The 71,472-nt window shown below is 48.1% G+C and overlaps 2 protein-coding genes and 2 long non-coding RNA genes across 6 annotated transcripts; 2 read left to right on the top strand and 2 right to left on the bottom strand.

Moving 5' to 3' along the window:
* The first annotated feature begins 24,512 nt into the window (after positions 1-24,512).
* On the top strand, positions 24,513-27,615 carry LOC136579781 (uncharacterized). Of its 2 annotated transcripts, XR_010786918.1 has the most exons (4): positions 24,670-24,688; positions 24,736-24,864; positions 25,536-25,643; positions 27,351-27,615. It is a non-coding gene; the product is annotated as an uncharacterized lncRNA (long non-coding RNA). The 2 variants fall into 2 exon arrangements; XR_010786917.1 differs by having other exon boundaries at positions 24,513-24,864.
* Positions 27,616-28,122: 507 nt separating this feature from the next.
* LOC136580705 (uncharacterized) lies at positions 28,123-31,780 on the bottom strand. Its single transcript, XR_010787001.1, has 3 exons — positions 31,349-31,780; positions 30,449-30,556; positions 28,123-28,584 (listed from the first exon to the last, which is right to left on the bottom strand). It is a non-coding gene; the product is annotated as an uncharacterized lncRNA (long non-coding RNA).
* A 46-nt stretch (positions 31,781-31,826) lies between these two features.
* Positions 31,827-45,866, top strand: PPP5C (protein phosphatase 5 catalytic subunit). The gene is made up of 13 exons (XM_066581492.1): positions 31,827-32,029; positions 32,547-32,788; positions 33,584-33,731; positions 39,655-39,776; positions 39,961-40,026; positions 40,110-40,208; positions 40,502-40,607; positions 41,262-41,404; positions 41,645-41,732; positions 41,822-41,862; positions 44,139-44,317; positions 44,391-44,472; positions 45,448-45,866. Exons 1-13 carry the CDS (start codon positions 31,855-31,857, stop codon positions 45,508-45,510), a joined length of 1,554 nt encoding a protein of 517 aa, XP_066437589.1. The 5' UTR covers positions 31,827-31,854; the 3' UTR covers positions 45,511-45,866.
* Positions 45,867-50,573: 4,707 nt separating this feature from the next.
* Positions 50,574-64,239, bottom strand: PTGIR (prostaglandin I2 receptor). Of its 2 annotated transcripts, none has more exons than XM_066581490.1 (2): positions 62,634-64,239; positions 50,574-51,258 (listed from the first exon to the last, which is right to left on the bottom strand). In XM_066581490.1, exons 1-2 carry the CDS (start codon positions 63,483-63,485, stop codon positions 51,007-51,009), a joined length of 1,104 nt encoding a protein of 367 aa, XP_066437587.1. In that variant the 5' UTR covers positions 63,486-64,239; the 3' UTR covers positions 50,574-51,006. The 2 variants fall into 2 exon arrangements, with proteins under 2 accessions (XP_066437587.1, XP_066437588.1); XM_066581491.1 differs by having other exon boundaries at positions 51,120-51,258; positions 62,618-64,239.
* Between the last annotated feature and the right edge of the window lie 7,233 nt (positions 64,240-71,472).

The following is a 71,472-nucleotide window of genomic DNA, read 5'->3' as shown; positions in this document are numbered from 1 at the left end:
CCGCGAAGAAGGGAAGATCCGGAGCGTGCGGAGAGGTGAGTAATTGCTATTTTCATCCCTCATGTCCGCGGGGCAGGAGGGACCATGGAGAATCCGTAGCGGGCCTGATTTTCCCCATGGACATGAGGCCTTAGACAACGATTATCACTCAAAAGACGGCTTTTGAGCTAATTTTGAGTGATAATCATTGTGTTTAAATGGGCCTTTACAGTAGTAAACCCTCAGCAGAGTGAGAAAGAATTGCTCAGGATGGATCTTTAGCCTCTGGATGGAAGCACTGAATGTTCCCTCGCCCTGACAGCAAGTAAAGAGCTTGAATATTATGCTACAATTAGTGTGGAGCGATTACTGAATTATTTGGATCGGGAATATGCAACCCGCTTTTCAAAAAATAATTGTGAATCAGGAAAGCCGATTCTGACCCCGATTGATTTCAATGGAAATAAAAAAATGCATGCACAAGTGTCATCTACCTCTCAGTTGCCGACACTGTTACTTTTCAGTGCTGGGGTCCTGGGTTCAAATCCCATCAAGAGTAGCATCTGCATGGACTTTAAAAAACTCCATTCTCATGTTGCCCTTAATTAGATTTCAACCTTCAAATCCAGCCATGCAATGCAGTAGTGCTAACAACTGAGCCACCACAGTCATCTCTTCTGTTCCACAGAAGACGAACAACTATAAACACAATGAGAACATAAAAACTCCATCAAGATGTTTCCCTTGGACAATTTTGAACTCAGAACTCTAGTGCTGCAAGCAGGCCGCGCTAACAATTGAGTCATCATGCTTGGTCTTCCTTTTCTGCACGAGGAACCGAGAAACACAAAAAGAGAAGTCAATTGGTCTGCAAGTGTGCAGGAAGAATCGATTTCCCATAGCATGCTATGGGCGGTATTTGCTGTGGATCCTCACTTGTCACAGATTCCATAGCAAATATTCCCCTGGTGCAAGAGGCCTCAGGTTTCATTCACACAGGCGAGCGTGATATCGCTTGTCAACTGCGTTTTACCCATGGATGCGAGGCATTTTTCATGCAATAACGCCTCGCATCACTTTTGTGAAATTGCGATTTGTGAATTGCTTGTTTCACGCGCGTTGGAGGATCAGCAAGTATTTCCTATTGATTTCAATGGGAAACATCACATCGCACAGCATGCAATATGTTTGACTCTCTCATTGTAAACAATGGGCGATGCATTCCGAGAGAACATAAAAAAAATAGGAGATGCAGCGGCTCTTTACCTTACAGCATCACTCATGTCTATGACTCTCACTTACTACCAGTCCACCATCAGGGCTGGCAGCAGATTTAAACAGCACATTCTCTTTGTTGATTTGGCATGCTTTTTATCTTAGTGTGCCAAATTTTATTTTTCTCAAAAAAATAAATAGCTTCTGAGAGAACTTTAGGAGTACAAACGTGTCAAGGTATTTTTTGCTTTGTGCTGAAAAGTCCAAATGTTAGAATTAAATCAACATAGAGAGACTTAAGCAATTAGAATATCTGCTTGATCTGAGAGGGTTACCTGCCAGTAAGATTGAGGTCGCCAGCTCTAAGCCTCTCCTGCTAGAAGTGCAGCTAATGACCGCAGGCTGATTAGACAGCTGAGAGCGAATGTGGGTTAATCCTGACATCGCTCTGGGGTTGCCATATTGTGGCGAACTACCAAAGCGCATTTTCGCTAGAAGGCCAGCAACCCATCTGATACCGAGTGTTGTGAGATATCAGTATTCCACGCAGCCTGAGATAATCTCTTGGGTTCTTTTAAATGGTTGCTGGTCTTTCATCTGAGGGACATATTTGTACAACCTATTTAAGGTCTCGTTAGATGTAATTTAATTAAGAATAGCCACCATCCATGTCTATCACTCACTGTATGTAGGAAGAAAAAGACAATCTCAGTTTGGAAAAAAATCAACTACAGCTCATATATCTACTAGGTCAAAAAAAATCTATTGACCACTTTCTCAACTTGAGCTTCTATGTCGATTCTCCTGCTGAGGTAGTTGTGTTATTTTTGGGTCTGTGGCCCTATATACAAAGTCAGGGCCCACCTACTATTTACTGATGAACAGCTTTATCAGTGCTTCTGACTTGACACTATTAACCCATTATTTTATGATTGTGAAATAAAAGTTGTATTTTATGGGAACTTCCCAGTGAAAAAACATGTAAGACTCCATTCAAAAGAACAGAGTTCATATTCACGCAAGTTTTGTGCGCCTCACAATGCACTAAACTCATGCAAGATTCACGCTCGTGTGAATGTAGGCTAACAGCACCGTGTGGATGGAGGTTTTCAGTGTCCATGCAGATGTTACCCTTGATAGGATTTGAACCTAGGACCCCAGCGCTGAGAGGCAACAGGGCTAACCATTGAGCTGCATTCATAGAAGAAACCACACACCCTTTTATTAGTCAAACAATTTTCTTTTGATTTCGGCTATAAATCAGATTGGGATGACTCAATCAGATTGCTCTATTAATGATTATAATAATATATACTTGGATAATTGTTTTATTAGATTATTGGTTTAGGGATCATTTTCTGCAGCGTGCTACATTACGGTATTTCTCACGCATAATTTAATCACCCAGGTAGGAAACATATTAAATATTTGAGCTGCACCGCCGAAAGTACCTCCTCCTGATAGTTCTGACACTGACCATCATCAAACGTTCTGTGCAGGCTGGTGAGATCTGAGTAAAAAAGTTTTAGAAGTTCTGATTTAGGCTGCCTGTCCACGGGCGTTTTTGCATTGCGTTCCCCGCGGCGATAATCCGGCCACGGGGAACTCAGTGCACGCTTTCCATAGCGTTGCTAAGGAAAGCGCAGCCCCCCTGTCCATCATAGCGATTCTCCGCTCGTGGTCGGCAAATCGCAGCATGCTGCGAATTGCCGAATTTCTCTGCGGTGTTCTTTGTCATTAGTGAAGTAATGCTTTTTTTGGGGGTGGGAGGTGCGAAGAGGGGTCACCATTTTGCTATTTGCCTCAGGCAGCAGAAAGATTATGGGCACCCCTGCAGAGGCCGATGTCTTTCTACAAGATGGCTGGCAGTTGTAATGAAGAGGTCTGCCACCAGTCTGCATGGGGACAGTCAACGCAAATAACATATGGCTCGCACATGGCACACATCTCACGTACGCTGCACATTACAGACCTTGCCATTTTTTCAGCCATATCGAATGATGAAATTGTGATATGATTCCTCTGGTATAAACACTCATCAATGGAGGAAACATGAAGACGTCAGTGCGGTTTTCAAAAGGAGGCAGCTGCTGTCACATCTGCATTGTAAGGTCACAATGTCTAGTTGTCATCTTACATATAAGATTATGGCGATCTTGCAGTGTGGACAAGGTTATATTATTAACCCCTTGATGACCAGTGATGTACATGTATGTCAAGGGGGAGTATAGAGTGGGTTCGAGGAAAATGATATGTCAGATGAGATGCAGAGTGATAAAGTAAACTCTCTACTTAGGCCTCATGTTCACTGGCGGATCGGATTCCACATGCGGGAGCCCGCAGCAGAATACAATCCTGCCCATGGCCGAGGACCCTGCTTACCCGTCCGGGTCTTCTATTTTCTTAACTGCGGATGTGTGTGGAAGTGCCACCGCACATTCTCAGTACAGCTTTGTTTTTATTTTTCAACTCCTGCTTCCCGCAAAATCCGTGGCCTATCCGCAGTTCAATTTTGGACAGGCCTCAGATCAAACGGCTTCTATTGACTTCAATGAAAGCCGTCTGTGCGGGAACCGCACTGAAATAGAGCATGCTGTGTTTTGTGTTCTCTGGACCAAAATGTCCACAAAACAAATCCGCATGCTTTAATTCATGTGTGGACGCCCATGCTTCCCTATGGGTGGCTTGATATGCGGCTCTTCTGCGCGGTTAACTCGTGCGTTTTAGGCAAATCAGATCTACCCTTCTAACCCAGGAAGAAGTGCAGAGCCGCCTTAAAAAGATTTAAATAAACAAATCACCGGTTCCTGATGGGATACACCCCTGGGTTTTAAGGGAATTAAGTAATATGATAGACTGTTGTTTCTTATATTTAAGGACTCTATAGTGATGGGCTCTGTTCCACTGAATTGGCGCATCGCCAGTGTCGTGCCATTATTCAAAAAGGTGTCAAAAAGTAAACCCGGAAACTACAGGCTGGTAAGTCTGACTTCTGTTGTGGGTAAAATCGCTCCTGTCAAACCAACCTGATCAGCTTCTACGAGGAGGTAAGTTCTAGACTGGACCAGGGAGTCATTTGATCTTGTGTATCTGGACTTCTCCAAAGTGTTTGATACTGTGCTGCATAAAAGGTTGGTATATAAAATGAGAATGCTTGGTCTGGGCGAGAATGTGTAAGTAACTTTACCGTAACTAGTGGGGTACCACAGGGGGCAGTATTGGGGGTGTCACTGTTACTAGTGGGGTACAACAGGGTTCGGCTTTGGGTCCTATTCTTTTTAATATATTTATTGATGACCTGATAGAAGGATTGTGCCATAAAATATCAGTATTTGCAGATGACACAAAATTATGTAGAGAAATTAACAGAAGAGAGGACAGAATATGGATGCATATATGAGGGGCTGTTGATAAGTCCTTGGCTTTACCCAGAAAGAAACGAGATAGGAAGATGAAACTTTACATTTTTTTTTTTTAAACTTTGTCTTTATTAAACAGGTTAAAGCATACAATTGGTGTCATCACAGTTTTGCAGGGTTTTTTGTATAGGTATAGCTTGTATCAACCTGCATTTTTTGTGTTAATTTTATAAAACATAAAATAAAACATTAAATCAAACATAATCAAAACTTTGACCCATTTTGACCACAGCTTTTTGTTTTTTGGTCTACTGACCTGTACGTTGAGGATCTGCAAAGTTTATGGAGGTCCCGCACGGCTACGGCACGGTCTGTGTTTCACCCTAGATAGGTGTGTCCACCCTAGATAGGCGTTTCTCCTATTGCCACCTGTTCCTGGAACCAGCAAGTGTAGTGGAAGCAGTTTCTCAATCTATCCTTTACCCTTTGTGGTAATAGTTGGATAAAGCTTCCCCAGGTTTCGAAGAAGGCTTGTACCTTTTTTTCTTTAAAAAGCGATGTTTCTGCCCAATCCATTTGAAACAGAAACGCTAGCTTGTCCAGGAACAGTCTGAATGGAGGCCCTGTTGGTTGTATCCATGTCTGTAAAATGGCTTTTAGTCCTGCTGCTGCTATGAAGTGTAATAATTTTCTGACACCCCTTGAGCAGTGATAGATTTCGGGGTCTAAGTAGCCAAGTATTGCCCATGTTGGCTCTTGTGGGCAAAAATTTGTCAAGTGTGTTTTTGTGTAGTCGCCTATTCGTGTCCAGAAATCCTGTATTGAGGGGCATGTCCACAAACTGTGGTATAGGTTTGCGTGTGGTGTTTGACATTTGAAGCAGTTTGGGGTGTCATAGATTCCTATGTGGTATCCTCTGCTTGGAGTTAGGTATGACCTGTGGGCAATTTGTAATCTCATCTCCAGGAACCTGGCCGATGGTAAGTATCTATGTGCCGAGGTTAGGGATTTCATTATCAGTGTCGGTGTGAAGTCGGGGTTGTCTGTGGCCCATTTGCCCACCCCTGGATCAATATCCTCCTGCTCTCTCATATTTCTTATTGCCCTGTACAGCTTTGAGATCATGCCCCGCGGGCCCGTTTTCCTGGTCATCCATGTGTCGCCTGTTTGTACCCAATCAGGTTCTTGTAGTCGTGGTATGAGTTCTGTGATGTAATGTCTGATTTGCAGGTATGAGAATAGTGGAATTCGGAGTTCGGGGTATTTTTGTTTCATTTCGTCGTGTGTTAGGACTCGTCGTTCTCTTGTGTATAATAGTTTATCTATGGTGTGTATGCCTTGGGCCTCCCATTCCACAAATATGTTGTGGGGTTTACCGTCCTGGAAGTTGGGGTTGCTCATTAGTGACAGATACGGTGATGTGTGTGGCGATGTTTGGCTATCTTTGCGCAATTTATTCCATGTTTTCCAGGCCACCAGTATCAAAGGATTTTTTTTAATTTTTTCTGTGAGTTCCGCATATGTGTGATGAAGGATGTTCTGGAGTCGTGTTGCGCCGACCATTTCCTGTTCGAGAGGTCTGTTTGTGAAGTATGACTTATCGTGAATCCAGTCGTGGATGATTCGCGCCTGAGCTGCTAGATTGTAGTCTCTGATATTAGGTAGGTTAGTTCCTCCGTTCTCTCTATATTTGTGCAGCGTTTTAAGTGCAATACGCGGTCTTTTCCCCCCCCATATGAAGTTCCTATATAGATAGTTTATTCTTTTTATATCTTTTAGTTTTAAAAATATAGGTAGCGAGTGTAGGATATATAATAAGCGAGGAAATTCTATCATTTTTATTAGGCTTATCCTTCCCAAGAAAGAGATCGTAAAATTTTTCCATGTGTTTAGGGTAGTTTCTAGTTTTTTGATGTGGGGTTCTATGTTTGTGTTATATAGCTTGAGTGGGTTTCTTGTGATTTGTACTCCCAAATATTGTATAGCGTGTTTTTCCCACTTAAATGGGTATTGTGTTGTCCACAGGGGTTTAGCCGGTCCTCTGAGAAGCAAGGCCTCTGTCTTATCTAGGTTTAAAGTATAGCCCGAGAGTTTACCGATTTTCTCGACGTCTTGCAATACAGGTGTTAGTGTTTCTCTTGGGTTGTTTATTACCAATAAAAGGTCGTCTGCAAATGCTTTGACTTTTATCTTGGTGCCCCCGCAATTCGCCCCTGCAAAAAGTGTCGTTTGTGTCACATACCTGAGTAATGGGTCTATTGATAGATTAAATAGCAGTGGTGAGAGGGGGCACCCTTGTCTGGCTCCTCTGAATAGGTCTATATTGGGGGTGTTAAGTCCGTTGACTGTGAGGGTCGTAGTGGCGTTCATTTGCGTCGTGTCTAAGTAATTCGCAAAGATCTGTCCAAAGCCTCTTTTTTCCAGTATTATATTTAAGAATGGCCAGGCCATCTTATCGAAGGCTTTTTCTGCGTCCAGACTCAATAGCATCGTGGTCTGGCTCTCAGGGTTTTGTGCTACGACCGTCGCCGCTATGGCGGCTCTGATGTTCTTTAGAGCACTCCTCCCCTGTGTAAAACCTTTTTGTGCTGGGTCTAATAGGGATGGGAGGATTAGCTGGAGTCTGTTGGCTAGTATCTTGGACAGAAATTTGTAATCACAATTTAGCAGTGCTATTGGTCTGTAGGATCTTGGGTCTGTCAGGTCCTTGTTTGGTTTGGGGAGCAGTATCGTTCTCGACGTTCCAAAGTCTTCTGTCTGTGTGTTGTTTGTGTATATTGTGTTGTAGAGTTGGGTCAGGACTGGCACAATGTCGGCTATCAATATTTTATAGTATTCTGTCGAAAATCCGTCGGGGCCCGGTGTTTTTCCCCCTTGTGCTATTGTGATCACCTCTCGTACCTCCTCCTCTTTTATGTCGGCGTCTAATAGGGTTTTTTGCTCTTCTGTTAGTTTTGGTAGGTTCACGGATTCTAAGAAGTTGTTTATGTCTTGTACGTTTGTTGGTTCCGCCCTGTATAGATTTTCGAAATATTCGTGTAGTATTTGGGCCACCTCTTCTTGTTTTGTTGTGAGATTACCCCCATTGATTTGTCTTAAGGTCAGTATTGGTTTGTGTGGTTGTCTTTGTTTGGTCAAGTTGGCTAGCAATCGTCCCGTTTTGTTACCCCACCTGTAAAATTTATTTTTTGTTAGTTGGTTTTGCCAGTGTGCGTGGGTGTGTACAAACATGTTTAGTAAGTGCTTTGCTGTGAGAAGGGTTTGGTATGAGTTGTCGTTGTGGGCGTTCGTGTGTTCTTTTTGTGCTTCTAAGAGGGAATGGTGTAATGCCTCAAATTCCATTTGAAATTTTTTTCTCCTATGAGACAGGTAGCTTATGATGTGGCCCCTCATCACTGCCTTTGATGCCTGCCAGAATAGGTTTATGTTGTCAATGTGCGCATTATTATCGTCTGCATAGTTGTTCCAGTGGATTTTCAGGTATGCTCTAAAGTCCTCTGATTCCCATAGGAAAGAGGGGAAGCGCCATATTTTGGTTAGCCTTTGCGGGGTTCTCAATTGTAATCTCATTACTATCGGTGCGTGGTCGCTAAGGGATATTGGATGGATTTCCGATTGGTGGTGGTGCTCGAAAATGCTGTTTGATATTAAGAAAAAGTCTATGCGTGAGAATGAGTGGTGGGCGTTGGAGCAACATGTAAATTCTTTGCTGGTGGGGTTCAGGAGTCGCCATGGGTCGCATACGTTAAGTTGTTCTTTAAGTGTTAGTAGTGCATGTGTGATTGAGGATGCTTGGGTAGATGTTCCCGTTCTATCTAATGTTTCGTCTTGTATGCTGTTAAAATCGCCCCCCAGGATTATTCTGTCACCTAGATATGGTTGTAATTTTTCTATTAGTGTGGCGTAGAATGTTGGTTGATCTGTATTGGGGGCATAGATGTTCACCAAGGTGTATGTCTGTTCCTCCATTTTGATTCTCACTATTAGGTATCTTCCCTCTGGGTCCGCTATATTTTGCAGTATTGTATGTGGCATGTTTTTCCTAGTCAAAATTGCTACCCCTCGTGATGCTGATGTGTGTGAGGCCGTGTAACATGCGTCTATCGATGGTGCTCTCAGTTCTCCCTTCCCCTCTTTCTTCCAGTGTGTTTCCTGCAAGAATATTATGTCTGGCTTGTATCGTTTTAGGTGTGTCAGTACTTTTTTCCGTTTGATGGGTGTGTTAAGTCCGTCTACGTTCCAAGATAGTGTTTGTATTGTGGTGGGTGTTTGGTACTCTGTTGTTTCTAGGTCTCTAGGCATGTTGGTTGGTGTGGTTTGGTTATAATTACCGTAGTTTTTGCCTCTTTTTTTTTGTCGCATCCCTCGGTCCCAGCGAGCCGCGGATGCAACCGGGTGTTGATCGTGCCGTGCCTGCGGGGCCTCCTGATCCCCCTAGTGGTCCGTTTTTTGGTGGTCAATTGGGTCAGAAAAAAAGAAAAAAAACAACATAAAAATATGAGAAACATAGTAGTAATGAACATGTAAACTTTAAACATCTATTTCGCCTTTTCTTTTTGCATGGCGTGCGCCACATCCACTGTATACGGAACAGGGTTGTAATAAAGAGCAACAATACAGTTCCTTTTTCCATTCTTTTTCAGCCTTGTTCTCCGTTCTCTGCCATCTGTAGGTGACTTCTTGCTTCCTCTGGGGTATTGAATATTAAGGATTTGTTGCCGTCTTGGAGCTTTAATTTTGCTGGGTAGAGTAGTTGGAAGCGTGTGTTTCGTTCGTGTAGAGCTTGGCATATTGGGGTAAATAGTTTGCGTTTTTGTGATACTGCCACCGAGAAGTCTTGGAATAGCAGGATTTTCGATCCTTGTATTATTAGTTCTCCTTGTCGTCTGTAGGCTTGCAGGATTGTCTCTTTTGTTGCCCAGTGCATGTATTTGGCTATCACCGGGCGGGGTCTATTTCTGTTGTTACGCCCATCCCCTGGTGGGCCGATTCTGTGGGCTCTTTCTATTATTAGGGGGTCTCTGGGCATGTCCAGTTGAAGTGCTTGCGGTAGCTCGGTGGTTAGGTAGGTTAGGAGCTGGTTGTTGGTTACCGTCTCGGGTATTCCCACAAAGCGGAGGTTATTGCGGCGATGTCTGTTCTCTAAGTCATCGATTTTTTCCCGCAGCATTTCTGTTTCTGACTGGCTTCTTTGTATTGAGGCTTCTAAGGTTGCTATGATTTATTCCGTGTTCTGAGTTTTCGTTTCTAGTTCTGTCAGTCTTTGGGTATTGTCCGTAATTTGAGACAGCGCTGAATTTATAGATTTGTGTAGTGTTTCCAATCTGTTATCAAATAGGGGGAGAAGCAGTTTTGAGACCTCTTGTGCCACTAATGTCGCTTGTGTCATGTCCACGTCGTTGTTCCTGGAATGCTCGTTCATTTGCGTGGATGAGGCGGCCATTGTCTCTTGGTCAGAGTTTGGTGAGGCTGTATTGCGCGGTGGGGTGTTCTTCAAGGGAGATGCGGGTTGGTGCGTGGTCTTGCTCTCTTTTTCTTTGGTGTTTTTGAGGGGTTTACCCTTTTGTTTCCCTCCTGTGGTTGTTTTGTCTGTATCTGGCTGACGTATTGCTCGCGTTGAGGTGCCCGCGTTTCTCTCGTTTAGATATTTGTCCATATTTTGACTTTTCAAAATCAAGTGGTTAAGCGGGTTGTTTGTTTTAAAAGCTCTTTCTCTGTTCCTCAGGCTGCTCTAGTTTTGTTGCGGTTTGTTTTTGGTGTGGATGTGGCTTTTCATCTAGTATCTTATGTTTTCATTTCTGTTTGTTTAGAGTTTTTTGTTCGGTTTGCGGTTTGTGTTTTCGTTGTCTGGGTGTTCTTTTCCCCTTTTTCTCCTGTGGCCTTAGTTTTTGTTGTAGTTGGGGGTGATGCTCGTGGGATGGTGGTCCCACACAGTCCTACGCCGCTTGTGGCCTTCTGAGCGAGGTTGCCGGGCCTCTCGTGGCCTTGCTCTGCCACTGTTGTGCCCTTGTGGCTTTAAAATGTCGCCTCCCTCTGTAGGTGCCTCCCCGTTCTTTCCCCTGTCTGTTGTGGTGGGTGGGGTTTGTTATGGGCGGGGCTTGTGGTGGGCGGGGTTTTGCCGCGGATCTCTCGGCCGAAAATTTAGGCCGCGGCTTATGACGCCGCTAGGCCGCAATGTCCCGGTCGGCTCCCAGGGGCTATCACCGGATCGGGGGGCCCCTCAAGTTGTCTGGGCGCCCTCACAGGTTTCTCACCTCCTGCTGTCCCAGGTAAGGCCTGTCGCGTCTGGGGGATCGTGGCGCGGCTTCCGCCGCCGTTCGGCCCGGGAGCTCCGGCAGCCCTCCGGTAGATCTGTCACCCTCAGCGGGTCTCCCGCTCCCCTCCGCGGTGCCCCACGATCCTCTCTCCTCCTACAGTCCCGGCCGGAGTCAGCCACGGCCCCGCGACCGGAAGTTCGGGCCGCGGCTCTGTGCGTAGCTCGGGTCCCGGCGCTCTGGAGCCCTCCGTGTGTCCCGGGTGTGCGTCCGGACCAGCCGGTCTTACCGGGATCTCCAGGGAAGGTAGGGTCTCTGCTGGCTGTGGGGTTTTTGGTCGCGGGGTTTGCTTCCCCTGTTATGGCGCCTCCGCCCTCCGATTCCCGCGGTTTGCGCCGGGGGGGTCCGCCGGGGGTCTTCTAGGCTCCTTTTCGGCGTGGGGGACTTCTGCCAAGCAAGCGGGGGAGATGTCCGTCCCCCGCAGCTGCTTTACTTGTCTCTCCAGAGGGTCCCGGTGTCTTTGGGAGTGTATCTTGCAGGAGCTCTGTAAACACGTCCTGCTCCCTCTGTGTCCTGGGCGGAAGTCCGAAACTTTACATTTATACTACATACTCTCCACTGATGTCAACACACTTCTTACATTGGTATTCCAAGTTCTGTAAGCCTTGCAAAAAGAAGGATTTCGGTTGTGCCTCAAACCAGTCATCCGTAGCACCCATGGCATAAGAAATGGTGTAAAATTTGGTACCCTTGAGGTACTTCTTCAGGTTTGGAAACAGATGATAGTCGGAGGGAACTAGATCTGGTGAATACAGTGTGTGGTCAACCAGCTGGAAGCCTATGCCTCCCCTCTTGGTTTCAGGGTCATACAAATAATTCCAGGTCTCATCCATAGTGACCAGTCGATCCAGGAAGTTCTTATCGGTCCGGAAACGCTGACAAATGGACCGGGAAGTTTTCACTCACATGCTTTTCCGATCTGTTGTCAAACATTTGCAGATAGCTTCTTCATGTTCAAATGTTCACGGATAATGACACAAACACGTTCACCAGAAATCCCCATGATGTCTGCTATTCCTTTAGCTGAAATTTGCTGATTCTCCAGTATGAGGTTGTGCACAGCATCGACGATCTCCAGAACAACAACCTCTCTCGGTCGTCCAGGACATTCCTCATCATTGGTTCTGAAGTGGCCCGTTTTAAATTTGGCAACCCAGTTCTTAACTGTAGAATATGAAGGGCATTGATCCCCCGATGTCTGCGACATATCACTATGAATATCCTTTGCGGACTTTCCTAGCAGAAACAAGAATTTTATCACTCCTCTGCTCTCATTTGCTGTGAATATCGCCTTAGACTCCGCCATTTTGTTTTCCCGTGTGCCTAGATCACTGTTGCTATAAGCTACAAACACAAAATTTTGAAAACCTATATTAGACACATAAGGCTTTCATGTGATGTAACATTCATTACCATAGAAACAAAAAAAACACAAAGCCAAAGACTTATCAGCAGCCCCTCGTAGATCTGTATACAGTTGCAAGAGGATCTGGATAAGTAGCGGGTTTGGGCAAAAAAGTGATAAGTGAGGTGTAAGGCCTCATGTCCATGGGCGGGGTGGATTCCGCATGCGGAAGCCCACAGCAGAATCCAACCCTGGCTGAGGACACTATTTTACCTGTGCAGGTCTTCTGCGTTCTGTCCAGTTCTTCTTCACTGCGAAAGCATCGGCTGCGCGCATGTGCAGTACATTTTTCTTTTTCACTCCTGCTTTCCCGCGGTATCTACAGCCCGTCTGCAATTGAATTGGCTGCGGATCGGACTTCAATGGAAGCCGTCCATGCGGGATCTGCAGTGCAATGGAGCATACTGTGATTTGTTTACAGACCAAAGGGTCCACAAATCAAATCTGCATGCTTTAATGCATTTGAGGATGCCCACGTTTCCCTACGGGCAGCTTGATTTGCGGATTCCACAAATCAAATTCGCCCATGGACGTTGGGCCTTAGGTCTCGTTCACACGGGCGACAAAGTCGCACGATTTTGTAGCATTGCTACAATGCTACAAATCGCATGTATGAGAAGCCCATGCTTTCCGATGGGTTCCTTCACAAATGCGATATTGTGTAGCATGCGACAATCAGACACAAAAAACTCACGAGTCCTGCTATATACACGCGACTCGTGAGGTTTTGTAGCCCATGTTTTCCTATGGAGCTTTCCTCCCTGTTGCATCGCACGAAAACGCGATTTTCGTGCGGTGTGATGCTACTTTGACAGTAGGAAATCCTACTGTCAAAGCTAAAATTTAAGCTCTGGCTGCAGAAAAAAAAACACGCATACTTACCTGTCCCACGCTGTCAGCCTGGCCGCATCTTCTCCCCTGGTCCCCGGCAGTGATCATCTTCTTGTCTTCTGGCCGGGGATTCAAAAATCCCCGCCTTCTGGAAGCGCTGGCTGTGATTGGCTGATACTTAGCCAATCACAGCCAGCACTCGATGAATGGCTGCGATTGGTTCAATCACTGACATTCATCGAGCACTGGCTGTGATTGGCTGACGCTTAGCCAATCCCAGCCAGCGCTTCCAGGAGGCGGGGATTTTTGAATTCCCGGCCAGAAGACAAGAAGATGATCGCTGCCGGGGACCAGGGGAGAAGATGCGGCCGGGCTGACAGCGCGGGACAGGTGATGTATGTGTGTTTTGTTTTTCTTCTTCTGCTATGGCTTATTTTCCGGGAAGGGCTTATATTTCAAGCCTCCCCTGAAAAACCTCGCATGTGGTGCTACAAAGTCACGCGACTTTGTAGCACCACATGCGACTTTGTAGCGCAACAAAGTCGCGGCGATGTCGCACGGATCAGCGATGCAATATCGCTGTGATTTTATCGCAGCAATATTGTGTCGCCCGTGTGAACGAGGCCTAACACTGATAAATGTAAGGTTCTGCACATGGGCTGAGTAAATACATGTCATCATTGTATGCTAAATGGAAAACCACTGGGGAACACTGACCTGGAAAAGGACTTGGGGATTATAGTGAACTGTAAACTTAACAGGAGCGACCAGAGTCAGGTAGCTGCTGCAAAAGCAAGTAGGATCATGGGGGACATCAAAAGAGGTCTAGGGGCACACAATGAGAACATTGTACTTCCTCTTTACAAGTAACTGGTCAGACCACACATGGAATATTGTGGACAGTTTTGGGCAGCAGTACTCAAGAAGGTCATATCAGAGCTTGAGCAGGTACAAAGGCAGCAACTAAACTAATAAACGGAATGGGCGGACTACAATATCCACAGAGGTTATCAGAATTGGGATTATTTAGTTCAGAAAAAAGTCGTCTGAGGGGCGACCTGATAACTATGTATAAATATATCGGGATGATAAAGAGATCTCTCCCATCATCTATTTATACCCAGGACTGTAACAAGGGGGCACTCTAATAACTATGTATAGATATATCAGTGGACAATACAGAGATCTCTCCCATCATCTATTATACCCAGGACTGTAACAAGAAGGCGCTCTAATAACTAAGTATAAATATACCAGGGAACAATACAGAGAACTTTCCATCATCTAGCTATACCCAGTACTGTAACAAGGGGGCGCCATCTACGTCTAGAGGAAAGAAGGTTTCTACATAACATAGAAGGGGGTTCTTTTCTGTAAGAGCAGTGGCACTATGAAACTCTCTTCCTGATGATGTGGTGATGGTGAACTCGATAAAAGAGTATAAGAGGGGTCTGGAGTGTAATAATTTTATATGTTATATCATTGATTACTTCAGAAGGGTAGGTGATCCGGGGATGATTCTGATTGCTAGATTGGAGGGATTTTTCTCCCTTACATGGGGAGGCTTGGCTTCTACCTCATTGGTTTTTTTTGCCTTCCTCTGGATCAACATTGGGTAGGGGGGGGGGGGGGGTAGTAGGCTGAACTGAATGGACATATGTCTTATTTCAGCCTAAGGGCTCCTGCACACTTGCGTTTTTCTTGTGCGGTTTTTTTTTCACGCTATATTGCTGCGTTTTTTTTCACGTGATTGTCAATGGGACTATCTAATATTAAAAACTCATCGCACAAAAATTGCAAAGCACCAACCGGCAATGCGGTTTTAACATTAGAAAGTCCCCTTGACAATCGTGTTAAAAAAACGCAGCGATATCACGTGAAAAAAACGTGCAAGAAAAACGCAAGTGCGCAGGAGCCCTAATACTATATTTGTTACTATTAGTAAAGTAAGGTGATGAGACATTACAATTTAGGTGGGGCAGTCCTGCTTTCCCCCGGGTCCCAAGTGGGTCAGTCATTTGTCCCGCTTTTGGGATGTCTGTCCTGTTTTTGTCTCTCCTTTTAGGACATCTGGTCACCATGAAGGCGATTATTAGCCAGGGTGCTGCGGCTCTCCGGCTGGTAATCACTCAGTGGCACCGCTGCCGGATGCACACACTGATGGCAGTGTGTCCATCCGGGATTCTCCTCCACTCACCTCTCCTCCTTGGTTTAGCAGGAGGAGGCGTCTTGGTGCACACACTTCCGCCCGCAGAAGTGCCAAGAAAAAGAGTTGCGGCGCTCTGAAGACGAAGAGAAAGTAAGTATATGGGATTCAGTGGGGGGACTCTATTACTACTAGGGCCACTGCGGGGGTCGCTATTGCTACTGGAACTGATGTAGGGGAAACAATTACTACTGAGGGCACTCTGGGGGTCACTATTACTATTGGGCTGATATTGGGGACACTATTAGTTCTAGGGCCACTGTAACATAGTATGCCAGGCCGAAAAGACAAACGTCCAGGCAATTCAGCCTCTTTCCATTCCCCCATGTTGATCAAAAAAAAAACAAACAATGAGGCAGAAGCCAATTTACCACATTTTAGGGGGAAAATTCCTTCCCGACTCCATAATGGCAGTCAGAATAATCCCTGGATCAACATTTCAAAAGTTCCTACCTGACTCTAAGACCGGCTGTCGAAAGATCCTCCAACCAACAACCATTCTGGTTATTTAATGTCTATATCCTGTAATGTAGGGCTTTAAAAAAGACTACTCCTCTCTTAACCCCTTGAGTGGCGGGTTTCCTACCACCCTGTCGTGCCCACCAGGGCAGGTTTTTTAAAATGGTCTAATCATTGAATTTCAACTAATTTTGCAGTTGCGTCTCAAGAGCCATAACTTTTTCATTTTTCCATTGACATGGCCATATAAGGGCTTGTTGTTTGCGGGACAAGTTGTGATTTTTTTAAACAGGGGGGAGGAAAAAAAGAAGTGGGGAAAAAAGAAAAAAAGGGGCCATGTCATTAAGGGGTTAAATAATGTATTAACTTCCTTCTCTGGGTCATTACGATGCATGGATACCAAATGTGTGATTGTATTTTTGATTTTTTACAAAGTAAAGGGAGACAAGTGTTTTTATAATTTTTTTCTATAATTTTGTACCTTTTTTATTTATTTATTTATTTATTTTTTTTTGTCCCTTTAGGGGACTTCCACAGGGACCCATCAGGACACCCTGATCACATTCCGGGGGTTCGATGGTGACAGCCCTTTACATGCTGCAGTGACAGCCCTTTACATGCTGCAGTCACATAGACTGCAGCATGTAAAGGGTTAACACAGCAGAGATCGGAGGTTTTCTCTGATCTCTGCTGTAAAAGCTGGTACCTAGCTGTCCTCTGACAGCCAAGCACCAAGCTCTCCCTGCCACAGAGACCATCGGCTTGCTTCTGACAAGCCGATGGTCTCTATGGCAACCTGTAAACAAAGCAGGAGAATGCCGGCAGATCGGCAATATCTTCTGCTGGTTTTTCAAAGCCCTTGCTTTGTTCTCTGTGGGTCTGTGCAGGCAGAGCACACTGTCACAGCTTGTGGCATTGTGCTCTGCAGCTCCCATAGTGATACATAACCCGGAAATCTTCCGGGCTATGTCGCTATGAGCAGCGGAGCTCGTCCCGGAAAACTTCCGGGCGTGCCACTCAAGGGGTTAAACACCTTTATCGATTTTGCCATCATTACGTCCTTGGGCAGAGAGTTCCACAGTCTAACTGCTATTACAGTAAGGGCTAATGCCCATGGCCGGATTACTGACGCGTTTCACGCGGCGGAAATCCACGGCGTTGCCCCACAATTATTAGGTTTTATTGAACCTAATAGCTTAATGCACACGCTGCGGAATTCCACCGTGGAATTCCGCAGCATGAAATTACCTGCGGCATGTCCTATTTGCCACGGGAATACGCGCGGACGGCTTCCATTGGGGTCAAAGGAAGCCAAGCGTAACACTATACTTCCGTTGTAGCACAGCGGAAGATAGCGTGAAAACGCTTCACTGCCCACCTCTGGCGTGTCATATGACATTGCCGGCACGCCGGTGCGTCGTGCGGGACTTCATGCAGCGGATCCGGAGGTAAGTATGGGGCCTTGGGGGGGCGCCGTGACGGACTCTGCTGCAGTATTCCGCTTGCGGAGCCCGTCACAGCCGTGTGCATTAGGCTTAAGAAACCAAACAAATGGGGATTTGACAAGCTGGGGAAAGTGTTTTTAACTTTATTAGAACAGTGCCATAAAAGAACTACAAGCAGGTCACTGAGAACGCATTTCGGTTTGCATGCAAACCCTTGTTCACCTCCAGCTTGTTTTTTCAAGTTACATATGTTTGTACAGTTAGGAACCCCCTTGTTAAGTCCGTTCTGGACTGCCAACAGGACTCTGGGATCATAAGGCACAGAAGCAGCCAAGACAGATGTATCAGCTTGTTTTATGGGTGGCTAGACGCAGGAACAGACAAACAAGGCCCTAACGTCCGCCTACCAAAGGAGACAGGATATGGATTGGGCATCTGCCCACCAACGGACGGGTAGGATTAACAAACAAGAACCAGTGAACAGGTGAAACAGACATAGGATGGAATACAGACATAACGCAGTGACTGACAAATGATCCAAAACACCCACTAAGCATACCCACACGCACGAATAGATGGAATTGCCACAGTACAAGGTATTAGTTCGTAGATTGGCCAAGTCACTTAAGTCTGCGAGCCCAATTCAAGAGTCCTCGTTGTCTCGCGGGTCTCTACTTTACTGAGACAACTAACCCCAGGAAACCTGCCTGCAAGCAAGGTAATCGTCCCGATAGGGACGGCCCCACACTGTAACCTATGGACCTAACTCGTCCTAGATGGTAAATGATCTAAGCAGCACAGGACACAGTTCACACCCACACAACATGCAATGCATCCAAAACGGAACAGGAACCAGCTCACACCCATGGAGCAACAAGCATGAATGCAAACATAAGGGAGAATGAGGAACATCAGCTCTCTCAACCCAGAGGGCTGATATTTATATGCAACAGACCTATGGTGATTGGCTGGCTAGAGAACTCCACACCCAGCCAGCTCAATCATTCCACACCTGTGGAAGTGTGCTCCTGGAAAACCATAGTACTACAGCTTCCAGAAGCACAACCTAACACCCCTTCTGTGTTGGTGATGAAACCTTTCCTCTAGACGTAGTGGATGCCCTCTTGTTACCGTTGCAGTCCTGGGAATAAACAGATTATGGGAGAGATCCTTGCATTGTTCCCTAATGTATTTACACATACCGTGTTTCCCTGAAAATAAGACCCTGTCTTATATTAATGTTTGCCCCAAAATAGGGGCTAGGTCTTATTTTGGTGGATGTCTTATTATACTTACCTAACAGGCTCAATCCACGTCCCTTCCACTGCTCTCTGGAGCTTCGACGTGCTGAGAAGCGGCGCTTATTGGCCAATTCATAAATCCTGCCTCCACAATATGATGGCTGTGATTGGTTCTTTGACTGCTGCTCAGCCAATCAATGCAACGCTCAATGAACCAATCAGGGCTATCACTTACTGGAGGAGGGATTTATGAATCCCATAACCAGGCAATGATCTGTGGGTGAACGAGAACTGCAGGGCGCACAGCAGAGCTTACTTACCTGGGCAGAGTCTGCGAGGTAAGTATTCCTTTTTTTTTTAATGTAATGCAGCTAGGGCTTATTTTCAGGGTAGGGTTTATATTTCAAGCCTCCCCGAAAATCCCAAAAAATCAGGGTAAGGCTTATTTTCAGGAAAACAGGGTAGTTATTAGGTCAACCCTTAACCGTTTTGTAATAGCTTTTCTGGGTATTCCCCCCTATTCCGTTTACTTAGTTGCCCTTCTTTGAACCCCCTTCAAGCGCTGCAACATCTTTCCTGAGCACCGGTATCCAGAACTGTACACAGTATTCCATGTGAGGCCTGACAAGTGCCTTATATAATGGAAGAAGAATATTCTCGTCCCTCGCCCCTATGCCTCTTTTAATGCACCCCAAGACCTTATTTGCTTGTGCAGCAGCTGACCTACATTGATTGCTCCAATTAAGTCTACAGCCCACTAGTACCCCCAGGTCTTTTTCCATCTCAGTTTTCCCTAGCAGTACCGCATTTAGTGTATATTAGTGACATGTGTTTCTCCTGCCCATGTGCATAACCTTACATTTATTAATATTGATCTTCATTTGCCATTTTTCCGCCCACGCCCCCAGCTTATCTAGGTCCATTTGCAGCCATACATTGTCCTCCGTTGTATTAATTACCTTGTATAATTTTGTATCGTCTGCAAATATTGATATTTTACTATGCAGTCCCTCTATTAGGTCATTGATAAATATACTGAACAGAATGGGGCCTAATACTGAACCCTGTGGCACCCCGCTAGCGACAGTGGCCCAATCCAAGTATGAACCATTGATTACCACCCTCTGCTTTCTATCTCTGAGCCAATTCTTTACCCAGATACACACGTTTTCGCCCAGACTGAGCTGTCTCATTTTATACATCAGCCTATTATACGGCACGGTGTCAAATGCTTTAGAGAAATCCAGATATACCAGGTCAATAGAATCATGAACCCATGATGAGGAGTTATACCATTGTTCTTCTTAAGATATTCCAGGATGGCATCTCTTAGAACCCCTTGAATATTTTTCCAATTTGAAGTGAGACTTACCAACATAGGGGCACCGTCAGGAGTCACAATTGCGAGCCAGATCCTGCACTGAGAGGGCCCAGAGGCCCCCACCACATACAGAATGCACATTGGGTGCATTACTGGCAGGTCGCAGTGCCAGTCACTTGTTGCGGGAAGAAGGGATTGTCCTAGTCTGACTGCCCTATGTTTATGTTCTTACGTAAAGAAAAAAAAAGTCACCTTTTCCCCATGGCTAATATTAAGAGAGGTGTAGTTTTACTACAGGTTATCTCATGTACACACACTCAGCTCTGCTACACGTTCCTACATAGACTTTTATGGGAAACTTCTGCTTTTATTACATACTAGCTTACCCGTCGCGCGTTGCTGCGACCTCAGAAGAGAGGAAATTCAAGAAACTCGTTATGATAACATTAAATTTACTTTGTGTCATTTTTATTGAAACTTATTCATTTTCATATGGAAACATTATAATTCTATTTATAATAATTCTATGTATTTATCCGAGTGCTAGTAGATAAACAATATTTTTTGTTTTTCCGTCTGGTGCGTACACTAATAAATCCGAAGGTTTTCCGACGCGTGAGCTGGCCACATACAGTTGTCCATGTGAGAAGCACGGATTCTCCAAATCTAGCCCACACTGTTGCAGCGATTGTCCTTGTGCTCTGTTGATGGTCATTGCAAAAGCGAGTCGCACCGGAAACTGTAAACGTTTGCATTCAAATGGCATATCTGTTGGGATAATTGGAATCCGTGGCAACAGAACATCTTCCCACTAGAATTTCCCATTCAAAATTGTAGCTACGATGACATTGTTCATCATCTTTTTCACTGAAAGTCTTGTAGCGTTGTAAAGTCGTGGTGGATGGATGTTTCGGAGAAGAATGACAGGCACGACAATTTTCACTGTTAAACTGTGCGGTGGCATACCTGGAAAATCGAGAGAATTCAAGAATTCCATTGGATAATTGACATCGTCTTGATTCATCACAGTATCGATGGACTTATACGTTGTCGATTCGCCTGGTATTCCGTTTTGAATGCTGAAATTAATGGCATTGACATTGTTGTTGGTAGCTGCTAATATAGCCCGTGCGCTGAGCCACTGATGATCTTTATAATTCCACGTGATATTTGGGAAGCGCGCCACCTATCGTAGGATAGATGTGCTATGCCAGAAGCCTTCGCGGGAGTGTACTCAACAACTTCCAAAGTTTCATGGTGATCGGATGAATGGTGTAGTAATGCATAAAGGACAGACAGACAGACATACATTCGTTTTTATATATATAGAAGATTGTGCTCAGACACAGGATGACCGAGTGATCCGATGTCATCCTGTGTTTGAGCACAATATATATTAAAAGCAGAAGCTTCCCATAAAGGTCTTTTTGGTTCCTGAACTGGATTTCTTGTATAGATAGCCACCTTGACCGGATGGCAGAGAATAAAGACTTGTGAGTAGAGATGAGCGAGCGCACTCGCTAAGGCAAATTACTCGAGCGAGTATTGCCATTTTCGAGTACATGCCTGCTCGTGCCAAAAGATTCGGGGCCGGCAGGGGTGAGCGGTGAGTTGCGGGAGTGAGCATTGAGTGAGATCTCCCCCCGTTCCTCCCCGCCGGCCCCCGAGTCTTTTGGCACAAGCGGGCATGTACTCGAAAATGGCAATACTCACTCGAGTAATTTGCCTTAGCGAGTACGCTCACTCATCTCTACTTGTGAGTATATCTACAAAAAGGGATAAGAGAGCAGAAGATCAACACTGAAGGTGGGACTTTATATATTTTTATGCCATACGTTCCTACACACACAGCTCTGCTACAGACACTCAGCACTGATAAATGCTGCTGCACACACTCAGCTCTGCTACACACGGCTTCACACACTCACTACTGCTGCTCAACCCTCAGCACTACTACATGCTGCTGCACACACTCAGCTTTGCTATGTACGCTCAACTTTGTTACACGCTGCTTCACACACTCAGCACTGCTTCACACTCTCGGCACTGCTAAATGCTGCTGCACACACTCAGCACTGTTACACGCTGCTACACACACTTAGCACTGATACATGCTGCTGCACACACTCAGCACTTATACACACTACTGCACACACTCAGCACTACTACACACTGCTGTACACACTCAGCACTACTACACACTGCTGTACACACTCAGCACTGCTACATGCTGCTGCACACACTCAGCAGTTACACATTGCTACACACACTCAGCACTGATACACGCTGCTGCACACACTCAGCATTTATACACACTACTGCACACACTCAGCACTACTACACACTGCTGCACACACTCAGCACTGCTACATGCTGCTGCACACACTCAGCTCTGCTATATGCTGCTGCACACGCTCAGCTTTGTTACATGCTGCCGCACACACTCAGTACTGTCACATGCTGCCACACACACTCAGTACTGTCACATGCTGCTACACTTACTCAGTATTGCTACACACTGCTACCCACTCAGCTTCACTACATGCTGCTTCACACACTCAGCACTGCTACATGCTGCTGCACACACTCGGCACTGTTAGACATTGTTACACACACTCAGCACTGATACACGCTGCTGCACACACTGAGCACTTATACACACTACTGCACACACTCAGCACTACTACACACTGCTGTACACACTCAGCACTACTACACACTGCTGTACACACTCAGCACTGTTACACGTTGCTACACACACTCAGCACTACTACACGCTGCTGCACACACTCAGCACTACTACACACTGCTGCACACACTCAGCACTACTACACGCTGCTGCACACACTCAGCACTACTACACGCTGCTGCACACACTCAGCACTGATACATGCAGGTACACACTCATAATAGTGGGGGTCACTCACTACTGGGGCTGATATAGGGCACACTATTACTACTGAGGCCACTGTGGGCTCATTATTATTACTGAGGACACTGTGGGGGTCACTATTACTCCTGTGGCAATTGTCAGGGTCACTATTACTACTGGGGCCGATAAAGAGGACATTATTACTACTGAGACCACTGTGGGGGACACTATTACTACTGAGACCATTGTGGAGCTCACTATTACTACTGGGGCCACTGTGGGGGTCACTATTACTACTGAGGCCACTGTGGGGGTCACTATTACTACCGAGGCCACTGTGGGGGGTCACTATTACTACTGAGGCCACTGTGGAGCTCACTATTACTACTGGGGCTACTGGGGGGGTCACTATTACTACTGGGGCTGATATAGGGGACAGTATTACTACTGAGGCCACTGTGGGGGGTCACTATTACTACTGAGGCCACTGTGGAGCTCACTATTACTACTGGGGCTACTGGGGGGGGGGGGGTCACTATTACTACTGGGGCCGATATAGGGGACACTATTACTATTGAGGCCACTGTGGGGGGGTCACTATTTCTACTAGTGCTACTGTGGGGGGAATGATTAATACTAGGGCCAATATAGGGGGCACAATTACTACTGAGGCCACCGAAGGCCATTGTGTGGTTAACTATTACTACTGAAGCCATTATAGAGGACACTGTTACTACTGAGGCCACTGTGGGTGTCACTATTAATACTGGGGCCAATATAGGGGACACTATTACATCTGAGGTAACTGTGGGGGTCACTTTTACTACTGGGATGGATATAAGCAGAAGCCACTGTGGGGGTCACTATTACTACTGAGAGCATTGTGGGGGTCACTATTACTAATGAGGCCACTGTGGGGGTCAGTATTACTACTGGAGCCACGATTTTATTTTCGTTTTCGGCCACGGCCGACGGCTGGTTTTAACGTACCTTATCATTAATGAGGTGCACTAAATGCTGAAAAATAGAACAGACTCTGCTTGATTGAGTGGCTATCTAAGAGGCTCCATTGAAAACAATATGAGCGTTATAGTGCGAGTAGCGCGGCGCTAAAAACGGAAGAAAAGTTGCGGAAAAAAGCGTCTGTGTGAGGGAGGCCTAAGGGTATGTTTACACGTGGCAAAAATGCTGCGGAATGTCCACAGCAGAAATTTCAGTGGCGAATTTCACAGCCTTTCTGCATCCAAAAAACAGTCAAAATCGTTACCATTCGTTTCATACTATGCAGCGCTCCCCCTCATCTCCTCCGTAGGCTTTCTGCTGTCAGCGCTTCCCAGCGGCAGGTTAGGCTACTACAGGCGTCCGGGAACCAGAGGCCGGGGAGCACGGACTGTGAAAAGAGTACAGAGGAGGTAAGGTGGAGCGCCACATAGTATGAATTCCGCTGCGGATAAGCATTTGATTACCAGTCAAAATCTGCAGCAATGGTTCAGATTTTGACTGTTTTTTGGATGCAGAAATGCTGCGCCATCTGCACCCTGTCTTTTTTGAATGGCTCTGTATGTTTGGTAAAATCATGTTGTGATAGGTCCCGCCCCTGACCACACTCCTTGCCCCACTTTGACCCTAGGAAAATCTGGTCACCTTACGTTAAGTGACGGGTCCATAGAAGGATTCTTGCATTGCTGTAAAGCGAGTCTGTACTGCTGTGAACTGCGGCTCCATTGCCATCCCCAACATGGCGGCCGCCCCTCCTGCCCTTGCAGCATGCATATTACCAAAGGAGGCCTGAGTTCTCCTATGGGGCCGATTCAGCCAATCAGCTGGCTGGAATCGGCACCACGTGACACAGCGGCGTGCCCGCGCATTGCCGTGCACAGGATTGTGCTGCCTGAGTTCTCCTGTGCGGCCGATTCAGCCAACAGCGGCGTGCCCGCGCATTGCCGTGCACAGGATTGTGCTTTGCCCGCGGTTTACATGTCACTCGTGTGTGGCACAGAGAGTTATTGATTTGGCAGGTATTTTTTGTGCTTTTTGGCAGGTTTTTTTTGTGCTTTTTGGCAGGTTTTTTTTTGTGCTTTTTGGCAGGTTTTTTTTGTGCTTTTGCCAAAGGTGATTATTTCTTTTGCGCACGTGGATTTGCCAGTGGAAGTTTTACATCTTTTGCGCAAGTGGATTTGCCAGCGGACGTTTTACACAGGACTACTAAAAGCCAAGGTAAGCTGCTGCATCTGCTCATTTAATTGCGCTCTTACTTCCCCTGCGCGCATTGGCGGAGAGGCGGCCAATTCTGCATGCCGCTGCATTGTCCACGAGCGCGATCCCCAGCATGCCGCTGCATTGTCCACGAGCGCGATCCCCAGCATGCCGCTGCATTGTCGCCGCGATCCCCAGCATGCCGCTGCATTGTCCACGAGCGCGATCCCCAGCATGCCGCTGCATTGTCCACGAGCGCGATCCCCAGCATGCCGCTGCATTGTCCACGAGCGCGATCCCCAGCATGCCGCTGCATGCATGGTCGCCGCTGCATTGTCCACGAGCGCGATCCCCAGCATGCCGCTGCATGCATGGTCGCCGCTGCATTGTCCACGAGCGCGATCCCCAGCATGCCGCTGCATTGTCGCCGCGATCCCCAGCATGCCGCTGCATGCATGGTCGCCGCTGCATTGTCCACGAGCACGATCCCCAGCATGCCGCTGCATTGCTATGTGTGGAGACGCGGTTACCAGAGATTTGTGCGCTGTGCGCTGCTACGTGTGGAGACGCGATTACCTGAGATTTGTGCGCTGTGCGCTGCTACGTGTGGAGACAACACCCAAGATTTGTGCGCTACGTGTGGTGAGTACGTCACCTGAGATTTGCGTGACGCAACCTGTCTTTTTTTGCAGATTTGTGCGCCTTATTGCAAAATAACGTGTGGAGAGGATCCTGACGTTTGGACGCGTTTCGAGAAGAATTTCGCTTCGCTCGGACACCATCTGACATCACTCAGCGAGGTAAGCTGCTGCATCTGCCAAATTTTTCATTGCTTGCATATGCTCATGTGTACATGCATGCGTGCCTGTATGCGTACATGCCTGTATGCGTACATGCATGCATGCCGTATGCGTACATGCGTGCCTGCGTGTATGCGTACGTGCCTGTATGCCTATGTGCGGGCATGCGTGCCGTATGCGTGTGGGCATGCGTGCCTTATGCGTGCGGGCATGCGTGCATGCCTTGTGCGGGCATGCGTGCATGCCTTATGCGTGCGGGCATGCGTGCCTGTGTGCGTGCGTGCCTTATGCGTGCGGGCATGCGTGCCTTATGCGTGCGGGCATGCGTGCATGCCTTATGCGTGCATGCCTTATGCGTGCGGGCATGCATGCCTTATGCGTGCGGGCATGCCTTATGCGTGCGGGCATGCGTGCCTTATGCGTGCGGGCATGCGTGCCTTGTGCGTGCGGGCATGCATGCCTTGTGCGTGCGGGCATGCGTGCATGCCTTGTGCGTGCGGGCATGCGTGCATGCCTTGTGCGTACGGGCATGCGTGCATGCCTTGTGCGTGCGGGCATGCGTGCATGCCTTGTGCGTGCGGGCATGCGTGCATGCCTTATGCGTGCGGGCATGCGTGCATGCCTTATGCGTGCGGGCATGCGTGCATGCCTTATGCGTGCGGGCATGCATGCCTTATGCGTGCGGGCATGCGTGTGTGCCTTATGCGTGCGGGCATGCGTGCGTGCCTTGTGCGTGCGGGCATGCGTGCCGGCATGCGTGCGTGCCTTGTGCGTGCGGGCATGCGTGCGTGCCTTGTGCGTGCGGGCATGCGTGCGTGCCTTGTGCGTGCGGGCATGCGTGCGTGCCTTGTGCGTGCGGGCATGCGTGCCCTTGTGCGTGCGGGCATGCGTGCCCTTGTGCGTGCGGGCATGCGTGCGTGCCTTGTGCGTGCGGGCATGCGTGCGTGCCTTGTGCGTGCGGGCATGCGTGCCCTTGTGCGTGCGGGCATGCGTGCATGCCTTGTGCGTACGGGCATGCGTGCCTGCATGCATGCCTGTATGAGTGCGTGCATGCCTTGTGCGTACGGGCATGCGTGCCTGCATGCATGCCTGTATGCGTGCGTGCGTGCCGCGTGCGTGCATGCATGCCTGTGTGCGTGCGTGCCTTATGCGTGAGTGCATGCCTTATGCGTGCGTGCCTTATGCGTACATGCATGCCTATATGCGTGCGTGGATGCATTATGCGTACATGCGCGCATTATGCGTACACGCATGCCTGTATGTGTACACGCATGCCTGTATGTGTACACGCATGCCTTATGTGTACACGCATGCCTCTGTGTACACGCATTCCTGTATGCGTACACACATGCGTGCCTGTATGCGTACACACATGCGTGGCTGTATGCCTATGTGCGTGCATGCATGCCTTGTGCGGACAGGCACGCGTGCGTGCCTGTATGCGGACAGGCACGCGTGCCTGTATGCGGACATGCACGCGTGCCTGTATGCGGACGTGCGTATGCATGCATTTATGTATAGATGCACGCATGTGTGTACATGCATGCAGATGCACACATGCATGTATGCATGCATAGATGCATGCATAATTCTTCTGACCTGGTTGGGGGAGTAGTGGTCATTGTAAGTGGGTTGAGCGGATCTAGGAATCAGTAATACTGGTGGGATGTGACTGTTAACCTGCTGATTTCTCGTCATTTCCTGCAGATCTGACGTCCTTGAGAACGGGAAGGCTGGCAGACAGTGAAGAGACCCTCGTCGTTCAGCAATCTTTAAACCCTTCTTTTAATGCACTGTTTTTTCCCAGTGACTCCCTTGTTTTTAATATGCTTTTTAAAAAAAATAATTATGATGGAGGATCCTGAAAAACTGCGCAATATTTTACTGCAATGCATTAAACAGAAAAGACCCATAAACACAGCGGCCTTTTGTCTATGTCACAAAGGCTGCTAGGTGTCATAATTAAGGATGAGCGAGTATACTTGCTAAGGTACTACTCGTTCAAGTAATGTGCCTTAGACGAGTATCTCCCTGCTCGTCCTTAAAGATTCGGGGGCCGCCGTGAGGGAGAGCGGGGAGGAACGGAGGGGAGATCTCTCTCTATCTCCCCTGCGACTCACCTGTCAGCCGCAGCGGTCCCCGAATCTTTATGGACGAGCAGGGAGATACTCGTCTAAGGCACATTACTTGAACGAGTAGTGCCTTAGCGAGTATACTCGCTCATCCTTAATTATGACACCTAGCAGCCTTTGCAAACTTGGATTGGTGTAGGAAAACTAAGTGTTCCTCAAAATTCTGAAAAGTAATGTTAAATTTGTACGTCTCCTAAATGGAAAAAATAAATGTACAAAAGTTTTAAACCGTGCTTCCAGAATAAAGTGAACAGATGGAAATCTATATGTTCGCAGAGATTTGTACAGAATGTTTGCACTTATTTTATATATGACATTTGACAATGTGAAAAAATGAAAATTCAAAATTGTGCAAAGTAGCAATTTTAATAAATATACACAACTTTTAACAGTCCTTTTTTACTACCTAACAGAAGTACAACAAGGGGAAGAAAAAAATGTCACAGTCACTTGGATATGCAAAACCTTTACGGACTTATGATATGTCAAGTGACACATGTAAAGTTCCAAGTTTTCAGTCTGTCACTAAGGCGCAAACAGGCTTGTTCTCTAAGGGGATAAATAGCTTAGTGTATAAACTGTGAACCGACTAACGAGGGACAGTGAGCAGCATCACATGCATCGTACTGCTCCATCAGATCCTGATGATGGATTTCCATAGCAGGTGATGGGCCATTTCCAGCTTTTAAGCGTCCTCCGGAGCCAACATCTGGGAACTTCTGGCTCTCTGGTGATTCAACTCCTGTGGTTGCGAGCAGCGGAAACGGTTACCACAGTGCAGTAATTCTGACCAAAACGTATCAGCTGACCTATAACGAGGAAGAAAAAAAAAAATTAACCCTGCCTGCAATTGGCTTAATTCCGTGGGTTTTCATAGTTATTGCACTGTCCCTGCTTTTCTTCACTCCTACTTTAATAGATAAAGACATCGTATTTGGCCAATTGGTATGTTTCTCCGAAGGTTTGTTCAGTTAGTGCAGATTAGGTGCAGTATTGTGATGGAACCTGTACGTGTGCTAAAAAAAGGAATTAAATGCTCAAATCTAATGTTATGTCTTTTTCGGCCAATAAGACGAATTTAACACAGCAAGTGTGTGTGTGTGTGAGAGAGAGAGAGAGAGAGAGGGGGTGGCTGAGTAAGTGGGTGAGCATGCGTGTACGCATACATACATGCACGCATACAGGCATGCATGCACACAGGAACGCGTGCGTGTACGCATACAGGCACGCGTGCGTGTACGCATAAGGCATGCACGCATACAGGCACGCGTGCGTGTACGCATAAGGCATGCACGCATAAGGCATGCATGCACGCACATAGGCATACAGGCATGCGTGTACACACAGGCATGCGTGTACACACAGGCATGCGTGTACACACAGGCATGCGTGTACACACAGGCATGCGTGTACACACAGGCATGCGTGTACACACAGGCATGCGTGTACGCATAATGCGCGCATGTACGCATAAGGCGCGCATGTACGCATAAGGCGTGCATGTACGCATAAGGCATGCACGCACGCATACAGGCATGCGTGTACGCATAAGGCACGCACGCATAAGGCATGCACTCACGCATAAGGCATGCACTCACGCATAAGGCATGCACGCATGCCCGTACGCATAAGGCATGCACGCATGCCCGTACGCATAAGGCATGCACGCATGCCCGTACGCATAAGGCATGCACGCATGCCCGTACGCATAAGGCATGCACGCATGCCCGTACGCATAAGGCATGCACGCATAAGGCATGCACTCACGCATAAGGCATGCACTCACGCATAAGGCATGCACGCATGCCCGTACGCATAAGGCATGCACGCATGCCCGTACGCATAAGGCATGCACGCATGCCCGTACGCATAAGGCATGCACGCATGCCCGTACGCATAAGGCATGCACGCATGCCCATACGCATAAGGCATGCACGCATGCCCGCACGCATAAGGCATGCCCGCACGCATAAGGCACGCATGCCCGCACGCATAAGGCATGCACGCACGCGGCATGCCCGCACGCATAAGGCATGCACGCACGCGGCATGCCCGCACGCATAAGGCATGCACGCATGCCCGCACGCATGCCCGCACGCATGCGGCATGCACGCATGCCCGCACGCATAAGGCATGCACGCACGCATAAGGCATGCCCGCACAAGGCATGCATGCCCGCACGCATAAGGCATGCACGCATAAGGCATGCACGCATGCCCGCACGCATAAGGCATGCACGCATGCCCGCACGCATAAGGCATGCACGCACGCGGCATGCCCGCACGCATAAGGCATGCACGCATGCCCGCACGCATGCGGCATGCACGCATGCCCGCACGCATACCCGCACGCATAAGGCATGCACGCACGCATAAGGCATGCCCGCACAAGGCATGCATGCCCGCACGCATAAGGCATGCACGCATGCCCGCACGCATAAGGCATGCACGCATGCCCGCACGCATAAGGCATGCACGCATGCCCGCACGCATACGGCACGCATGCCCGCGCACATAGGCATACAGGCACGCACGTACGCATACACGCAGGCACACATGTACGCATAAGGCATGCATGCATGTACGCATACAGGCATGTACGCATACAGGCACGCATGCATGTACACATGAGCATATGCAAGCAATGAAAAATTTGGCAGATGCAGCAGCTTACCTCGCTGAGTGATGTCAGATGGTGTCCGAGCGAAGCGAAATTCTTCTCGAAACGCGTCCAAACGTCAGGATCCTCTCCACACGTTATTTTGCAATAAGGCGCACAAATCTGCAAAAAAAGACAGGTTGCGTCAGGTGGCGTCACGCAAATCTCAGGTGACGTACTCACCACACGTAGCGCACAAATCTTGGGTGTTGTCTCCACACGTAGCAGCGCACAGCGCACAAATCTCAGGTAATCGCGTCTCCACACGTAGCAGCGCACAGCGCACAAATCTCTGGTAACCGCGTCTCCACACATAGCAATGCAGCGGCATGCTGGGGATCGTGCTCGTGGACAATGCAGCGGCGACCATGCATGCAGCGGCATGCTGGGGATTGCGGCGACAATGCAGCGGCATGCTGGGGATTGCGGCGACAATGCAGCGGCATGCTGGGGATTGCGGCGACAATGCAGCGGCATGCTGGGGATTGCGGCGACAATGCAGCGGCATGCTGGGGATTGCGGCGACAATGCAGCGGCATGCTGGGGATCGCGGCTACAATGCAGCGGCATGCTGGGGATCGCGCTCGTGGACAATGCAGCGGCATGGCGATAATGCAGCGGCATGCTGGGGATCGCGGCGACAATGCAGCGGCATGCTGGGGATCGCGCTCGTGGACAATGCAGCGGCATGCTGGGGATCGCGGCGACAATGCAGCGGCATGCTGGGGATCGCGCTCGTGGACAATGCAGCGGCATGCTGGGGATCGCGGCGACAATGCAGCGGCATGCTGGGGATCGCGCTCGTGGACAATGCAGCGGCATGCGCGGATGCAGCGGCATGCAGAATTGGCCGCCTCTCCGCCAATGCGCGCAGGGGAAGTAAGCGCAATTAAATGAGCAGATGCAGCAGCTTACCTTGGCTTTTAGTAGTCCTGTGTAAAACGTCCGCTGGCAAATCCACTTGCGCAAAAGATGTAAAACTTCCACTGGCAAATCCACATGCGCAAAAGAAATAATCACCTTTGGCAAAAGCACAAAAAAAACCTGCCAAAAAGCACAAAAAAAAACTGCCAAAAAGCACAAAAAAAAACTGCCAAAAAGCACAAAAAATACCTGCCAAATCAATAACTGTCTGTGCACACACGAGTGGCATGTAAACCGCGGGCAAGGCACAATCCTGTGTCCACACGAGTGCATGGCAAGGCACTGAGCATGTGAAAGCGCGGGCAAAGCACAATCCTGTGCACGGCAATGCGCGGGCACGCCGCTGTGTCACGTGGTGCCGATTCCAGCCAGCTGATTGGCTGAATCGGCCCCATAGGAGAACTCAGGCCTCCTTTGGTAATATGCTTGCAGCATGGCACCAGACAACCACAAGATGGTGCCGCGGTCACGTGTTCTGCTCGTTGCTGCCATTCCCAATGTGGCCGCCGGATGTCGCAGTGTGTCGCTCTCTTGGTGACGCAGTGTCGGTGACCGGCAGCGGGAAGATGGCCGAGGGAGAGCGGGCGACAGAGACAGGAGGAGAAGAGGCTGCCGGCGGCGGGGAGAAGACGGCCGAGGAGCTGAAGGAGCAGGCCAACGAGTACTTCCGGGGTAACGACCTCATGCGGCGGCCGGAGGGTGTGCGAGGCCTGATGCCTCTACACCGGGGACTACAAGTCCCAGCATCCCTGACACCGTATACCCAGCGTACCCTGTCACTTTACATCTGGTGTACTATAAGTCCCAGCATTCCTTGTTACTTTATGCCCAGTATACCACAAATCCCAGCATCCTGTCACCTTGTATCTGATACACTACAAGTCCCAGCATATCATGTCAGTTTATATCCAGTATACCACAACTCCCAGCATCCCATTACCTGGTAGCCAGCGTACCACACATCCCAGCATGTCCTGCCCTCTGCACACTGTAACCAGTCCTGTATTTGGAGACCAGTTTTGGGTGGTATCCGGTACTACTAGTCCCATCATCTCCTGTCGCCTCATACTGGAAGAACTACAACTCCCAGCACCCAGTGGCCGTTTTAGTTGTGAGAAAGTGATGTGGACCCTGGAGCCCGTCAGTAAGTAGGTTTGGTCAGTGACCACTCGCTGTGTTTCCCCCGCAGTGAAGGATTACGACCGCGCTGTTCAATATTACACTCAGGCCATCGCGCTCAGCCCAAATAACGCCATTTACTATGGGAACCGCAGCCTGGCGTATCTCCGCACCGAATGTTATGGTTATGCCTTGGCCGACGCCTCCCGCGCCATCCAGCTCGATGCCAAATACATCAAAGGTTACTACAGGCGGGCGGCCAGCAACATGGCACTCGGGAAGCTGAAGGCTGCGCTGAAAGACTATGAGACGGTCAGAACTGTCGTCTCCCCTCCCTCTGCCTGTCGTGTCCCCCCCCCTCAGCCCCCTCCTCTGCCTGTCGTAGCCCCCTTTCCTATCGTGTCCCCCCCACAGCCCACTCCCCCTGCCTGTCGTGTACCCTCCCCCTTCCTATCGTCGTCCCCTCCCCCTGCCTGTCGTGTACCCTCCCCCTTCCTATCGTCGTCCCCTCCCCCTGCCTGTCGTGTACCCTCCCCCTTCCTATCGTCGTCCCCTTCCCCCGCCTGTCGTCACCCTCAGTCCCCTTCCCCTGCCTGTCGTCTCTTCCCCCTCCCCTTGTCTGCCGTCTCTCCCTCAGTCCGCTCTCCCTGCCTGTCCCCTTCTCCCTCAGTCCCCTCCCAGTTCCCTCCCTCTGCATATCGTCTCCCCCAGTCCCCTACCCCTGTATGTCATCATCCCCTCCCCCTGCCTGTCGCCTCCCCCACATTCCCGCCTGTCGTCTCCCTCCCCACTCTCAGTCCCCTTCCCCTGCCTGATGTCTCCCCCATTCCCTTCCCCTTGTCTATTGCCCCCCCCCCCCTCGGTCCCCTGCCTGTTGCCCCCACCCCCAGTCCCCTCCCCTCTGTTCCCCCCCCCCCCCCCCCCCCCAGTCCCTTCTCCCTGGTGTCTCCCCCCATGTCCCCTCCCCCTGCCTGTTGTCATCCCCCTTCCTTGCCTGTTTCTTTTAGACTCCTCCTTCCTGACCTTTGTCCTCGTCGTCCTTGTCACCTCTCTGTTGTTGCTCCGTTGTATCACCGTGTCCCTTTTCGCCCCCCCCCCCCCCCCCAGGTGGTGAAGGTTCGTCCTCACGATAAGGATGCTCAGATGAAGTTCCAGGAGTGCAGTAAGCTGGTGCGACAGAAAGCGTTTGAGCGAGCGATCGCCTGCGACCAACACAACCGCTCCGTTGTGGATTCCTTGGACATTGAGGGAATGAGTGAGTAATGTGTAATGATAATGTGATAGAGGGCACTCTCTGGAGGTGGAGCTTACTACATAGTTACAGTGCCAGAGCCAAGCTTAATACATACACACAAGGATAGAACCAAGCTTACTACATAGTTACAGTGCCAGAGCCAAGCTTAATACATAGATACAAGGATAGAGCCAAGCTTACTACATAGATACAGTGCCAGAGCCAAGCTTACTACATAGATACAGTGCCAGAGCCAAGCTTACTACATAGATACATTGCTGGACAGCGCCTTGTACAGACATACAGACCTGTGTTTAGGGTTCATCCACACTTCACGTATACACTGTATACATTCATCATTTATAACCCCTTAGTGACGGAGCCAAATTTTGGAAATCTGACGTGTCACTTTAACATAGAATAACACAGTAAAGGTTTTGCGTATCCAAGTGATTCTGACATTGTTTTTTCCACACATATTGTACTTCATTTCGGTGGGAAAAATAGACTAAAAGAATTTATGCATATTTATTAAAAACGCCAAAATTGCGAAAGTTTTGAAAAAAATTATTTTTTTTCACATTTTCAATCGCAATATCTCAAATATGTGTAAACATACTGTACAAATCTTTGATGAGATATATATTTCCATCTGTTTACTTTATTCTGGAAGCACATTTGAAAAACTTTCATTTTTTCTTAACCATTTAGGAGACGTACAAATTTAACTCTGATCAACGTTTTGAGGAACACTTTGTTTTCCTACACCAAGCCAAGATTGCAAAGGCTCATAGGTGTCAGAATGATAGATACCCCCACAAATGGCCTTATTTAAAAAAAACTACACCCCTTAATGTATTCACTGAGGGGGTCAGGAGTATTTTTACCCCACGGTTTATTTTTCAGAAATTAATGCAATTTAGAGGAGAAAAAAGAAAATTTCAGATATTTGCAAATATGTCATTTTAAAGGCAGCTTTTTTTTTCTAAAGTGTGCATGTAAATGAGGATTTACACCCCAAAATGGATCTCCCTGTTTGTCCCGTGTTCATAAATCTACTCGTTGTGGCCCTAATCTTATGTCCATATGCACAAAGGGGCCCAAACCGAAAGGAGCAGCCGGTGGCTTTCAGAACAGTTATTTTGCTTGAAGGCATTTTGGGCCCCATTACCCACTTGTAGAGCCCTTGAGCAGCCAAAACGATGGAGGATCCCCACAAATTACCCTATTTTAAAAACTTAACTCCTTAACAAATTAATTTAGGAGTGTGCTGCGTATTTTGACTTTACAGTTTTTGAATTAATCTAAGCAAAGCAGAAGGAAAAAAAATACGATTTTCATTTTTTTGGCAATTGTGTCAATTTAAAAAGCAGTTTTTTTCTGTACAGCACACACGTAAAAAAAAGACTTCCACCCCAAAATGGATCCCCCTGTTTGTTCACTGTTCAGAAACATACCCGTTGTGGCCAATCTACTTACAGGACCCATGGCTAGGCCTATAATGGAGGGAACACCCGTTGGATTGCAGGGCACAACTGAATAAATTTGATGCCCCATTGCCCACTTGTGCGGAAAAAAAATTGACTCCCTAAAAATCCACCCCTCCACGGCCTCTTTGGCATTCCCTAAATCTTAGATAAGATTAATAATGTAAACTGCGTGGTATGTCCGAAGACGGGTAATTACAGGGGCCTGGTTGGGATGGGCACATGGGGTAATAAAACCGGGTATCCATCCTGCTCCCATGCTTTTTTGGGGGATATTTCTTGAGCTCAGCGGCAGGGATGGGGTGTGAAAAGTGGCGCTGTGCGAGGCTTCGTAAGCTGGGGTGCGGTGGTCTCATACAGAAGGCACCCAACAAGCTGCTCCTGGAACTGCAGGAATTCGAACGTTCCCGGGGCTTCTTGTAAATTACGTATTACAGGTAGCGGTCTGAATAACGCCGGGCTCACACGGCCGTATCTGGAATCCGCTTGTGGAGGTCCGCAGCAAATCCCAGCTGTAAGACCGGCCGTTGCGCTGCATACGGCCACGTAATGAACTGCGCATAACTGCGTACTCGCACAGGCAGTCATGCGCAGTACACAGTTTTTTTGTTTGTATTTCCCGCACCATCGCTTAGCGATGACACTGGTACCCGCAGCCCGTACACAAAGTAGTTGCTTATGGGCTCTATGTTGCGGATATCTGCTGTAAATTGGAACTGCTGCGTTCTGTTTTTTGCGAGTGTATAACGTAATTCCGATCTGCTAATGTGAGCTGAATTCTGTAATCCAGGGCATTTAATTGATTCGGGTATTACCACGGATCAGACGCATGCGGAATCCATAAATCCTACCCGGTCGTGTGAGACCAGCCTAATGGTAGATGGCTACCTTTTTATCATGTGACTGAAGACCGCTCAACGAGGCCACCCGTCACTGCTCCAGGCTCTCAGCTACCTTTGGTAGCCAGGAGCAAGGAGATTTTAAATTTCCCGGGCTTCCCAAATCCTGCGAATGTGTCCAGCATTTTGCCCGGCGGGCGCATGCGCAGAATCTGGGGAAGGTCTGTGGAAGAGGATTGCATCAGGGTTCAAATACGGAGGCCTCCGGTAAAAAGTTTCATCTCCTCTCACCAATCGCATTGGTGAGGGGAGATGAAACTTCAATTTTTTTTAGTTTGTTTTATGTGATCACCATTATCCACTGGATAACGGCGAATACATGACCAGGAACCACTCACCGCGGCCCCCCGTGACATCTCCAGGCTCTCGGCTACCTTTGGTAGCCAAAGGCAGGGAGACTTTAAATTTCCTGGGCAATCCTTGACTTTTGTGCACGCGTCGGCCATTTTGCCAGTGGGCGCATGCGCAGATGCCAGGTAAAGACCCCATTGTGAGAGAAAATCGGGGACCTTAGTTATGTAATTTCATCTCCCCTCACGAATACGATCTGCAAGGGGAGATGTAACTGTAGCTTTTTAAACTTTTATTTTTAAATTTTTGACTTCACATTATAACCGTCATCCAATGGATAACAGCGATCATGTGACCGGGAACCGCATACAGCGGTCCCCAGTCACATCTCCCTGCATTTGGCTATCTTTGACTGCCGAGTGCAGGCAGATTTTAAATTTGCTGGGCTCTCCGGCCTTCTGTGCTTGCACGCCACATCAGCACATGTACAGAAGCCCGTGGGAGGACCGCGGTGAGTATTTTCAGCTGCCTCCATGGATCCAATCCATTAGGGCAGCTGAAACTTTTTTAAACTTATTTTTTTAACTTTTCTGTGATTGCCGGTATCCATCGGATACTGGCGATCACGGGCCCGAGGACTGCTCTACCACGGTCCCTGGTGACATCTCCTGACTACCTTCAGGAGCTTGAAGCCAGGAGATTTCAAATTTTCCGGGGCTCCCAGCCTTCTGCGTTTGACGTCATAAGTCTGGCACGCATTCGCAGAAGAGCGGCATCAGGTCCCGGAGGAGCAGGGTAAGTATGCTCAGCTGCCCTGATGGATCCGATCCATCAGGGCAGCTGAATCTTTCTTTTACTTTTTTAAAAACTTTTTCTTCACTTTATTGCGACAGCACTATCCATTGGATAGCATTGCCGGGGGGACCTCCCCACAGCTCCTCATGACAGCTCCATGTTGTCGGCTACCTCCAGGAGCCGACAGCATATAGCTGTCACTTCCACAGCCCACGAGGCTTTAATCCTCAGGGAAAGCATGTTTTTATGTCCTCTAGGATTAAAGCCCACTTAGTCAGGATGTAAAAACGCAATGGGGCCATCACTAAGGGGTTAAACACGATGCGTCGCCTATTGAAATTCATGGGAAGCGTTTTCAACACTGTCAAAAACGCAGTGGGTCACTCTGTTCAGTGTTTTACCTCGCTTTTGAATGCAGCGTTCTGTGCCACTGGGAGGAAAGTGAGAGTGGTGATGTCATCGGCTCGCTGCGCCTGGGTTGTTACTGCGCTAAAAGCTCAGACTGAACGCTGCACAACGCAAATCTGCCCTAGTACCGTGTTTTCCCGAAAATAACAGGGTCTTATATTAATTATTATTCAAATTTTTTTTTCTACATGTACAGCTGCCTAGACACTATTTATAAAGCATGCTTGGGCTTATTTTCGGGGAAGCAAGGTAGTAGCTGCGTTCACACTAACGGTAGACACACGGATTTTGTTGCAGTGGATATCCTGCTAGGAATTTTTTAAAGAATGGCCTTAATATAATCGCCGCCGGCGCACACGTCCTCGTACTTCAGGTGTAAGCCCCCCACCACGACCTGACCGCCTATGCTCCTTTTTCAGGCATGTACCACAAAGTGGCATACGGATCAAAAAGTCACAACATTTTTGCAGAAGGCCGACTCGTGCCAAATTTTTTACTCCAAAATTGAGATGACAAATTCCCCAATATCTGCATTGTGAATGTGCAGTTGGACTTGTACACGCAGGCTTGTGCACACATGGACACACATACAGGTACTTTTACATGCAATGAATTAAAAAAAAAAAGGGCATTAGACCTCCAGTGCCTAGTGGCAAATACGGCCCTGGGTACTTGTACACACAGTAGAAGCTGCCCACTGCACATGGACCAGTGGGTACGCGTAATACAGGCTGCTCCTTAACACAGGCAAAATATTTCTGCATTCCGCAGCCAAAAAGATATAATTCTGCCCCAAAATCTGTATGTATACACGCAGGTAACGGCAGTGGAAATCTGGAGTGGCCAATTGGGGGGGGGGCGGCTTTGTGCATGTAGAGGATGCTCTTTGAACATGGATCAGTGGGTACATGTATACACGTAGTATAGGATGCTCTGCACTCATGGAGCAGTGGGTACATGTATACACAGTAGAGGCTGTTCTGTGGACATGAAGCAGTGGGTACACATAGAAGCTGCTTTCTGGTCATGGATCAGTGAGTACTTTACACAAAGAAGCTGCTTTCTGGTCATGGAGCAGTGGGTACTTGTACACATAGAAGCTGCTCTCTGGTCATGGAGCAGTGGGTACTTGTACACATAGAAGCTGCTCTCTGGTCATGGAGCAGTGGGTACATGTACACATAGAAGCTGCTCTCTGGTCATGGAGCAGTGGGTACATGTACACATAGAAGCTGCTCTCTGGTCATGGAGCAGTGGGTACATGTACACATAGAAGCTGCTCTCTGGTCATGGAGCAGTGGGTACATGTACACATAGAAGCTGCTCTCTGGTCATGGAGCAGTGGGTACATGTACACATAGAAGCTGCTCTCTGGACATGGAGCAGCGGGTACATGTACACATAGAAGCTGCTCTCTGGACATGGAGCAGCGGGTACATGTACACATAGAAGCTGCTCTCTGGACATGGAGCAGCGGGTACATGTACACATAGAAGCTGCTCTCTGGGCATGGAGCAGCGGGTACATGTACACATAGAAGCTGCTCTCTGGGCATGGAGCAGCGGGTACATGTACACATAGAAGCTGCTCTCTGGGCATGGAGCAGCGGGTACATGTACACATAGAAGCTGCTCTCTGGACATGGAGCAGTGGGTACATGTACACATAGAAGCTGCTCTTTGGACATGGAGCAGTGGGTACATGCACACATAGAAGCTGCTCTCTGGACATGGAGCAGTGGGTACATGCACACATAGAAGCTGCTCTCTGGACATGGAGCAGTGGGTACTTGTACACATAGAAGCTGCTCTCTGGACATGGAGCAGTGGGTACTTGTACACATAGAAGCTGCTCTCTGGACATGGAGCAGTGGGTACATGCATGCACACAATAGAGGCTGCTCTCTGGACATGGAGCAGTGGGTACATGCATGCACACAATAGAGGCTGCTCTCTGGACATGGAGCAGTGGGTACATGCATGCACACAGTAGAGGCTGCTCTCTGGACATGGAGCAGTGGTACATGTATGTGGTCTGTACGTCACACTGTGGTTTCCTCTCCAGCCATCGAGGACGAGTACACGGGTCCGCAGTTACAGAACGGAAAGGTCACGCTGGACTTTATGGTGGAATTAATGAAATTTTATAAGGACCAGAAAAAGCTTCATAGAAAATGTGTCTATCAGGTGAGCGTGTGGCGTGTCTCGGCACTCTCGTGGAATGTTTGGTAAATGTTATGATGGCTGCTGATCGCCTTCGTCCCTGGGAATGGATCTGCAGGTTCTGATTGGTACGGAACAGTGACATAGATCACATGATCACGTATTGCGGATGTCGCAGGTCACATGATTCTCCTCTCTCTGTATACAGATCCTAGTGCAGGTGAAGGAAATCCTGTCGCAGCTGCCCAGCCTGGTGGAGATCTCATTGGATAAGGTGAGTGTGCTCTGGATTATCCCGCATGGCGCCGCTGCTCTCCTTTACCCATTACAATGCTCTTTGTGCTTTGTCTCTGACAGTCTCAGCAGGTGACGGTCTGCGGCGACACTCACGGCCAGTTCTATGACCTCATGAACATTTTCCATCTCAACGGTCTCCCCTCTGAGAGCAACACTTATGTATCCTTTACCCGAGTGTCTTAGGGTGCAGTTACTCGCTCTGGCCTGTGGGGGGAGGTCTTGTGTCTGCCTTTTTTTCTATTGATTGGGAGGTGTGGGGTGGATGTGGGAACTGTAATGTCCTCATGTAGACCCAGAGACGTCTGCCTGGAGATCACTGACCGGGGTCAGACCCACCACACCTCTCCCCTGATGTAGTTGGCGGTGTGACCCCCAGATTCAATGAACTCCTTCCCCAGTGTAGTCAGCATGTGATCACCAACTCCTGCTTTGTCTTTCTAAGCTTTCTCCAGATATTTAATGGTGACTTTGTGGACCGCGGTTCATTCTCAGTGGAGGTGATTGTCACCCTGTGCGGCTTCAAGCTGCTTTATCCTGTACAATTCCATCTCCTGCGAGGTGAGTCCTGTGACCTCTGCCCACAGCGTTAACCTAATGTGCAGCACTGCAACCAGCAGAATAGTGAGTGCAGCTCTGGAGTATAATACAGGATGTAACTCAGGATCAGTACAGGTAAGTAATGTATGTACACAGTGACTCCACCAGCAGAATAGTGAGTGCAGCTCTGGAGTATAATAGAGGATGTAACTCGGGATCAGTACAGGATAAGTAATGTATGTACACAGTGACTCCACCAGCAGAATAGTGAGTGCAGCTCTGCAGTATAATACAAGATGTAACTCAGGATCAGTACAGAATAAGTTATGTTCTATATGTGAACTGTTATTTGGGGATCAGACATCCTGAACACCAAGTGTCCCATGGGGTAAGGATATGCACCATCCTCTAGATCAGTAATTTGATAAAGTATATGCCCCCTTCCCAGTGGATAAGTGGCACCTGCACACCGGTGTCCCGAATCTGTCTTTCCCTTTGACTGATGAGGGTTTTGCTCCTCTTCTGTCTGCAGCGGTTCTCACGTTGGGTCATGTCCTGCATCCCTTGTTCACCGGGCCGGTGTAGTTGATATTGTTGCTCCTGGTTTTTGTAATTGGCGGCTTCTGTCAGGGTGCTAATGCTTTTCTGTAGCGCTGTGTTGTTTTCCTCCATCAGGAAACCATGAAACGGACACGATGAACCAAATGTACGGGTTTGAGGGAGAAGTGAAAGCCAAATACTCCACCCAGATGTTCCAGCTATTCAGCGAGGTTTTCCAGTGGCTGCCGCTAGCGATGTGCGTCAATCAGCGCGTCCTGGTAAGACTTGTAGCGTCTCTACAGAATGAATACTCAGATGATAGCAGCATGGCGGGTCCCCAGGGACCACAACTCTTATCCTAAATATAAGATTGTACCATATGGTGTAGCAGACATATTGGTTGTCACCCAGCAACCTGGTATGAGGAAACTGTTCTGACCGCACTCATACACTACTACTCCCAACAGTTTCCTGGTTCACATTGTATCTGACCCAGCCCATGTGTCCTCTCTCCTCAGATCATGCACGGGGGTCTCTTCTCAGAGGACAGTGTCACCTTGGACCAGATTCGTAATATTGAACGGAACCGGCAGCCGCCAGACTCAGGTGGGTCCTGTGGTGTCTTGTGATCTCCCTCTGGTTGCTATTGGTCATCTTCTTGTTACATAAACTCACCGTTGTCTTTATTTTTGCAGGACCAATGTGCGACCTTCTGTGGTCTGATCCTCAGCCGCAGGTAAATCTTGCCCTCCTGACTGCTCCCCATTTTACCATGTTCCTACAGCGCCATTAATGTATATTTACAATAGCACCAGCATATTCCTTAACACTTACAACCCATAAGAGGGGTGCGGGCTTTATGCAGAAGAGCTTACAATCTTTGAGGAGATAAGGGGGGCATAAGAGCTTACACTCTATAAGGAGGAAATAGGGGGACACAAGTGGTAGCACTGCTTGTTCTGCATGATGGTCAGCCATCTTGTATATAAATAGGGTAGTATACATAAAGCTATATGAATTGCTCACCAGCCTCTACCTGTGTATGTATGGGTATAAGTTGAATTATGAGTTATGGGGGATACGGGGGAATGAGGGTGTCTGGGTCTGAGTATAAAACAAGTAGGTTTAGATTAGGGCAGTGATGGCGAACCTTTTAGAGACCGAGTGCCCAAACTGCAACCCAAAACCCACTTATTTATTGTAAAGTGCCAACATGTCAGGGGGCGGGGCTTATCACGACGTATGATTTTTACCCCCGTCATTCTTAAAAGGACAAGGCTGTTTCAAAATAGACTGGGTGCAGATTTTGACTTCTTTTGGACGCGGAAATGCTGTGGAATTTGCACGGAAATTTCCGCTGAGGACATTCTGCAGCATTTCCACCTCATGTAAACATATCCCAGCAGTGATAGTGACCCCCCCCCCCCCCCTCCCTCAGAGCAGCCCCAGTGCTAATAGTGACCCACCCCAGAGCGGCTTTAGTGGTTATAGTGACCCCGCACAGCGGCTCCAGCGGTAATAGTGACATCCCACAGTGGCCCCCCAGTAGTAATAGTGACATCCCACAGTGGCCCCCCAGTAGTAATAGTGACATCCCACAGTGGCCCCCCAGTAGTAATAGTGTCACCTCACAGCGTCCCCAGTAGTAATAGTGACATCCCACAGTAGCCAGTAGTAATAGTGACATCCCACAGTGGTCCCCAGTAGTAATAGCGACATCCCATAGTGGCCCCTGTAGTAATAGCGCCCCCATCCCCACTACCTCCTCTGCTTGGTGCTGTTGCTGCCGGACCCCTCCCCTGCTCTCGCAGAACCAAGTAGAAGACGTCAGAGGAGGGGGGGGGGGGGGGGGGGGGAGGATCCCGGCTGCACACTGACATCACAGTGTGCGCCGGGATCAGCGCCTCTAGCAGCGCTGCTGAGTGAATACCAGCAGGGGAGCTGCGGCACCCTTGCCGATATTTACTAATGTGGTGAGAGGCTGATGGCGGCGAGTGCTAGCTGGGAAGGCTCAGAGGTTCGCCACCACTGGATAAGGGGCTGTGATTGACCTCCCAAAAGAAATGTATTTTAGGGCTCAATTAAAACCTGAGGGTGCTGGCTGTTACCAGGATTTTTCAGGGTAGCGCAGTCCAGAGAACTGGTGCAGCACCCAGGGTGACATCTTTGTAAGTTTTTCTGGCCTACACTCTAAGGCTGCCTTCATACTGGCATGAAGATCGCGCAAGATTTGTGCATTGCGAGACGCACAAATATGAATGGGGTCATACGCAAGCAATGTTTTCCCACATGGCACCGTGATGCAGGAAACGCATCACTTCATGTTCTATCTTTCTGTGAGATCTTGCATCACAGCTTATTGTTTTTAATGGGTCGGCAGCCGCAGCAGATGGGAGAACTCCACAATCGACTGCGGGAAATTCCCTTCATCCCCGCAATGATGTGAGGCTATTTTCACATGGTGGGGAGCGCGATATGGTGGCGGGATCCATGGCCCGTTATCGCACTCGCCAGTGTGAAGGCAGCCTTACTGTGGGCTCCAGTTTGGATTCACTGGCATCTTTTCCCACGTTCATAAAGGAGCGCTGCTCGCCGTTTGTATCACTTCAGTATGTTCAGTTGGCCGACGTGAAGGCTTCAAAATCTATTGTGTACCAAAGCGGCGTGCAGTGATACATTATGTTTATTAATGTTTCCTCGTGGTCCCTTCATACTGGAGGCCACCGCTGCGCTCCAATACATAGTTTAGTAGCAGATTTCTCCCCAGTAGCCACTTTGTTGCCTGCACCAATCCAGCACGTGCGGACGGCGAACTGCACTTGGCGCTGCCCAGAACATCTCTGTCTTCGTAATAAGTGAGATCTGCATGCGGCAGATCCTGGACACCATCCACTTGTTATATAGTTGGTAGACTCTCCCCTAGAAGTCTCCCTCTCCCATCCTCTCTCCTCACAAGCCCCTTTTTTGCCCTCTTATGTCACTATAACATTCGTCCCCCTTCTCTCCCCGCAGGACGGCCGATCCGTCAGTAAGCGTGGTGTAAGCTGTCAGTTTGGCCCTGATGTGACCCGCAGGTTCCTGGAGGAGAACGGTCTCGATTATATTATCCGAAGTCACGAGGTGAAGGCCGAAGGCTATGAGGTGACCCACAACGGCCTCTGCGTGACCGTGTTCTCCGCTCCAAACTACTGGTAAGAATATTGCGGTCATCTCCTGCTCTTCTCTTTAATGTGTTCAGCTGCTGACCTTTACTCTACCCAACAGTGACCAGATGGGTAATAAAGGGGCATACATTCATCTCAACGGCTCGGACCTGAAGCCCAGATTCCACCAGTTTGATGCTGTGGTAAGTGCCCCCAAGGTAGTCGCAGCGGTGCCTTGCCCCTTCCCCTAGGCGGTTGCAGTAGTGTCTTGCTCCCCGAGAACCAACACTTTCTCCATAATCTTACCTCTTCTTTCGTACGATGTGCCCCCTACTGGCAGGAGCTATGTATAGCTTCCTGCTCCTACATTGATCTCTGCTGACACGAGGAGCTCACAGAGGGTTGTCCTCTGCTGTGCGCTCTCCCTGTCAGCAGGAGCTGTAGATCTTCCCTTACCCAGTGGAATCAGGCGTCCAAGAAAAACGCACAGGGAGATCCGGTTACAAGTGCCGATTTCTTTAGTTGCCATGGTGACCAGTCACTGTTTTGTTCAGCCCTGCTGGAAGGGCACCTCTCACCCGCTCAACTCTGGCCAGAATGACTGTGTACCCCAGGTAACGCATCACCTGCTCCAGGGGCTGCAGACTTAGGCCGGTTTCACACAGCCGAGATTCTCACGAGAGTTGCGCGTTGTGAGACGTACGAATATGAACCCCATTCTTTTGAATGGGGTTGTACACATTTTTTTTTTCTCCCCCTCCTATCACGTCCTATCCCATCTTTGGGCGTGCCATCATATTGCATTGCCCACTGTTTTCAATGGGGCCGGTGGCAGCATTGCACCACATGCTGTGTGCCCACGAGTGCGATGCGAGGTCTCCCATTTGAAACAGTAGGAAACATTGTGATCCTCCGCCACGGTTGACAGCCCCGCCAGAGGATCGCCACTTCCCTAAAATGATGCAAGGCGTTTTTGATACAAAATCGCATATTGGCGAGCGCGATATCGGTCCAAATTTCACAGCTCGATATCGCACTCCCCCGTGTGAAATTGGCCTTAGTGTGCGGTGATGCGCCGCTGCGTCTGTATTTTACACCTCCACTTGTTATATCCAGTAATTGGACCCCATAACAGCCCTGCTGAGCCCTCCAGTAACGCCTCGCGCCTCTCTCCACAGCCGCACCCCAATGTAAAGCCCATGATGTATGCTAACTCGCTGCTCCAGATGGGAATGATGTGAGGAGGATCCCGCTGCTGTGCCCGTGTACCCGAGCAGATGGAGGGGCTCTCCCGGAATTCGCCCCGCAGCCTGATGGGCAATAAAGAAACAAGAAGAATATTTTTATTACTGTACCAGAGAGGACGAGCGGCGGGGGGAGGGGGGGGGGGGGAGTGTGTGGGGCGCGTGTTGTCTGTGTGCAAGCGTGACTGTCTGTGTGTGTGTGCGCGTGTGTGTGGGGGGGGTTGTGTCAGCTACAAACGCACAATAATCCTGCCGCCCCCTCCCCTCCTGTATATCCTGTGTGTCTCCTTCAAGCCCCGCCCCCTGCGCTGTCTGTAATTACTTTGCTTCTAATAAAGGTTCTGATTACACTACCGCTTGTATCCTTTCAGTATGCAGATTCGCAGCAGGTCATGTGCTGCTGAGCGGGATCATGGGTAATTTATAGGCCCCACCCGCATCCTACTTCTGTGTAGTCTCCACCCACTTAGTGTTACTAATAACTGTTGTGCATCCTCACACATAGCGGTTGTATCTGATCTGTGATGTTTCCCCTCCTCCCCTACAAGGGAAACCGCAGATTGTACAGATTTCGTCTTATCTGTTCCCGTGACTTCTAGTAAGTTCCTTCCTGCAGGGCACACGTTGGTGGGGCGGTTATTATCAGCTGCATCCACGAGGGTAACGTACCAAAACCTACAACTATGGTTGCCTTAAAGTGCCCCCTCCCGCCAAAAATAATGGCGGGAGGGGGCACTTTAAAAGTATCCATCATCGTTGTATGTAATTATTGCTGGCCCCTCTGTTAGCTCCTCCTGGTATAACAGATCATTGAGAGACCCTACCAAGTCCATGTGCTTTATACATTCTCATCAGAGCTCTGCAATCTGTCATCTCTGCACCACCTTGACATGCTGGGCCTTCTATTTTCCTAATGACACGGAGTCAAACCTATAAACGGTGACATACAACTTGCAGAACTAATAATTGGCATCAGAGCACAGTCCACGATCAGCGGCACGTGAGCTTGCGGCTGCAGTATTTGAACACTAGATGGCAGCGCTGTCTTCTCTGTGCTTCTTATTAAGTATCGCCTGTTAGCCTGATTCTCACCCATTTTCAGCTCTGGTTTTCTCCCAGGACTGTTAGGGGTTAATACTTAATATTCTACACTAATATAGTTATAGGATATGCCTCAGGATGTGAAAGGGTCAATAGTTCGGGGCTTATTTTAATTGTATTTAATCCATAGAAATTCCGAGCTTTTTATAAAGTGTATGTGTGTGTGTGTGTGTGTGTGGGGGGGGAACCTGATGCTTATTACACAGCCATGAAAATACGTAAGATCATGCAACCACCACTAGAGGGAGCTCCTTTTATACAGATACTTACAGCCACCACTAGACGGAGCACACTTTATACAGATATCTACAGCCACCACTAGGGGGAGCTCACTATACAGGTATATACAACCCCCTACTACAGGGAGCTCACTTTATACAGATATTTAGGCCTCATGTCCACGGAGAAAATCGGGCCCGCTACGGATTCTCCATGGAGAATCCGTAGTGGGTCCCTCCTGCCCCGCGGACATGAGCTCTGAAAATAACAATTAATAAGAATTAACTCACCCGCAGCGGGTCGGGCACGTCTTCTCTTCCTCACGGCCGGATCTTCTTTTTCGGCCGGCGGATGAACTCAGCACGTCGGTGGCGTGCCGCGCGCATGCGCCGGGCACATCCGCCGAGCCGAAGCAAAAAAGAGCCGGACGGCTTCCATAGGCCTCAATAGAAGCCCGCGGGAGCCGTCCCCGCGGGAGACCCGCACGAAAATGGAGCATGTCGCGTTTTTTTACATGCTCCATTTTTTTTAAAATTCACTTTTATTGACCATCCGCGGGTATTTATCTACCCGCGGGTGGTCAGTGCATCCCTATGGGGTGCGGATCCGCGGGCGGGAGAAGAGTTAAAATCCGCTGCGAATTTTAATTCTTCTTTTGCCTGTGGACATGAGGCCTTACAGCCACCACTGCGTACAGTCACCACTAAGGGGAGCTCACTGCATATAGATATATACAGCAACCACTAGGGGGGCTTACTGTGTACAGAGTCACCACTTAGGGGAGCTTAGTACAAACAGATTTATACAGCACCATTAGGGGAGCTTCTCAGGATTGAGGGTCAGATTTAGGAGGTTTGTTTCGGGTCTGTCTGGGTTGTGAATCATGTTTTCTCTAGGATTCTGCAGTAGCCCTGAGTGCTGCGGGTGAGCTGTTGTCTCTGTCATCACCTTTTCCAGTAGTGTAGGCATTTGTTCTGCATGTGTTGTGTGGTTGTAGAACAGATCAGTGCAGGAATTTATCACATAAGTAGGAATTCTCTCCTGATGTTATTATCGGAATTGCGCTCTGTCGCTGTGGCAACGATCCGATAATCATCCCTCCGCTGCTGAGCATTGGGCTCCTCCTCCAGTGTCCGGCAGCTTCTTATCACCAAGCTTCAATTTAACCATTTCAGGTAACTGATAAATGCAGTAATGTTACCCCTACCAGGGGGCGCTTAGGTCGGAGGTCAGGGTATTCCCACCCAGGCTTCATCATCCTACCACTGCATCCGTATTTTGTACTTAAATGTTTTGGTATTTGGAAACAACATCTGTGTGTCCATTGAGGTCAGCAAGAATAACAATTAACTCACCGGCATTAACCACAGGGGAACTGATAACTGTGCAGTGATGTGAAATCGCCCATTAATTAACAGAGGCAGTGATTTTTTTTTTTTTCCCATCTTCACTTTTCAAAAGTCATGACTTTTATTTTTCCATCAACAGCCGTGTGGGGGCTTGTTATTACATGGTGGTTCGCAACTTTCATTGGTACCACATTGGGGTTTGTATGATGTTATAACATGTTAGGGACGGGGTGAAAAACCTCAATTCTGCTTTCGGTTTTCTTTTTTTTTTTTTTTTAATGCTTTTATAAGTGGCGTTCACCGTGCAATATAAATAACATACTATTTTTCTGTGGGTTGCTACAAGAGATGAAGGAGCAGGAGTTCCTCTGTGTGCAGTGTATGGGAGAGAGAGGGGAGCAGGATCTACTCTGTGTGCAGTGTATGGGAGAGAGAGAGAGGGGAGCAGGATCTCCTCTGTGTGCAGAGTATGGGAGTGAGAGGGGAGCAGGATCTCCTCTCCTCTGTGTGCAGAGTATGGGAGTGAGAGGGGAGCAGGATCTCCTCTCCTCTGTGTGCAGAGTATGGGAGTGAGAGGGGAGCAGGATCTCCTCTCCTCTGTGTGCAGAGTATGGGAGTGAGAGGGGAGCAGGATCTCCTCTCCTCTGTGTGCAGAGTATGGGAGTGAGAGGGGAGCAGGATCTCCTCTCCTCTGTGTGCAGAGTATGGAAGTGAAAGGGGAGCAGGATCTCCTCTCCCCTGTGTGCAGTGTATGGGAGAGAGAGAGGGAAGCAGGATCTCCTCTGTGTGCAGTGTATGGGAGAGAGAGAGGGGGGAGCAGGATCTCCTCTGTGTGCAGTGTATGGGAGAGAGAGGGGGGGGAGCAGGATCTCCTCTGTGTGCAGTGTATGGGAGAGAGAGGGGGGGGGGAGCAGGATCTCCTCTGTGTGCAGTGTATGGGAGAGAGAGGGGAGCAGGATCTCCTCTGTGTGCAGTGTATAGGAGAGAGAGAGAGGGGAGCAGGGTCTCCTCTGTGTGCAGTGTATGGGGGGGGGGGGGGGGGGAGAGGAGTAGTATCTCCCCTGTGTGCAGTGTATAGGGAAGAGAGAGGAGCAGTGTCTGCCCTGTGTGCAGTGTATGGGGAAGAGAGAGAGGGGAGCAGGATCTCCTCTGTGTGCAGTGTATAGGGGGGAGAGAGAGAGAGAGAGAGCGCAGGATCTCCCCTGTGTGCAGTGTATGGGGGAGAGAGAGGGGAGCAGGATGATCTCTGTGTGCAGTGTATGGGAGAGTGGGGGGAGCAGGATCACCTCTGTGTGCAGTGTATGGGAGAGAGGGGGGGGGGGGGAGCCGGGTCTCCTCTGTGTGCAGTGAGAGAGAGAGAGAGAGAGAGAGGGGGAGCAGGATCTCCTCTGTGTGCAGTGTATGGGAGAGAGAGGGGAGTAGGATCTCCTTTGTGTGCAGTGTATGGGAGGGAGAGAGAGGGGAGCAGGATCTCCTCTGGGTGCAGTGTATGAGAGGGAGAGAGAGGGGATCTCCTCTGTGTGCAGTGTATGGGAGAGAGAGAGAGGAGCAGGATCTCCTCTGTGCAGTGAGAGAGAGAGAGAGAGAGAGAGAGGATCTCCTCTGTGCAGTGTATGAGAGAGAGGGGGAGAGAGGATCTCCTCTGTGTGCAGTGTATGAGAGAGAGAGTGTATGGAGACATCATAGCAGCTGTCTACACCCACCAGCTCAGAGATAGGAAAGCAGTATCAGCTTGTGAAAACTGAGAATTAGAGATGGAGCCTGCACAGGGAGAACCTGTTAATAAGTAACGGATACAAGTCCTATAATGATCAGAAGTCTTGCTGCTCCTCATGTTCACACAACGGCTTATTCTGCAAACTTACCTGAAAAGTTTAAGTGCGCTTTAAGGAAGCAGTTGTGTCTGACTGAAGACGAGAGGATGTACACACTTTTTAGCAAGATTTTTTCTTGATACAACATTCAGCATGGGGATACAAGAAACTATAGATGTCCCAACATCATCCTTGAAACCCCCAACAATGTGATGATACAGTCCTGATTATGGGATGGTGGACAGTGCTGATTATATGTGATACAGTCCTGAGTGTGTAATGATTCAGTCCTGAGAATGTGATATTACAGTCCTAAATGTGATGTGGATAGTGCTGAGTGTGTAATGATACAGACCTAACTGTGCTGGGGGCAGTCCAGATTCTGCACAGTAGATTTTCAGTGTTGGATTCTAGGAAAGCTGGGTTACAGCTAAGATGCCTTAATGTTCTGGTTCTGGTACCCAGCTCTCCTAGGATGGAGTTAATGACTGTTTAGGTTTTCTGGGGGTGTTGGGTTTCGGTGTAAAGGGGTGTATTCTGGCACCATTCCTACAGCAATGACAGGCACAGACAAGGGTCATCTCACAAACTATTTAGTGCAAGAAAATGTAGATGCCGACGTGGTTACAGTGCAGGATCTGGTGTCCTCAGGACAGAAGGCAGGTAAGGGGCTGCTGCCCAACATTAACCCTTTGTTCACTCTCCTGTAAAGTTTATTCTTAGGAAGTTCCAGATCCAGGAGAGTCCCCGTGGTCACGCTCCACGTCTTAACACTGTTGTCATTTGGCTGATAACAGAGAATCCACCTGCAGGTACGCCATTAGTCCATGCTATATAATGTACAAGGGGTGTGACAATAGATAAATCACTGTGCACTCCTTACAATGTAACAGCTGAATTCCCATAAGTGCCCCGCCCCCGCAGAGCGGCCTGTCATGTGACGTCTCCACAGCTGCTGCAGAGGCCTCTGGCTCCCTCCTATGTGTTGTGTGGCTTGTCTCTGGGATCTCTCAGGGTCCACTGATGGAGGTCATTGGGCTTATAGTTCTCGTCTCCACAGAGCCATGGACAGGGACAGGTTTGGTGGGTTTGTTCCAGGCCATACAGAGCAAAGAACGGAGTTTGCGAAACACTGATCCCCGGAATATGATGAAGATCCAGGGGTCCAGAATGGGGTTCAGCGCACTGAAGCGGAAGGCCAAGAGCTCACCTGATTCATCCAATGGGTCCCTGTTACGGAGGGCACCCAAGAAAGCGCAGAGCTGTGGGCAAGAGAATGGACATGTTAGAAGGTTGCAATACTCTGCTGAAGATAAAGCTAGCAGGGGGGATAGACAACCTATGCAGCTGCACTGGGGCCCTAGAGGTGGGAAGGAACCCACACTGGTGGTTTTAAAATTTGTATCTACCTTTTCTCTCATCCATCTCCTCCTCATAACCTGCAGGAGGGTCTCATACCTTACACAGACCCTGTATCCTTATCTGTCAGCCAATCACAGAGCCTCTATGATTGCCTGAGCTGTTCTGTGATTGGCCGATGATGCAGGATGAGATGTCCGCAGCCACAAAGGGAGGAGGAAGAGGAAAGAAGTCATGCCGCCTTTACTACAGATAGAGGCCCTTCCATGCTCTAGATTTACCAGGGATGTTATTAACCCCTTCACTGTCTAGTCTACCAGGGATATAATCATTAACCTCCTTAATGCCCCACCTGAAATGTTAATAAATAACCTCAATGTCCTAGACCAACAGGGATGCCATTAACTCCTTCATGGCCCTAGACCACCAGGGATGTTATCCATCGCTTTAGGGAAACTAAGATTATTTGTACTTTTTTTTAGAGAGGTGGCATAGTGTTATTCCCCATAAAATACAGTAATTCTGGAGCCCCTTTTCTTTGAACAGTGTTGTACAGTTCCTCTGTTGTTCCTACTAGAAATATTGGAATAAAAGGAAACAGGGTGTTACCAGTGCTAGCACCCTCTGAAATTGTCCAATCAGTGCAGACTGTGCAGGGACATGTCTATTTGACAAGGCAACTGGTAACACGCAGATGTCAATTTATTAATACTTTTCAAGGAGGAATAGGAGAGAAACGGCATAAAAATTTTCTAGGAAAAGTCAGAGGAGCGAAGGGTCCTCCATAATCCCTTTAAATATGAGCAATAGTAGCTGCATGACGCTGGCAGAGGGGCCACACACTGCTGTTCCGTAGAGACCCTTAGTAGGCTATGCCAGCCCTGTGATGGATGCAATGCTTTGCTGGAAGTAGAGGGGTGGGAGGCTCTGCAGGATGGCGTCAGTGATTCTAGACATTTGGTGACTTGCTTCATGAGGTTTATTAGGTGACTGTGATGAGGCCTCAGATAAGAGATGTCACCACAGAAACTCAGAAATCTGATTAACCCCAAAGTTGCTGCCTACATATCAACCCACGATAGAACAAGAAGAGCCACAAGCTGCTGCGTACGCAAGGGGGCAGACTCATGGTTAAAACCACCATCTTGTCTCCATAGGAGCTGCCTTTACCCAGGGGAAGTCTCCTTCCCTGCAGACTTGCTGGACCTCCCTCTTCAGCCCGTTCACACAGAGTGGTTTGAACATGCATTCTGTGCTAAAATCCGCATCAGAGTCCTTTTATTACCCCATTGCTTGTATGATGGGAATTTTTTTTTGTATCACGGGAAAAAAACTTGGGTCAGGAAGGGGTTTGGTTTCTCCTTAGGGAAAGCACCTAGTAACTTATGCAAATGGAAGATGGGACAATGCCTCTGCAGCGCTACCTACTGGTAGGCAGCATTCCTGCAAGTCAAAATCAGACCTTTTAACAAGTCTTTTAACAAAACTTAATATGCTCATCCCAGACACAAAAAACACATGGAATCTGCATTAAAAAACCCACATGTGAATTAGTGTGGCTTCACATGAGAATAATTTGCATGCCATCCGCATCAGACATTTGGTGGTGCGCAGCAAGTACGATCTGGTGTATATGTGCTTATATTACATGGCAACATAGAACATGCTGCGATCTTTATTGCGTGCATATTTTGCATAATATGTGTGAGTGGCAACATGGGAGTCTGAGGTAGATTGGTACAGCGTATTACATATGCAAAACTCATATGTGTAATACACTTTAACAATACCTTTCTGGGAAGGAGCCCTTAGACCTATTGAATTGGGCAAATCCGCATGCACATCTGCATCAGTTGAAGTGAAAACCGTGTCAGAAATCCACAGTAACCCCAGATGTATCTGTTATGGACTTATAATTGAATGAAAGGGGCCTTAATGATCAGGCAGAGCACTCCTGAGTCACTCTGCCCCATCATGGAGAGAACTGTGCATCCGTACAACAGCTGCTCCGTCCTCTCTAATCTGTGCAGTAAGCTGAACCATCAGCGTTCATCCTACTACAGCCAAGACCACCTTGGAACATGGAAAAGTTAGGGACCACCGGATCCCAGGAATGAAGGATTATCCTTTCTACTGCCCTCCATCAGGGATCTTAAATGTAATTATTTGATTACCCAATCACTGAAAAGTAATACAATTAGCTGCACCCACATACAAATAGCACTAAAAATCTGCCTAATGAATTACCTTTATTAAGTATAATAAAACCTGACTGACAAACATAAATCTATACCGATGTCATCAGCTCAGGTCCATGAAGGAGATGTGACAGATGTCCCAGAAAGTGTCATCAGAGGATGTACTGAACCTGCTATGTCCATGTCAGATTCACCTAGGCCTAGAGATTTATCACAAAAAGAGCACCCCCTACCGGAACCTCTCCCTGAGGAGCCCTGCTATACCCGAGGTCACATGTCAAACTCAGGGCCCACGGACTGAAACTGGCCCGCCAAGTTATTTTATGCTACCTGCGAGTTCCGGATGCAGAAGAGGCCCTTGTTTGCGGCCTGATGCTGGGTAACGGGATTGCAGCCACCATCTTGGTCTTAAACTGCGACGTCAGGTACATGTGTAGCAGCCCAGGGTCCCCTCCACAATGTTAAATGTTTGTCTTATGCAATGATATTGTCAATGTCTTCTATGTTCTATGCATTTGATGTGTATTGCACCTCTGCAGCACTGAACGGGTTAACGTCTGGGTTATGTCTGAGAAATATATCATGTTGTATGTCATGTGACTATGTTGTATATATGTGTTTGTAAGCAAGTCAGAAGCGGGTCTTGCAGGAGAGTGTAGTTCTGCAAGCGAGACACACAGACACTGTGTAGTCCAGAATGGAAGAGTCTGAGAGATACCCCGCAGTTTGGCCTGGGACTGCTTCACACAGGATGTGCCAGTGTCGCCATCAGCACTGAAAATAAGAGATAGAGAGAAGGACACTAAAAAAAGCGAGTGTTGACCAGTAGAGAGTTGGTAGAAAGAGAGAGTGTCCGGAAGCAGGATCACTAGGAATGTGGATTGTCTGACCCGAGAAGCCTCCCTGTCACACTATCTTCTGAGAGTGTAAATTGTACTGAAATGTTATTGTTGTATTGGAACCTTATTGTAGGTAACTAAATGGTCATTACCAACCATTCCCTGTTTGTCCTGAAAGTTATCCCTCTGCGTGGATTACGTTATTCTCACTTCCAAATTCACCGCAGAGGATGGAACAGTGGCGTCACGAGTGACCTCGGACGTTGAGGTAACTGCTAGTTGCCCTTTCCCTGTGACCTCCTCCAGCAGTAACGTGGACGGGTCTGGAGCTACCCCCTGGAAAGGAGATGGTAAAGCCACTGTTACAGAAATCCTTATCTATCCCACCATCTCCTCGGCTGAGGGCCCGCTCCTCGGACGCTGCACATGCGGACTGAGTGCTGTGGCTGTTACCGCATCTCCTGTCTGCTCCCGCTGAGCATTTCCTGCAGTACAGCGCTGCTTGCCGGGACTCAGACCGTGAGGCGGCTTGTACATCCCACCTCGTCCTCGCTACCATCCTGCAGAGGACAGTCTGTTCCAGTCTGTATCCTGTGAGCCTGCGGCGCGGATCAGGGAGGACGTTGTGTTGTACTGATGGTCATTCCGCTGCGTGCGAGCTCTGTCCTGAGGAGTCTTTTGGGAACATTTCAGCAAGTTCTGCTAACTCCCATCATTTTTCCTTTTTCCTCTAGCTAAAGGCAGTCATAAGGCTAATGTGGCCTTCCATGAAAATGAGTTTTACACTTCTGCACCACAAAACACCATAATAATCTCAATAAATGTTAATAAGGTGCACAGAGCCAGAATTCATGAAGAAATCCAACAACTAACAGAGCAGAAGTCACCATCCAATTCATGTACGAGGCACAGATGCTAATATACAGATAAAGATCAAGATTACAAACCTAATTCTGGAATTGAGTGATTCCAAACAGTAGAACCTGGCTTCAGGTCGGATTGAACTGTAACTACGATTCAGCACAAACCCACAAGAAGATAAAGCAGTAGAGGAAGTGGAAAAGGAGGAAGAAGCTGAAAACGTCTTCTTTCTTCTGTTATACATGGCTTTTATGGCTCTTAGCCTTTGTTATGCACCAGTTTTAGGGTTATTTGGTGAAGTTCTTGTTCAGTTCAAACCGAGCCAAACGTTTAGCCAAAATTCTGTGAAGCGGCTGAACCAAACTTTAGGAAAGTTCACTCAAAATTATCTAGATTACGCGTCAAACACAAGGCCCGCAGGCCGAATTCAGCCCGCTGCCTCATTTTCAGTGGCCCGCGGCGTGCCGACGGACACTCACCACTCTAGCGATTACCAGCTGGGGTGCCGCAGCTCCCCGCTGGTAATCGCACTGTTACCGCTGATCTAGGCGCACATTCTGGCGTCAGTGTGCAGCCGGGATCCTCCTTCCCTGAGTCCCCTGCTCTTAAGTTCCGCAGGAGGGGACTCGGAGGAAGCGTGCCGGGCACACACACTGACGTCAGTGTGCACCTGGGGATCAGCGCGAGCAGAGGGGGAGCTGCGCTTACAGCAGGAAGGAGGTAAGTATATGGGTTGGGGGTGTTAATGGTGGCTGTGGCTGCTGCTGGGGGGGATTAATATTGCTGAGGGGGATAATATTGCTGTGGGGATATTACTACTGGGGCCACTGTGGGGGTCACTATTACTACTGTGGCCACTGTGGGGGTCGCTATTACTACGGGGCCCGCTGTGGGGTACCCTGTTACTATGAGGCCCGCTGTGGGGTACCCTGTTTCTACAGGGCCCGCTGTGGGGTACCCTGTTACTACGGAGCCCGCTGTGGGGTACCCTGTTACTACGGGGTTTGCTGTGGGGGTCAATATTTTTACTGGGGCCACTATGAGATTCACTATTACTACTGCGACCACTATAGGGGTCACTATTAGGGCTCGTTCACACAGGCGTAATCTTATTTCGGTCGCACAAATATGTTGCGTATTTGCGCAATCGAAAATCGCTTATGCCTACATATTTGGGCACGCAAAAAAGAACGCAGATGGGCCCACTGAGATGGTGTGCAAATATGCAGTGAATACATAGGTTTCCTGCGCATTCACCATGTATTTGCGCGCCCCATTCACTTCAATGGCCTATCGGGGTCCCAAGTATGTAACAAAATAGGTTATGTTGTATGAAAATATACATCATGTGAATGAACTCATTGAAATAAATGGCTTCTATTCACTGCATATTACGCAAATACGCTTGTGTCAACGAGCCATTACTATACTGTCTTACAGTCAGCCCTTTGAAGGTCACCATAAGCCTGATGTGGCCATCGGTGAAAATGAGTTTGACACCCCTGATCTAGATGGAATATAAATCACTGAGTATCAAAAAAGGATTAAAGAAATGGAATATTACATGTATTACTTATATTCATAAATGCACCATAGTTAGTCTCACAGATACAGGAATCCATCAAATACATAATGGGCCAGTACAGAGATAAATGAGACTAATAGCTAATAGATGGAATTCATAAATGTACAAAATACTGAAATCCATAAACATTGGTAAATGCCTAATAGGTGCGATTTATGAATAACTAAATCATAGATATAATACACTCTTAGTCAAAAACAATCCTCTCCTAGAAGAAGTTGTCGTTTTGCTGCTAAACCCGACATGCGGTTCCATCTCAGGCTGATATGTAAATGATAACAGTTGTGGTGATTAGATGAACAGTCTTGTCACCGTAGACCCTAAAAGAGGTTCCCCCCTTGGCCTATAAAAGGCTCTCGGAGGCTCCTTGTGTGTAGTGACCTCTTTTTCCGCTTGTGTAGAGCTTATTGACCACTAGACGCCTCTACGATGCAGAGAAGTGATTTCACCCCGTTACCAGAGTCTGAGAGGGGCGCATTATTGGGATGTGAGAAGCTGGATGATCGTATCGATGAATTGTCCCCCACCGGGCCATTCTGACCAGCCTGTTAGGAGGTGTTGGATCCATCGTTACACCCCTGTGTCTGTTGGAACCATTTCCAGGCGCTTGGATGAAGGATATTTGGTCTAATGGCGCCCATTACATGTAAGGTCTCTGATACCCACCGTTGCCTCTGTTTGCTGCGATGTCATGAACGATAAAACTGGACACTACAGAGAGGAACCAGATTGTCTTCAGCGATAAATCAGGGTTTAGTGTGGGCGCTGACGACAACCGTGTTCGTGTCTGGAGACCTCGGAGTGAGCGCCTCAATCCTGCCTTGGCTGTGGAGCAGCACACTGCCCTCTGCTGATGTGTTGGTCTGGGAGGCCATCACATATGACAGTTGTTCCCACCTAGTGGTGGTACGAGGGACAATGACAGCTCAGGGATATGTTCAGGACATCTTGCAGTCATATGTGTTCCTCTTATTGCTGCTTCCAAGAGGCAGCAGGATAATGCATTGGCCGCACACACAAGAGAGTCACAGGAGACCCCACAACGTTGTTACATTTCCGTGGCTTCCCGGTCACTAGATTTTTCGCCAACAGAACATGTACGGGACTATCTGGGATGCCAACTTCCACAGCCTACAAGTGTGCAGGATCTAGAGGCTCAGTTACAGTAAATTTGAAGCGATATGCTGCAGAATACCATACAGCACCTTTATGTCTCCATGCCCGCCCGTATCACATCTTGTATCCAAGCTAGAGCCAGTAGAATAGGGTACTAGAGCCTCCATGCCCACCCATATCCCATCTTGTATCGAAGCCAGAGGCGGTACAAAAGGGTACTAGAGCCTCCATGCCTGTCTGTATCACATCTTGCATCCAAGCTGGAGGCGGTACAACAGGGTACTAGAGCCTCCATGCCCTCCCATATCAAATCTTGTTTCAAAGCTAGAGGTGGTACAACAGGGTACTAGAGCCTCCATGCTCACCTGTATCATATCTTGTATCCAAGCCAGAGGCGATACAACAGAGTACTAGAGCCTTTATTCCCACCTATATTACATCTTGTATCCAAGCTAGAAGCGGTAGAACAGGGTGCTAGAGCCTACATGCCCGCCTGTGTTACATCTTGTATCCAAGCTAGAGGCGGTACAATAGGGTACTAGAGCCTCCATGCCCGCTCATATCACTTCTTATATCCAAGCTAGAGGTGGTACAACAGGGTACTAGAGCCTCCATGCCCGCCCGTATCACATCTTGTATTCAAGCTAGAGGTGGTACAACAGGATACTAAAGCCTCCATGCCCACCCTTATCACATCTTGTATTCAAGCTAGAGGCGATACAACATGATATCAGGATACTAGAGCCTTTATGCCCGCCCATATCACATCTTTTATTCAAGCTAGAGGCGGTAAACAGGATACTAGAGCCTCCATGCTCGCCTGTATCACATCTTGCATTCAAGCTAGAGGCAGTACAGCAGGGTACTAGAGCCTCTATGTCCGCCCGTATCACATCTTGTATCCAAGCTAGAGGTGGTACAACAGGGTACTAGAGCCTCTATGCTCGCCTGTATCACATCTTGTATCCAAGCTAGAGGCGGTACAACAGGGTACTTGAGCCTCTATGTCCGCCCGTATCACATCTTGTATCCAAGCTAGAGGCGGTACAACAGGGTACTAGAGCCTCCATGCTCGCCTGTATCACATCTTGTATCCAAGCTAGAGGCGGTACAACAGGGTACTAGAGCCTCTATGTCCGCCCGTATCACATCTTGTATCCAAGCTAGAGGTGGTACAACAGGGTACTAGAGCCTCCATGCTCGCCTGTATCATATCTTGTATCCAAGCTGGAGGCAGTTCAACAGGGTACTAGAGCCTCTATGCCTGTCTGTATCACATCTTGTATCCAAGCTAGAAGCGGTAAAGCAGGGTACTAGAGCCTCCCTACAAGGGATCTGTTCTCCACAATAAATGATCTTTCTGCTCTGATATTGTAATTACTTCCTTATATCAACGTTACAATTAAATATAGAAAGTTATATTCTATTCTGACAACTTCTAGGGAGGGATGGTTATTGACAATGGCTGTACATTCCAATCCCAATGTGTTTCCCCTGTTGTTGTTCATCAAAAGACAAATGAAGCACATTAGATGGCTGGGATCCTCAAAAACCAGATTGGGGGACCCTAATATGCGCCCTACATTACTCCATAGCAGACCATTGTGTAACGTCGCCTATTAAATAAAATAGCCATCTAAGGAGCCCTTGGACGACAGCATGGGGAAACACGTTTTCCATGAAGTCAGTCTTGTTCTGTACATTGTTCTCAGCGCTGTGTGTATCTGAGTGTCTACAATATTATTTGTCTGCTGAGAATTTATTTATTGATTTATGCAACAATTTGATTCATTATTTCTGGATGTTTTTACCTCCTGCTTACATCATATTGATTGGCACACTTTTATGAATCTTCATATCCTCTCTGCTCATGCATGTGTAATATCTATAATTTAATTATTCATACATCGCATCCATTCTGCATGAACTGATCTTTGTGGATTTGAGCATTTTGTATATTTCTTTGATGCTAGCTTTATTTATGAATTCCATTTATTAGCTATCAGCTTCATTTATTTCTGCACTAAGCCCATTATCTATCTAATTGATATTGATGGATTCCAGTGTCTGTGGGATCATTCGGCTATGGTACATTTATGAATTATATGTAATACTCCATTTCATCAATTAGTTTTGATATTCAGTGATTTTGCTGCGGTGATATTTCATCTGGGTATTATTGAGTGAGCTTTACAAAAGTTCAGTTCAGCTGGTTCACAGAGTTCAATTTGGTTCACATTAGTTTTAACAGAAGCAAAACTTCACCAAAATGCTTGCAAAAGTGTTGTATGAGCCACGAAGCCCCGTATAACAGAAGGAGGAAGAAAAAGAAGACAATGAAGAAGAAAATGATAAAGAAGTTTTCTTCCTCTTCTTCTTCCAGGTTCGGACAAAAAGAACTGCCTGAGGCTTGAGTTTGCGGCAACTTTTGGTGAAGTTTGATCAGGGTTCTACTGTTTCAGTTTGTTCTTGATCCTTATCTGTATTTTAGTGTCTGTGCCTACACAGGACGTATCCATTCATGATTTGTATGCGTTTTCCTTCTGCTCAGAGGCGGCTCTGTTGAAGGATTATTCATGGCTACCGAGCATTTACTGAGATTGTTCTCGTGTTCACGTATAACAGAGCTCCTTAAGGCGAGGTTTCGGTACAGGGACGCCCTTTTTGGGGCGATAACTCTCTAGGCCTAGGTGAATTTGATAGGGACAACTCGGGGTTGGTTCATTTCCTGATGACCCCTGCCTGATACACCCTTACATGTCTTTCATGGATGGTAGGAGGGTATATAGTTATCCTGGCAGATATTTACGTGAGCTGATCATAACCCTATAGATTTGTGTTTGTTAGTCCGGTTTTATTATATTTGGTAAGGGTCATTTGTTTAAGCGGATTTTCAATTATATGTTTTTTAATTATTTGATTGCCCAAGATCACCTGGATGCTAGAATTAACCCCCGTTACTACCTTAGACCACCAAGGATGTAGACAATCGCCCCCACAGTGATAGACCTGGCATGGGGCCCTGTATATCTGGATTATTAGGGCGCTGTATGTTAGTATTTATTGGATGTGATTGTGTATTTCCCGGCTTACAGAGAACGGCCCTCACAACCATAACTGTCCGCCCACTGGCTACAAAGTCTTAGAGGGAACGTTACCAGCTGTCTGCGGTGCTGGGCATCATGGTGGCTGCATAGCCCGACTGCCATCCCACCAGCATTGCAGCACTGGGGTAGGAGACAGCCGCTCACATCGCCGGGACAGGAAGGAGGGAAAGTCTATCAATACAGCCAGCTGTGTAGCCGCTCTTCCTGGGAGACAGCGACCATCAGCGGCATCAGCAGTGCCAGGAGTCAAGAATCATCCTGTACCTCGTGTCAAAGTGTTGTTGTCTTGTACCCCCAAGTGTCAGTGCATCATTATCCTGTACTCTAAGTGTTAGCTTGTCAATATCCTGTACCCCAAGTATTAGTGTGTCATTATTCTGTACCCCAAGTATTAGTGTGTCATTATCCTGTCCCCCAAGTGTCAGCGTGTCATTATCCTGTACCCCAAGTGTCAGCGTGTCATTATCCTGTACCCCAAGTATCAGCGTGTCATTATCCTGTACCCCAAGTATTAGTGTTTCATTATCCTGTCACCCAAGTATCAGTGTGTCATTATCCTGCCCCCCTAAGTGTCAGTGTGCTATTATCTTGTACCCCAAGTGTCAATGCATCATTATCCTGTCCCATAGTGTTATTGTCTTGTCCCTCTGAGTGTCACCATGTTATTTTTCTGGCCTCCAAGTTTCATTATCATGTAACCCGTGTAATTGACTCATTTTCCTGTACCCCAAGTGTTAGCATGTGATTAGGCTGTCCCCCAAGTGCCAGTACTTCATTATTCTGTACCCCAAGTGCCAGTGCTTCATTATCCTGTATCCCGAGTATCAGCGCCTCATTTTATCGTACCCTAAGTGTTAGCATGTCTTTATCCTGTACCCTAAGTGTTGGCATATTATTATACTGTACCCCAAGTGCCAGTGTGTCCTTATCTTGTACCCCAACCAGAGTTCTAGAGTCTCTTTATCCTTTGTAGACTCAGATGGGGTCTATATGGGAAAAATCTATATTTCTCGCATTATGAGCAGCCGCCTGACACTTGTATCCTATGGGGAAGTGTTGATGGAGGACGATTCTCTGAGCCGAGTGACCTCGGCCCTGAGATGTCAGAGCTGAATGCCGGGGTCGCCCCGGTTTGTCCCTGCCTGGATGTTTGGGTCATTCTCTGTTCCCCCTTTTTTATATGGTTCATATTAGTAGTAAATTAACCCCTGTATGTCCGTACTTGTCTCTTGTTTCGAGTCTCTCTGCTCCCTAACTATAGCCACATTGATGGAATATTAAAGGGGTTGTCCAGGGTTTGAAAACATGGCTGCTTTCTTCCAAACACAGCGCCACCGTTGTTCTGAGGGTTATGTCTGGTATTGCAGCTCAGCTCCCATTCACTTCAATGAAGTTGTGCTGCAATACCACACACAACCCTATGGACAAGGGTGGCACTGTGATTGGAAGAAAGAATCCATGTTTTTCTAACCCTGAACAACCCCTTTAATGTTGATCCCACACATGAAGGCACATTACAGCAGTATTTATACACAGATGCCCTCTCCAACACCCACCTCTCAGGGCACTCACCGTCAATGGCACCGAGCACACCATGAATATTATGGTCATGAGCACCAGGAGCATGAGATGTTCCAGTTCCTCTTCTCCAGCCCCTAGGAACAATCCTCGTGCGCCCCCTCTGCGCAGTGACCCTCGTCTTGCCCTCTGACCCTTCCTCATGCGGCACAGACTGGCAGTCACAGAGGCATTACAGAGTAATATTGCCAGGATCAGAAGCCCCGTCAAGCTGGCATACAGCAGAGAAAAGGCCAGAACGCCATCTTTCCCGATTGTGGGTGGCACTGCCATCCGAATGAAGCACCAAGTGCCCGGACAGTACTGTTTATGTTCTCCAACTCCGATCAGAGGCAGCGCACAGAGCAGCGCCGGCAAAATGTAGGATATAGGCAAAGCCGCCCGTGCCAGGCGGTGCCCCCAGTTATGCTGGGCATACAAATAAGGATGACTTAGTGCCAGGCAGCGCTCAAAAGCCATGAAAAACAGGATCATCATGGAGGACAGGTTGAAGAAAGTCATAGCAAATGCAAAAAGTTGACAAAGCGGCTGAGAGCCCAATGCCAGGAGAGATGCCTGCTGAGCATAGGAAACGAAAACCACCGGACTCAAGACGCAGGTGCCTAGAAGGTCCGTCACAGCCAGACCCGTCACTAGGACACAAAATGGCGAGGCACGCGCTCTTCTTTCTCTCCGATGAACCCCCAAGATGCCCAATGCCAACAGGTTCCCCAACACTCCCAGGGCAAACATGAGGGTGCTGATGGCTGGGTTACCATCGGCGTGCACCCGGGTGGAGTTCTCACAGGATTGTTGCAGGTCAGGGTGGAGGGACGGCTGCGCCGTTATCACAGGGGACTCCAGCATCTCTGATGCTGCACACTGTCTATCCCAGCTGCCACGACTGTCTGTCTCTTCCTTATAGAGCCGTCTCCTCCTCTGTCCGTCTCTCGCTTCCTCTCCAGGGAATGTCTCTTTTGCACTGTGCTCACTTTCTCTTCCTCTTCTGCGGCTCACATGTGGAGTCTCGATCTTGCACTTCTGTCATCCACATCTAGCTCTGGGGCAGCCGCCCACCCTGCACCTCTGCTGTCACTTCATGTGTGGCTGTCTCTTCCTCACAGTTCCTGAGCTCTCTCAACACTTTCTGGTCTCTCTTGTACACTTGACTCTCAGCACTGTGATCTGTCAGTGATAGGACCTACAAGCAGAGACAGCGGAGTGGGAGGGGAAGGCAGAGAGAGAGAGAGAGAGCAGGAGAGAGAGAAAGAAAGGAGAGAGAGAAAGAGGGAGAAAAAGTGAGAAAGCAAGGTAAAGCAGAGAAAGAAGGTGAAAAATAGAAAGATAGAGGGAGAGAGAGAATGAGGGAGAGAAATAGAGAGAGAAAAAGAAAGAGGGACTGAGAGTAAGAAAGGGTGGTTTTACATCTGTGTTGAAACCTCTGGTCCGAGGTTCCGTCTCAAAATACAGGAAGAAAAAGCTATGCTAAAAGCCGCAGGCATCTGGGTGGAAACCGAACGGACCCCATTATAGTCAACGCTATTCAGTTCTGTCCTGAGACAGAGCCGTTCGGCCGTGGGGATTCCCCTTTCCTGCGAATGGGCGCAGGTGTAAAACCATGCAAAGAAAGAAATAGAGAAGAGAAAAAAAAAGGGGGAGAAAAATTGAGCGAGGAAGATAGAAAAAAGAGGGAGAACAATTGAGAGAGAGAGAGAGAGAGAAAAAGAAAGAAATAGAGAAAAAGGAAGGAGAGAAAGAAACTGTAGCAACGCTGACTATGCAAAATCTGACAGAACTGGACTTCACCTCCAGTAGCCACCTTTCCTGGATACTACTGGTGTCTCCCAGTACTTAGATACCAGCAGCTCTTACAGTAGGGCTGAATAGTGTAGCAAGCAGGCAGTTGAGCGAGAGTGATAATATGAAGCACATAATAACATTAGTAGGTAACAAAGATGCAAGAAAAGAAAGTTACCAATAGATGACAAGAACAGAGTGGTGATGGTAATCAGATGATGATGATCGTAGATAATGGGGCAGATGGGTGGTGATGATGATATTAGATGGTGAACATATAATGACAGACATAATTGACCTTAACTCTAACTTTCCTGAAGTTTTCCTTAATGTATTCCTGTTGCTGACCCTAACACCAGACACCACTTTCTCAGAGTATTCCTAAAGTTGTCCCTAATGGAAACCCTATGTGAAATACTGACCCTGACAAACATTGAGAGAGCACTAAGACCCAGAGAGGAGAAAGCCAAACTGAGCAGAGCTGAACTAAGAAGCAAGACAGATACAAATAGGGAAAATGCAAACAGTGAACCACCAGCCTGACTTGACTAGGAATAACCACAAGAGCAAAACTGCACTGACAAGAAAGAAAGCTGCACCAGGGAGACAATACTAGAAGCATACAAGACATATTGGATGCAAATAGCTTATACTACAACCAGCACCACAGTGCAGAAGCCAAGAATATGTAAAGTCAAGCTAACCAATCAGGAACATCTCTCCAAACAACCCTGAGCTACAACAGTGAGATCAGCTGGCGCTCTCTAATGGGCTGAAACAAACTAGAAGAGAAGAGATGATGATATAGCAGGAACAGAAAGAAAGAGATAATCACCCCTGTCCCCAAGAGCTCACAATCTAATCTCCCTATCTCACACAGATCGGGCTTACTGGAAGATCTGGATTCCGCATATGGGTTCCCGCAGTGGAATCCAACTGCGACCCTGCCCGGCGACCCCGCGTACCTGCTATTTCAGTACTGCAGCTGACCACAGACACTTGCCTACGGTCATGCACAGTACAGATTTTTTTTCTAAATATTTGTATTTCCTGCGCCGTCGCTAGACGATGACACGGATATCCCCTGCCTATTCGCAATGTCAAGTATGGATAGGCTGCAGGTTGGACGGCCTCCATTGACTTCAGTGGAGGCTGTGCGTGCAGAGTCTGCAGCAAAATAGAGCATGCTGCGATTTTTCCACTGCTCGCGGAACACACAATTCATTTCCACGAGTGTGAAGGAAAAAGCTATTTTTACATACCTTTCAATGCATGCCGTTTGTTGTGGATCCTCCGTTCGGACGCCAACTGCGGATTCCACATAGAAATCCATTAGTTTAAGACCGGTCACAATGCATCACTCCCATCATTCCGGACCCCGGGAGCTCACAATCAGACCTCCTATCACACAATGCATCACTTTCATCATCCCTGACCTCAGGAGCTCACAATCTAATGTCCCCATCACATACAATGTAACATTCCCATCATGATGTACCTGCAACCTGGTGACATGCATGAGGGGACAGAGTGTAGACATCAGGATGAATCTTGGGGGACACAGAGTGTCTTATACATGTATGGGGGTAGTGGCGACCTCGGGGTAACACGAAGACCAAAGAATAAAGTGACGTCAGAGATTCGGAGTCTCACATTCTGCAGATCCTGGGAAGGTGACATCACTGTGTACAGAGGAAGACGAGGAGCAGAGACCGAGTGTTTATACACTTGGTCATTACACTGTTTATACACGGCATCATTAAATAATACGTGTACCAGGATATACAGTGCCTTGCAAAAGTATTCAGCCCCCTTAAAGAGATGGATTACAAGTGACTCGGATTGTTCCATGTAGGATTTTCTCGCTCTTAAAGTTAATTTTCATCTCCCAAATCATTATCCGTCAGCAGATTGTGTTTGCTGCTTGCAGAAGTATTGGAGCCCTGAGCTAACACTGGCCTCTACCGCTGACAATACCTCTGCAGCGCCACCTATTGGATGGCAGCATTCCTTCACATAAATGCTTGACCCTTTAAACAGGTCTATAGAGCGATGATTGGGAATAGAAAATCAAGCCAGAATCCAGACAGCAGTTTGGGGTTTTTTTGCCCCTCATCAGCGTGCTGTAGGATTCTGGCTTTGCAAGTGGGAGGCCTGTGACGTGGGTCGGGAGGGGTAACATCTCTCCTTAGGGAAAGCACCAAGAAGGTGAGTGAGGAGACTTATAAGGCCATCCTTGCTCTTCTGGATACTGCACACTGATGGGGGGGGGGGGCAAAAACCCTGAAACAGCTGTTTGTGTATGGATTCTGGCTTGGCTTTCAACCCCCAATCATTGCTCTACAGACCTATTTAAAGGGTCAAGCATTGATTTGAAGGAATGCTGTCATCCAATAAGTGGCGCTGCAGAAGTATTGTTCCATCTTCTTGATTTGCATAAATTACCCAGAGGAGCATGCATGCCCTTATAAGTCTCCTCACTCACCTTCTTGGTTCATAAAGGGGATATTTCCTCTCTACAAGTCTGCAGTATTGAAAGAGTTAACCGCCCAGTACAGAGTGGAGATCATTGCAAACTTCTTGACAGAAAGGCATTTTTGATGCATATTTTGCAAACCAATGAACCGGATGGAGTGCACCACCAACTGGACTTTTTATTGCATTATTAGTTATTTATTATTACTTTGTTTCCTTGCAATTGCATTTTGCCTCTGGTATCATGTGTTGTTGTTCAAAGCACCCCATTGGCTGTCTATTGTGATATATGTGTTCCTCACATGTGCCTTAATGTCTATGATTAAGGGCAACATGCTTGTCTGGAACATGTAAGACAGCACATGTCCTTTGTTCCTCCATGTCTTTCTGTTTGGATCATCTAATAAAGACTGAAAGCTTTTAACCCAACGCTGGACTTTCTTCATTTTCCTGTGCATCACTAGTGGGCCCTTGATCCCCCAACATTTTCGTTCGCACCTCTATACTGTGACATCAGTATGGTCACATCATTGTGTACATCCTCCCTGTACTGTGACATCACTGTGTGTGTTAGCCCTGTACTGTGACATCATTGTGTGTATTATCCCTGTACTGTGACATCACAGTGTGTATTATTATCCCTGTACTGTGACATCACTATGTGTATTATCTCTGTACTGTGACATCACTGTGTGTATTATCCTTGTACTGTGACATCACAGTGTGCATTATCTCTGTACTGTGACATCACAGTGTGTATTATCTCTGTTCTGTGACATCAGTGTGTGTATTATCTCTGCACTGTGACATCACAGTCTGTATTATCCTTGTACTGTGACATCACTGTGCATATTATCCCTGTACTGTGACATCACCATCTGTATTATCCTTGTACTGTGACATCACTGTGTGTATTATACCTCTACTGTGACGTCAGTGTGCTGGACCTGTGCTGTGCAGAGATGCAAAACTGGGTGCATGAAGCTTTATGGTAGCAGATGGAGGTGGTATGGCAGCAGATAAACACTGTATAGTTGCATATAGAGAATGTATGAAAATGCATAGATGTTGTACAGCTGCACATGGAGGCTATATGGTAGTACAAGTACATGTACACTATATTGCAGTACATGGCAGCACATGGAGGCTGTATTGGAGCACACTATGGTACGGAGCTGGATGGCCTCTGTGCAGCCATACAGCGCTCTGTTGGGGTATGGCCTCTTTATTACACCTCTCTAAGAATATGGATCTTATACTTTATAGACGCTTGTTATGAGGACCCTGCAGTTGAGGCCTCAGCGGTGGATTGGTTACATTGCGCTGAGTCGACAGTGTTCCTTCATGGCCGTCCGTGGGAGCTATTGAACTCCCGGATATTTCTGGCTGCAGCTGACAGGCCCGGTTAATGGGCTTGGCGTGGCGCGCAGACACTAGACAGATGTGGCGCCCCTGTTCTCCAGACCCCGGGACTCATCTTTCAGTTATCATACGTGTTTACACAACAGATTTTTGTACTGAGAGACAAGAGGAAGTGCAGAAAGAAGTGGATAGCTGAACCAAACAAGAATCGTTTTACACTAGTGACAAGATGGCGGCGCCTTCCGGTGGGGGAGCGAGAATTTACATCTACAGGTTCCTTGTTTCATAACAATTCTTCTCATTTCCTTTATTCTCCTGTTATCCTGAGACAAGTGATGAAGATGGATTGGTTTAGTGAAGATGCCATTGTGACTCTGCGCCAAGGGCGATAATAAATGCTACTGCTGACGTGTTATAAAGACATGATTAGTGACAGGTGCTGATATAGGGGAGGGTGATGCTGGGGGGTGTTTATTCTCCATGATGTTTTACAGTGGAAATTCTGGAAACTTCTTTTGCTTTCATGACTCATTAATCAGAAGTCGAGCATCCGCATCTAATGAGGGTAGGAGACTCTGCAGAACACTGCAGTCTCTGCCATGTACCCCGAAACACTAAAAATTCATGGATGTGCTGCCATGTGCCTGATGTGACCTGAAAACAGTCATAGGGTTAATGGTAACATCCCTGGTGGTCTAGGGCAGTAAATGAGTTAATGATAACATCCTCAGTGGTCTAGGCAAGTGAAGAACTTAATGATGACATCCCTAGTGGTCCAGGGCACTGAAGGTTATAGTGATAACATCCCGGTAGTGTAGGGCATTGTGGGGCTTATTACCATTCCTTGTGGAGTTCAGTAGTGAGGAGGTTAATAATAACATCTCTGGTGGTCTAGGGCAGTTACAGGCTTAATGATAATATCCCTAATGGTCTAGAGTAGTGAAGGGGTTAATGCTTACATGCTTGGTCAATTAGGGAAGTGATGGCTTAATAATAGCATCCCTGGTACTCTAGAGTAGTAAAGGTAATAATACTAAAATACCCAGAGGTCTAAGGCAGTGATGAGATTAACGATAACATCCATGGCAGCCTAGGGTGGTGAGGGGGTTAATATTTCATCCCCGGTGATCAAGATTTGTAAGGGTAATAATGATAACATCCCTGGTGGTCTGGGACAGTAAGGGGTGGGGGTGTTAATGATAACATAACTGGTGGCTTAAAAACAGTAAACATAGTAATGATAACATTCCTGGTAGTCTAGGGCAGTGAGACGGGAGGCAATGAAGGAGTTATTGAGGTGATCAGGGGGTTTCCTCCTAAAATTACTGAGGTTCACTGTTTTATTTGTCACATTATGTGAGGAAAATGTAATAATGGTTAGAGGGGATGAATACTTATACACAGTAATGTATAACCATAGCCGCACACATGACTGCACACATGACTGCACACATAGCTGCACTCCGGTTTTATACAGGGGTAATCCAGGGACAGGGAAAAAGTTAATGCTGCACATAATGTTTGACTCTGCAGCTGCCCCATCACTCGCATTCCTCCAGTGTCCGCTGCCCCGCTGCTCCCATTTTTCTTGTCCCCGCTGAACCACAGCTTCTGTTCCTCTGATGTCCGCTACGCCACTGCTCCCCTTCCTCCGCTGTCCGCTACCCCGCTGCTCTCCTTTCTCCGGTGTCTGCTCCCCTGCTGCTCCCATTCCTCCAGTCTCTACTCTCCCTCTGCTCTCCTTTCTCCGGTGTCTGCTCCCCTGCTGCTCCCATTCCTCCAGTCTCTACTCTCCCTCTGCTTCACTTCCTCTGGTCTCCGCTCACCACTTCCTCTGGTCTCCGCTTGCCGGCTGCTGCCCTTCCTCTGGTCCACGCTTGCCCGCTGCTCCCCTTCCTCCAGTGTCTGCTCTCCCGCTTCTCCCCTTCCTCCAGTGTCTGCTCTCCCGCTTCTCCCCTTCCTCCGATGTCCGTTCCCCCGCTGCTCCCTTTTCTCCAGTGTCAGCTCCTCTACTGCTCGCCTTCCTACGGTGTCTGCTCCCCCGCTGCTCCCCCTCCTCCACTCCTCCATTGTCCACTCCTCCGCTACTCCCCTTCCTCTGGTGTCCGCTCCCCTGCTGCTCCCCTTTCTCTGTCCCCGCTTGCCCGCTGCTCCCCTTCTCTGGTGTCCGCTTCCACGCTGCTCCCGTTCCTTCATTTACCGCTCCTCCGCTGCTCCCGTGCCTCTATTGTCTGCTCCCCCCCCCCCCGCTGCTCCCCTTCTTCCGGTATCCCCTAACCTTCCTTCATTTCCCGCTCCCCCGTTGCTCCCATTCCTTCGGTCCCCGCTCCCCTGTTGCTCCCATTCCATCGGTCTCTGCTCCCACACAGCTCAAAACTTTCAGCTTCAGCAAGCCAGTGATTCTGTCAACAACGCCGCGGAGCGGTGACCACTGCAGCCGATCACCATCTGACATTGACTGCAGCAGTTACATATCTTGGTGTAGGAAGATCATCATTCTGCAGCTGGAAGCAAAGACCAGGCAGCGGACCAGACACTGGTGGATTGGGAGCGACGGATGTGTGGACACTGGCGCAGCAAGCAACTTCGCATTTTTTGTGCCCAGATCATCTTTTTAAGCCCCTCCAGATGTGACCACTGCCGACCATGACCTTCCCCTCATACTGGCGGCTGATGAGCATGACCTCCCCCTATGCTGGCCACTGCTGACCATGACCTCGCCCCATGCTGGCCACGTCTAGCCATGACCTTGTCCCCTAAACTGGCCGCTGCTGACCATGATCTTCCCCTTATACTGACCACTGCTGACCATGACCTCCCACCCATACTTGCTGCTACTAACCATGGCCTTTCCCCCCCAAACTAGCTGACCATGACCTTCCCCTTACACTGACCAATGCTAACCATGATCTACCCCCCAAACTGACAGGTTTCTGACCATGACTTCCGCCATTGTTGACCTCTACTGACCATGACCTAACCCCAATCCTGCCCACTGCTGACCATGACCTCACACTCATACATACCAGCACTTCAAGAGTTGTCACCCTGACCCAACGTTACCCTTGTTACTTTCCCCACTTCTTCAGTTTAGTTTCTCAAGCAGCGGAGTTGTCTTTGGCGCAGGATCTGCTCCCCTCTGCGTCTGGGGGTTTATGCTCAGTCTTAGCTATCGCTTATCACATTTCCAGCATCTATAAGTGGTTCTGGCTGATCGGCG

The sequence above is a fragment of the Eleutherodactylus coqui genome, chromosome 10 (genome assembly GCF_035609145.1).
Source record: "Eleutherodactylus coqui strain aEleCoq1 chromosome 10, aEleCoq1.hap1, whole genome shotgun sequence".
NCBI classification, from domain to species: Eukaryota; Metazoa; Chordata; class Amphibia; order Anura; family Eleutherodactylidae; genus Eleutherodactylus; species Eleutherodactylus coqui.
The sequence above is the reverse complement of the archived record's forward strand: the minus strand, read 5'-3'. Positions and strand labels throughout refer to the sequence as shown.

Excerpts from the sequence above, each read along its gene's own strand:
- PPP5C (XM_066581492.1), top strand. The coding sequence starts at position 31,855 with ATGTGGCCGCCGGATGTCGCAGTGTGTCGCTCTCTTGGTGACGCAGTG. Across the intron at positions 40,027-40,109 it reads TGGAGATCTCATTGGATAAG|TCTCAGCAGGTGACGGTCTG; the intron begins GTGAGTGTGCTC and ends TGTCTCTGACAG. Across the intron at positions 41,733-41,821 it reads CCGGCAGCCGCCAGACTCAG|GACCAATGTGCGACCTTCTG; the intron begins GTGGGTCCTGTG and ends TTATTTTTGCAG.
- PTGIR (XM_066581490.1), bottom strand. The coding sequence starts at position 63,485 with ATGCTGGAGTCCCCTGTGATAACGGCGCAGCCGTCCCTCCACCCTGAC. Across the intron at positions 51,259-62,633 it reads TGTGCTCGGTGCCATTGACG|CTCTGCGCTTTCTTGGGTGC; the intron begins GTGAGTGCCCTG and ends TCTTGCCCACAG.